Here is a 68766-nt window from a genome sequence, read left to right on the forward strand (position 1 = left end):
AAAATATATTTTATCTAATCCAATATATTTAAAATATCATCATAGCAATATATACCCAATATAAAAAGTTTTAAATGAGACGTCTTATGTTCTTTTTTCTAAGTCCTCAAAGTCTGCCCCGTATTTAACATGTATAGCACATACCAATAAACATGCTACATTTTCAAGGGTCAAAGTTAAACTTATTCTTACTAAACAAGGTTATATATATTTTTAAATTATACTATTCCAGTTTTAAATTTTGAATTAACTAAAATTAACTAAAATGGAAAGTTCTGTTCCTCATTCACACCAGCTCCATTTCAAGTGCTCAGTGGTCACATGTGGCTAGTGGCTACGGAAAGAGTGCACCGCTAGAGCACCAGTTCTTCAAATGTGATCCAGGGGCTCCCCGGGGTTCCCTGAAACATTTCCAAGGGATCTCCGTCAGGCCAACGCTCTCTTCATATAATAGTAAAATGTCATTTGCTTTGTTGACTTTCATTCTCTCACAAGTTTACACTGTACTGTTCCAGAGGTACAAGACATGGGATATGACAACAGATTAAACACAGAAACATATTAGAGAATCAGCAGTTTTCCATTAAGCCAGATATTGAAGAGATTTGCCAAGATGTAAAACAAGGCTCTTCTTCTCCCTCATTGATTTTCTTTTGGAAAATACCATTATCTTTCATTAAAATATGTGTTGCTTACATACTCACAGAATGAGATAATATTATTTTCAAATGAATATTAGTTTTGATGAATAATTTAAACTTTTCTTAGCTTTAATGTCTGATACAATAATTATTGATAGATAGAACTCTCAAAATCAAAAGCTCTCGGGAGTCTTCAATAACCTTTAATGGTGTAAGAGGCTTTGACAACAGCTGGTCTAGAGCCTGCCTACCTCTCCAGGCTCACGGTTGATCATTCTTCTTCCCCTCATATTTTTTGCATGAGCTTCCAGTTCCAAACAAGATGAAGCAGATGTACTTCTTCTTAGTTCTCTGGCTAAGTACTACTTGTAAAAGCCCTGGACATTATATATAAAACAAATATAAGAAGAGGCTGAGAGGTAAAGAGAAGGTGGCTATGGACTTAGGAACTCAAGGAATGACACGTCACCAGGGTGGTATCAGCAGAGACCTAGTGGGGAGCCTGAAGTTCCACTCTAGTCCCCAAATTATGAGGCATCCACCCCCTAACAGGTGTCAACCACTGAATGGGGAGCCCGGACTTCTACCCCAACCTAGTGGTATCGAGGAGTCACCCCACCAATACAGTATCAAAGAGGGACTCCTAAAACAGAAGATTTAAAAAAGCTCCGGAGTCTCATAACATAATATGTCAAATGTCCAAGATACAATTTAAAATCACTCGTAATAACAAGAACCAGGAAAATCTCAACTTGAATGAGAAAAGATAATTAACAGACGCCAACACTGAGATGACAGAGATTTTGAAATTGCCTGACAAGGATTTTAAAACAGCTATCATAAAAATGCTTCAATGAGCAATTATAACACGCTTGAGATAAAAGAACAAATAGTAACTCTCAGCACAGAAACTGAAGATATAGAGAAGAATCATGTTCTTTGCTTGGGCCTTAAAAGAACCATTCAAGTTTCGGGAACGCGCCCCCTCCCTTTGCACGTGGACCAAGGCCCCTTCCTCTTCCTGGAATGCCCACCTCTGTCCTCTTCTCCTTTTTAAATCCTGCATGTCCCAGTAGGGTCAGCTGAGATGTCACCTCTTCTAGGAATCCTTGCACAGCTTCCATGTCCCTCCCACTCAAAGCTTCCTACACCACAGTACTTACACTCAATGCTAATTGTTCTGTCATCTGTCCCTCCCACCACTAGTATAAAGACTTGACAGAAGGGACTGTGTCTTATCCCAGGTGCCTGGCTTATAATAAGCACATAAAAATATTTGTTGAATAAATGAATAAATCAATGAATAAATGGAAACTCTTCAGTGGCTTTCTGTTTCCTAGTGAATAAAATTAAACTCTGTGGCCTGGCATTAAAGGCCCTACACAAACTGACACACATCTTTTTGGATTCGGCTTCCCTTCACGCATTCTACTTCTCTGCCAGACTGGAAAACACATTGTTTTTTGAAAGTAGTTTATACTTCCCATGTCTACATATCATGTATGCTCTTCTATCCACCTCAAATGTCCTGACCCATTTTTGTCATCCAAATGGTATGCATTTTTTACAGCCCCACTCAGATATAACTTCTCCATGACCCAGCCCCAGATCTCCCCAGCTAGAAGGTGTCCTGCCAACCTCTGGATACACAGCACTTCATTTAGACTTGTGTTATGTCTCACTTCCTGCCTCGCATTTATTTTTGTTGTTGTTTTTGTTTGTATTAATGCCCGTGTAGTAGTCTGGGTTCAAATAAACTCATGTCTTGTTGATCTTTGTCTCTGCCACTCAGCTGCTAGCACAGCCCTTTGTTACCCTCTGAGTTTCGGCTTCTAGTTCTGAGATAATGATACCTACTTCGTAAGGTTTCTGTGAATATTAAATAAAATGCACTATCTAAATTTTGGTATAGCATCTCATTTTGATACAGTAAGCACTCAGTAAATGTCAGCTATTCTTGTGGTTATTATTATCGAAAGGAATAAACGAATGGAGAAACCCCTTTAGCCCTACCTTCCACACATCTTTTAAATTCCGCTTCATCTCACTGCTCCCACTATCATCACCCTGCCCTGGCCATGAGCATTGCTCTTTGATATTATCACTGCAGTCTACTTGCTCGCCTTCCTTCCTCTCTCTTACCTCCCTACCTCTATTCTCCACTCAGCAGCCAGCAAGATACTTTTAAAACATAGAGCAGCTCATATTACTTCCCTGCTCAATCAAAACCCTTTCATGGTTTCCTGATCTCCTAATAAAACCCAAACTTCTTACCAAGGCCTGGAAGGCCTAATGTGATCTGACCTGTGTCGTTCTCGCCCTCACTCACTCTGATGCAGCTTCAATGGCCTTCTTGTCCACCATCATCAGCTATACTTCTTGCACTTGCCAGGCTTTGCATCATAGGGCTTTGAACTTGCTATGTCCCATGTGTAGCATAGTCTGTTCCTCACTTCATTCAAGTGAGCTATGCTCTCAATTCTTACCTCCTTGGTATGTATAAAATACCAACCATTACTCTCAAACGATTTTATATGTTTCATAGCTCATAATACAATCTGAAAACACATGTGCATGTTTACTTAGATAAATGTGTTTGTTTATTGTCTTTCTCCTCCAGTAGAGTTGTAAGCTCTATGAGGACTTGTTCACTGCTCTGACCCCAGCTTCTGTCCCCAGACTTGCTGAATGACTAAATGCTAGCCGTGAACTCCTCAGATGGGGACTGAGAAGCAGCATCTTGAAGTTGCTCACAACTGCTTACCTGCTACTGAGTTTGTGTGAAGCGGAAGTGGGGGATTGATCTACCTGGGGAGGATGGGATGGGGAATACCGCAAAAGATACTTCCAGGTGTGCTTTCCATAGTGAACTATGCAGTACTCAGAGTTAATTCTCTGGGGCTGGCGGCAGGCACAGCAGAGGGTGATGAGCCTCTCAGTTTCCCGGCGCCTTCAGCCTCTCCTTTGTCCCACGGCTTCGGGTCCTGCTTGGCTGGCCGGGCCTGGAAGAGCACATTGATGAAATGCTCCAGAGGGTAAGCCCCTAAAGTATTTAGACCCTGCCCTCACCAGCTTCATGACATCCAGCTGGAGGAACCCAGAGACCCCAGCAGAAGAGTGGGGTGAGATGATGAAATGGAGCCCTTTGGATTCAGGATACCTGAATTTCCGGTGATCTGGGTAAGCCACTTGCCCTCTCTGGGTCTTAGTTTGTCTTTATACCATAAGAAGTTGAGTAGAATGTATCTGTGAAGTCCTCTCCGGCCGTGAATTTCTGTAGTTATATGAGTTTCGTGTATGAGATCATTTGGACTAGGCTGTTCAAGATTAGAGAGAAGCAGCCCAACATGGAGGCGATTGAACTGAAGCTGAGCGGTAGGAGCCCAGGAAGGCCAGCAGGTGGCGCTATTGCCACACCAGGATGTTCAGGCCAAAGGGGAAAGTTTGATTTTCTAGAAAGCAGGCAGTCCAACCAGCAGAGAGAACTAGTCACCACCGTACCGCCCCTTAAATATACACACATGCACCCCTTCCTCCAAAAGTCTGTACATTCCGACATACTCAGGGCAAAATACTATTATAGGTTGTTGGGCCTGAGGCTGGGGGCGTTTCAAAGACTCAGTTGCTTTTTCTCCTCTACCCATATTTCCTGGGAGTCTGTATCCTGTACTAACCCCTTTCCCTGCCACTCCTATCTTGTCACTCTCATGGCAGGACGTGTGACTAGATAGAGGGAGGCCCACCTGACTTCTTTTGCCGGATTACCGTCTTTTCTTTCTCCAACCCCCCACGGTCAGCCATCACCTTCTAGGCTAGGCTCTAGATCTCCTCCCTTCACCTCCTGGGGAGGAGCCTCGGGTCAGAGCAGTTGGAGAACGGCTAGGGGGAAGTGGGGGAGGGGCAGTGCTGAAGGGGAAGGCCTGGCTTCGATCAGATAAGAATGGAAGGACCCGTTGTTTGGCCCCAACTGCCTCTGCCACTGTTGACACACTTGGGAGTGTTTCCTGAAGCTCCTCGGTTGTGTCCTCAGTAGGCCCTCCCCCACTTCCTGTGGGCTGGGGTGGGGGTGGGGCTGCATAGGCCCTGGAGGACGTGGTGTGGGTACAGGTTTTGCAGTCAGGCTGCTGTCTTAATGCCGAGGGAGGACACCACCCCGTCCCGGAGTTGGCACCCAGATCTCCAAAGCAGAAGCGTCCCACATTGTCCTTCACTGTTTTGCTCCAGCTAGGGGCAGGGGATGATGGAATAACAGAGGGTGCACGGCCGGCCGTGGTGCCTTCCCTTTGTTTTGCAATTTTTGCATAGTTACCAGAAAGTGACTCTTCTCCAAAAGGTCTTCACGAGGGTATGGCTCCTAAGTCCTCAGCACTCACCCCCTCACCCCCATCCTGAAGGCCCCTGCTGCGTTCTGGTCTGCCTTTTTTTCTATGATTAGGGACATCCAGCTTCCTTGTCAGCCTCTTCTGTCTCCCCACAGAGAGGGGAGTAGTTCACAGACTTAGCCCAAGGGGCATCATCCAGGTTGGTACCTGTGTCCCCTGAGATAGTCCCACCTCTTCCCGGGCGAGCCCCTCGGTACCACACCACTGCACAGTCCAGCCAGATCTGTTGGAGAGACAGGCTGCTCTGGCATTTAGACGTATCCAGCTGGGACAGAGCCACAGAACAAATGTGTTTCACTATCACTTTAATTACAGTATTTACACACCATTTTTTATTCAGAAAAAAAAAAATCCACCCAATCTTCCTATCTCTGGAAAGTTCTATTTCCAACCGTCATTGAAACCAGGATCCCTGCTCACCCCTCTGGAAAATAAAATAAAAACAAAGGAGAGCCTGGCTCACTCACAGAGGAGGCGACTTGCGGTGAGCGTTCTCTGGAGATGTCCCAAGGCCCTGAACACCTGGGGTGCAGAGCAGTGAAGGGGTCAGAGTGGGGAAGGCAGAAACAGAAGGGAGTCTACGAGGGGACTGAGGACACAGCTCACCCCAGCAATCGGAGAGGAAGGAGGAAGCCATCAAGATCAGAGAACAAGGCCAGGACCTAGCTTAAGAGCAAGAGGCTTCCTCAAATGCACACAGGTCAAGAGGCTTGGCTCAAAGATCTGGTCCCATGTTCATGTCCCCTCTAACCACAGGAAGAAAGAGGAGTCCAAACAGCAGCTCTGCCAGGCTCCGGAAAGACCAAGACTGAGCTGTACGCTCGCTCCCACTTGCCCCCACAAGGAGCAACATGTGTGTCCATGTACCTCCACCCTGTCTCCCAAACACAGAGCCCCAGGACATGGTTCTAAAACTCAGAGCCCAGTTCCAGGCTCAGCCAGAAACCTGGGCAGGTCTCTATACACAGATGCGAGGGGAACCTGTGGAGCTCGGGGGGAACTTGGAGAGCCAGAGGGAAGCTGGTGACTGAATCCACAGTGACTTGGAGGGGGCATAAGGGACATGGCGTAAGGCAACAAGTTTTTCTGGTTATATTACTGCAGAGGAGCAAGTGCAATGGGTGGCTTTGGTTTCCATAAAGTAGAGAAAGAAAATATAAGGAAGTAACAGGAAAAGGCAAAGATTCCTGGGAGGAAATTATAGCATAGAAGAGCCCATGCTTTCCCCTGGGAGTTCCTGCAGTGAGGCAGAGGAGGGAGAGGGCAGGGGTCATGTGTGAATGCTGCAAGATCATCAACCCCCACTGGGAGCTTCTCTGAGCCTTGGCTTTTTTCCCCATCATGCCTTTACTCAAGGAAGACCCAAATCTGGGTCAGGTTGCTGAATGTGTAAAGGGCAGGGTTATTTGCCTCTCCCCAAAGTGGAGAGAACCCTTCGGTGGTGCAGTGCAGGGCCCTAGGAGAGGCCTCAGAGGGTGTGTGCAGTGGAAAAGGAAAAAGTAAGGGATGGCACCTCCAGCAGGAAAGCACGTGGTCAGATGTTGTGAGGGTCCCTTCCCCAGACATTGCCCAGCCTTGCCCCACCCAGCTGAGTCACAATTCGGTGTCAGCCACCACGTGTTGTCTCGCTGAATGGCCGTTTCTGGATGTGGCCTGGCCGGTCCCGTTCTCCTGAGCCCCTCGGTTCACACTGGCCTTTCCCTGAGCTTCAGGGGAGGCCCCAGGGCCTGAGCTATAGCCCTGGCCTCCACCATTCTCCGTGTAATAAGGGTCTTCGCCCTAGACGGTGTATAAATAAAGGAGCATTATCTGGTAAGCAGGGGAGTGAGACACGGGTGGAGGAAGAAAGGGAGTAGGAGAGAGAGAGGGGGGTTGACGCTGCATGTGTAGACTCCTTTCTTCCTGAAGAGCAGTCAGGGTTCCAGCTCCTGGAGAAGAAAGGACAGAGGAGAGGCACCACACCATGCCACTGCTGCGCAATAGCCACTCCCGTCAGAAACCAGGCAGTCCCCAGGGCATAATAATCTCCCCAGGCCAGAGGACAAGAGTCAACCCCTAGCCTTGTCCTTCCTCATCCAGAATACTCCAAGAGTAGATTTTTACCTCCACATGTCCCCTTCTTCTGAGCCAGGTGGTACCCGTGGCCATTTAATGTGCTTGCAAATAAGTGGCTGATTTAGCAGCAGCCTGTTCTGATTGTACCCAGCTGAACTATCCCAGGGAAAATAATAAATAGATGACATGAACCATCTGTTACCATAGTGAGGTGGGCTGGCCCCAGTTAGTGCCCCCTTTCTAATCTGCTATATATTGTTTTGACTTGTCCACAGACATAGGTATGGGCAGGCACACATATCCCTCTGCAAAGGCACAGAAGTGCCTTTTCTGGTATTTTTGCTCCCCCACCATGACATTCATGGACCTCCCCAGAAGACCACTATCTTCTGTATTTCCTTGGCCTGCACCCCAGGACTGACCAGCCTTTCTCCTGTTGGGCTCCAACTGCGGCGGTTCATCAGGAAATAGCAAATGATGCCCAAGACAGCCAGCAGGATCCCTGAGGTGACCAGTGCAATCAGGGTCTTGCGGGAATTGCTCTGGTGGCTCCCAACATCTTGTTCAATGAAGTCTTGGATCCCCAGCTTGAAGAGAAGACAGAAAAGAGAGCCAGTTACTTGTAAAATGTGGGTTTTAGAAAAGAATTCAGCCTATACTAGACCCCTGTGTGTGACTCAACAGTGAATAAACACAAGAAAACATTGACCTCCAGGATTTTCTAAATTGGATTCAAGACTGACATATCTTAATTAAGGTGCACTGTAAATGTTTGTTTCAAGCATAGAAAGGTGAATGAAGACTGCTGGAGAAGGATAGAGTGGTAGGAAGGGCAGGTCTGGAGAAGATAATTATTTACTCCCTTGCTTCAGTGAATGCCCCTGACACATCATCTTAGAGAACTTACTTTTCTCAGGTCAGACTGGTGTTTTTCCAGAAGTTGGAGCATGCTGGTAGATTCTAGAATTAGAAACAGGAGTTACCAAACCTAGAAGCTGCACGGGGTCATCCTGCTTTACCCTCCTACACTGTTCTAGAAGATGCTCTGATGATCAGGGTGGCTCCTCTCAGGAGGGCCTCTACCAAAGTCAGCCCAGCCTTTCTCCCCAGCACCTGCAACCTCTGAGCGAGGATGCCTGATTTCTACCCAGCATCCTCTAACCTCAATCCTACTCTCTTCCTAGCCCCCAAGACAAATGTGCACCTTACCTGTTCTGTTGACCAACAGCAGTAGCGGGCAGAGAGGCATCGTATCATCCAGTACAAAGGGCAAGGAGCACCCCCTGGTTTCAGCCTCAGCCTGATCCTTCCCACACAGAATTCGGATCAGTTCCTCTCCCTTGTCCTTTCTAAAGTTCTCCTGGGAAGACAGAAAAATGATGAAGAAGAGATGAAGTTACTAGTGTGCCCTGAATTGCATTCAGTTTTGACAATAATTCTGGTTAAATTCACACTGTTATTCCCTCCACAAGAAGGATTCTTTTGGGGCCGGCCAAGTGGCGCGATGGTTAAGAACTGGCTTGGGATGCCAGAGGGCCCCGGTTCGGATCCCACATATGAGGGCCAGTAACACTGCCCTCTACAGATAAGATGCTGAACAACAGCTCAACCTGAATTGGGCTGCCCCGAGTCGCAGGCGACGGCGTAGGCTGCAGCCCCTGTGGCAGTGGGTTGCCACGGCTACTGTATGTAGCCAACAGCCAGCGTGAGCGGCCAACAGCCAGCGTGAGCGGCCAGCAGCCGCAGTGAGCAGCCGTCCAGAAGCCGGCGATTGATCTGCCTCGCCCGGGAAGAGCGCAATGATGGTGCCAACTTGGGCCAGTGAGGCAACGTCCTCCACAACCTAGACTGAAGAACAAAAGGACAGCAACTTGTCTGTTCCCCTTCCCCCAATTCCCCAGCACTGTTCCCATCCCCCCAATTCCCCAATTAAAAAAATAAATAATAAATAAATAAACAAATAAAAAAGGATTCTTTTTCTAAAATTCCAACTGGAAAAAAAAAATATCACGAACTATATGTGTGAAAGGACACAATGAGAAAAAAACTCAAAAATGTCTCTGTACCAAAACATGTCTATTAGTGTCTTAGGTGTCAGATGGCATCTGTGAGATTCCAGAGAACCAATTTAGGAAGTATCTTATTTAGGGATTTCCAGGTACACATATACTATTCAAATTAATTCAAAACGAATTACAAATAACAGAAAATATTAATAGTGTAATACTAACGAGGAGGAAATCCTTTGTTTCAAGGTTACAATATTTACAAATATTGGAGGACAGCCAAGAAAGGTGATGAGAGATCAAATCTACGACTATAGACTCCTTGGGATCCTCAGCCCTTCCTTCTTCTTCTCCAAGGGGATCTCACAAAGGTCATGGCTCAAATGGAAATGGCGTTTTTGTCTAATCTTCCACTCCCCTTTCCCATTAAAAGCATGGAACCCATGTTTTTAAGGTTCATACATCTTCCTCCAGTTTGCTGACTGGACAGTAGGACTCAGAAACCTGACTCAGTAGATAAACTCTGATCATTCTTCAACAGTGAGTCCCAGGAAATGGATGAACTAGAAGCACTAGTTGTGCCCTTCCAACACCCTGTTCTCGCACCTCTCAGGCTTTATTCCAGCAGCCTCCAATCAGAGTGGCCGCCCCTGCACAGGAAAGGAACGGAAACCAAGACTCTCTCCTCTGCCCAGATGGCAGATGGCGGAGGAGGAAATGCCTGAACGGCTCTGACAACTTTCCTGTTAGGGGAAAACTCCCGGGGCATGTGAGGGCCATAAGAACCGAGGCTCCGCAGAGGAGAAAGCTTCCTGTTTGTGGGCAGGGCTGCTTCGTGTGGCAAGGCCAGAGGGCCCTCCTCGTTTGGAAAGCAGCCTGGGTATTTTCCTACTGCTGTGGCCCAAGGCAGGAAAACCCAGACTCCTTTGCTCCTGCATAAGGCAAGGTCAACATTGGCCTCAGATGCCAGCTTTCTTCCATCAGCTGGAATGTGAGGGAGCTGAGTGAAACTCACTGGGCTTGGATGAGGCTAGAGGCACAGGGCTACATAACCTCCAAGTCACAGAAAGATGACTCCATTGCTAGCCTTGGAAGAAGGGCCAAGTTCTCAAAGAAATGAATTCTCAGGCCACTGCTGCTTCACCCCTCTTGGATTGATCTTCGATAGAGGCTCTGCTTCTGGAAAAATCTGCCTCTTTAAAACCGCACTTTCTATAAGTAGTCCGCACACCACGTTGGATATGATCAGCAGTCACCTTTCTCTCTGGGCCCATTTCTCTTCAGAGAGCCTTGTGTGGATTCCCCCGAGCACTGCCCCCTCCTTAACACCATGCCATCTGAATGAGGAGGAGGGAAGTCCTGCCTGGATGACCCGGGACTTCTGACAGCCTCTGGGTTGAAATATGTCCCCTTTCTGAGAGGCGCAGAGGGACAGGGACCCTGCACAATTAAACAAGCCAAATGAAGTGGCAACTCCCTCAGTCTGCTGAGTCTTAAGAAGTTGCACCTCAACCAGATTCAGCTGTTCTGACATCTATCAAGCCCTGAATTTAAGATACTGAGTGAAAACCTCTGCGTATACCATGTGGTGTGGTGTGGTGGTGGTGGTGGTGGTGTGTGTATGTGTGTTAGCTATGAATTCCACATGGTCCAAGCTCTCAGTTTGTGTGCGTGGCAATGAAAACACACGGCGTTCACAGTCTCAATCACTGCTCTAAGTGTTTACATGTATGGACTCATTTAGGCCTTACACAGCCCTATGAGATGGATATTATCATCCTGCCCATTTTATCGATGAAGAAACTGAGGCACAAAGAGATTAAGAGGTCACAGAGCTAGTTCCATGGCAAGTACCAAAGAAAGGTACAACTAAAGTGCTACAGACATTCAAAGGAGGGTGAGCACATATCAGGTGTGGAGTTATCAGAAACATCTCAATATAGGCCTTGAAGAATGGGCAGAATGTGTGCAGAACAAGCTGGGGGTGGTGGGGAGAGGCCTTTGACTGCAGGCACCACATTGAAGAAGAGAGCCTGCGGCCATCACAATCCTGGTGGCAGGAGAATGAACATTGCTTTCTCCCTTGGATTCCTGTCCGTCAAGACTCCACTCAGATTCCACCTCCACCATGAAGCTGGTCCTACCTCACCCCCCCAGCCCGCCATCAGATTGGGCATCAACCTTTGCTCTGCTATTTACTAGATTCTCATGTAACTTGTCTAAATGTCAGACTCTTCAGCTGAAGACTGAGTCATGGTGAGTAAGGGGCGTTGTATGAAGAGTCCCAACAAGGTGTTTGGAACCTAATGAGCACTGGAGAAATGGCAGCTATTACTGTGAATAATAGCAATACCTTATATACTAAATCATCTAGAATCTGCATTTCGATGTTGAATCATATTCTGCCTTACTGTTATTGTCATTTCTCCCTGACTAGACTGTAAGACTCCTTAGTGTGGGGAGCGGGTGCACATTACATAATTTGGAACCCAGGCTGTGTGAAGCATAGCACCAACTAAACAAAAGAACTCAGTGAGTTGTTGTTCGACCTAACATCCCAACTGGTTTGGCCTTCACACAAAGTCCCTCCACCCCTTGCTTTTTGGACTAAATTCAAGGGAATAACAGCAGCCAGCCTCCCACTCTGGAATCCAACGGCATCAGTGAATTGTGTTTGGGCCTGGTGAGGAGCAGGTGGATCCTGAACAAAGCACAATGCTTCTCCGGATGCTTGAAATAAACATCCTCCCCCAAGAGAGGCTGTGGGCAGACACCATGGAGAGTGGGCAGGAGGAAGTCACAGCCTCGCCATTTTGCTCATGAGAATCAGATTTGCAAGCCCCAACTACATCTGCTAGCAGACATTACTTTGCAAAAAAAAATAATAACCACAATAATAAAACTATCCCACCTTTCTAGCATCCTCACACTTTGCAAAGACTCTTAACATGTTAAAGGAGCAGTTTAAGCATTTGAGTGGGGAAAGACAGATATTTTTTCTAAATGACCTTAAGATATTCCCCAACGCTGAAATATTTCTTGCCGCCCCCCCACCCTCTCAATAATTGTATCTACTTTAGTGTGAATTTGACGGTGCAGGCAAAACCTCTATGTTCACATAGGGCCTGGAGAAATTCAAGGACCTGCTACAAGTCACACAAAAAGTGGGCAGCTGACCAAGGGTGAGGTTAGGCTGTCTCCAGATTTCAGGCTCTTTCCAGGAGACATATTAGTTCTCCATCTGTAAGTTGTTTTTTCAGCATGGAAACTGACCTTTAGTGTTTGGGTATAGGGCAAGGAAGGCGTAGGCCTGGGGCATATAATCTGGAGGCTGGAGGCAGTCTGCCTCCGATGAAGTCAATGTGACAGAGTAAGTGTGATGTGAGCTGGCTGAGTAAATAAAGCCTCTGCACATAAACAGATGTGGCTCTAAAGAAAGGTAGTTCTACAAACCAAATTGGTGGGCAAGGAACTTGAATAGAGATTTCTCCAAGACATACAAATGGTCAGTAAACACATGAAAAGATGTTCAACATCATTATTCATTAAGAAATGTCAACCAAAACCACAATGAGATACTCCTTCATGCCCATTAGGATGGCTACTATAAAAAAATAGCAAGTGTTGGAAAGGATGTGGAGAAACTGGAACGCTTTTGCGTTGTTGATGGGAATGTAAAATGGTACAGCTGCTATGGAAAACAGTATTGCAATTCCTCAAAAATTTAAAAATAAGAATTACCATATGATCCAGCAGTTCCGCTTCCGGGTATATAACCAAAAGAAATGAAATCAGGGTGTTGAAGAGATATTTGTACACCCATGGTCAGAATAGCATTATTCAAAATAACTAAAATGTGGAAGCAACCCAAGTGTCTATCAGCGGATAAACTGAAATGGATAAACAAAATGCGGATATACATGCAATGGAAGATTAATAAAAAGGAAGGAAATTCTGACACAGGCTACAAGATGGATGAAATTTGAAGGCATTATGCTAAGTGATATAAACCAGTCACAACCAGGTAAATACTGTATGATTCCACTCATATTAGGCACCAGAGTAACCAAATTTATAGTGACAGAAAGTAGAACAGTAGCTGTCAAGGGGCTAGGAGGCTGGGGGAATGGGGAATTGTTTAATGGGTGAAGGGTTTCAGTTCTGGAAGATGAAAAGAGCTCTGAAGATTGGCTTCCCAACAATGTGAATGTGCATTAACACTATTAAACTGTACACTTACAAAATGGTTAAGGTGGTAAATTTTATGTTATGTGTATTTTACTGTCATTGAACTTTTTTTTTTTTTTTTTTGGTGGATTCCCCTGGACAAATGGGTATAGCATAAGAGAATAAGATACTCTCACATTTTAGAATCTGCTTGGACAACCACAGCCACGAAAGCTTAATTAACTCAACATTCCAGCAGAGAAAATGAAAGTCAGACGTGGAGTGACATGTTCTGCTAGTGAGGATTCTGAGATGTGGTACCAGGGACTTGTGAAGAGTGTGGGATTGCCTTTCCTCTCCCTGGATGACATAGGGGACTTCTGCCTAGAGATAAAGGATGGGGAGCAAAAGGAGTGGTTAGGAGACTGGCCAAGTGGCTCAGTTGGTTAAGAGCTCGCGCAAGAATGCGAGCTCTGAGCAACAGCGGTTCGATGCCCGGCCCAAGCTGAGTTGCCGCTGAGCTGCCAACAAGTGGCAGGATGGCTCAGCTAAAAAAAAAAAGGAATGGTTGGGATACAAATGTCTACAGAATGTAGGTACAGAAGAAAGTTCTGAAGAATCCACAGAGCGAGAGCTAACATGTTGGATACTCAGTACATACCACTGTAGAATAAGTGTCTGAAAATGAGCTGAGAACAATGCATGTGAATTTCTATTATGGGAATATAGATACAGGAGCATGCCAACATTACATAAGTCCTCAAGGATATGATGTTAGGGAAATGCAAACTCTCATGCTTCTCATTACACTGTGAGTAAGGTCTGAGTTTCCCACGGTTAGAACCAGTACTTTAAAGCCTTCTGACCCCAAAAGTACAAATGCAACCTAACGAAAATTGACACTACACTACTTACAGTCTTTGGAGCAGATTGGATATCAGACAATCATGTAGTAGGACTCAAGGAAAAGGACTCTGGGACACGATCGGGAGCAGTGGCTAAAAATTCTGGAACAAGGATGGCTGACAGGAAAAATTACGTTGGGGAGTCGCACAAGGCACTGCTGCTTGGGGTCGGGGAAAGGGGAGCCCTCAGGAAGACAAGGGAATAAATAGTGGTGGGAGGACCACGAAGCAATAGCACTACATGGGTGCTACCAGAGTTGATTCATGGGGGGCAGTGCAGGGCCTTCTTTAGGGTATTGGGAGAACTGCCCTCTTTCCCTATCACGACTCACAGATCCTTCCCAAATTTCAGAGCGTGAAGACCTTCTCAGCTGTGGCACAAAATACGCATAGATTAGACAGTAAAGATGACAGAGTGAAAGAGGCGAGAGCAGCATAAGAGGAACTATTCTTGGAGTAACAGTAAGTTTCCGGCACTTGTTTTTTCTGATGACCCTAGTTAAATGTGAGCTTTGAAGAGCAATAGACAGATGTCTAGAATACTCTGCAATTAACTCTAAATCATTGGTACAAAGAATTAGCATTCCAGCTCAGACCTGTGTGATATACACAAGAAAATACATGCTCAACCAAGACGACAGAAATAGAAGAAGAAAAAATAGACAGTCATTTTCCTTAGCTACAATTAGCAAAGGGTTTGACAATATTTCTTAATGAATCAAGTTGAAAATCAGCATCCGAAACACACAGTATTACTTGTGTATTGTATATTCATGTTTAAGTTAATTGTTTTGCAAATTGTACTTAGTTATTCCATTGTGTGAGCTATATCTTCACAATTTCTGTTGTTGGTTTTTTTTTAAAGTCATAGGTTAAGTTATTCTCTTAGGTATAGTTTTAAAAGATCTTTGAGTCAGAGACACCCAACTGGTAGTTGTAGGTAAGATAGTAATAGTTAGAATGGACAAAATAAGTAACTTAATGCCCTCTTCAGACTAGTCTTTACCCAGGCCCTTTCCAATCAATCAATGAATGTCACACATCATACATATCATTCCCTGAAATGTATTCTCAACTTGTAAGAAAAAAATTTTTTTTTCTTCTTCTGTAAGTAAATACTTCTCCTCTTCTTGTTGTCCCATCCTTCACCTAGGGCCTTGTTACTGTCAGGAAACTGGGATTTATTGAGACAAAGCAAGGAGTTCTGCTGCCATGATTAAAATTTAACACTGTGCGTACATTATTACCAATGCAATAAGACATAAAACCGAAACAAAAGGCGTAACTACTGAAAAGGAGGAGAAACACAACATGTTGTAGTAGATAACATGATAGCTTATCTTAAAGACAGAAAAGAATCAACTAAAAAGCTTCCAGAATTAATAAACAAGTTAAAGGAAATGATTAAACCTAGGATAAAAATGTTAAACTTAATTAAGTTTCTAATATACTAGCAACGATCAATTGGAATATATAATGGGAAATCTATATCATAAGTAACTTTAAGAAATCTATAAAACCTATAGGAAAAAAATGTTAAAACTAAAAAAAAAAAAACACAAGATGCTGAACAATACAAGAGAAGGTCAGAAAAAATGGGGGAATTTTAGAGTACTCCAGTTAAAATTTTAATTTTTCTTCTTTTTTGCCTAGACAAGATGTTCCTAAAATCTTTCTAAAAGAATAGATGAAAATACTTTACATTTTGTACAGTGTAATGAGCAAAGATTTGCCTGGCTAGATATTAAAAGTATTATAATGTAAAAGTATAATATATTTTTTTAATTTAAAACTGGCAAAAAAAAAAAAAAAAAAGAAAGACAAACTGAACAAATAAAATACCTCTAAAGAATATGCCCAGGGACTTATGAAAACTTACCATAAGCTAAAAGAAGCATTCCAATGAACAAAGGAGGGGACCAGTCAATAAATAATGTTTAGGAAAAATGGTTATGTGGAAAACACAGCATTACAGCCAAAGAAATTCTATGTGGATTAAAGAATTATACGTAAATAAGAATAATAAATGAACTAATATTTTAGGTGACTAGTTTATATTTCACAAAGGACATTCTTAACATAAAGCAAACTTAAATTTGACAATATATATATATATATATATATATATATATATATTAAATGCACTACAGAGGAGGGAGAAAAAATAACGAAATTTAGATAAAATAGTCTTTTCCTTCTTTGTCCACCAGATGGGGCTTCTTACTCCCGAAACCCAAAGCTCAGTAGTGGAAGCAGCCTGACTGACCACACTTAACTCCTCCACCCCACCAAGTGCCTTCCGTCCAAAATGACTCAAGAAGGTGCAGAAGGCATTGTGCGGAGAAGGCGGCACAAGGAATAGCGATGGGGCACGGGGAAGTTTGACTTACACAGCTGGAGGACTTATTTAGCTTCAGGCAGATACCGTGGGTCAATTTCATTCCTGTCATGCTGGAACATTCGAGGTCTTCCTGTATTAAAACAAAAACAAAGTAAATAAGCCAGTATCTTTGCCCCTCGTTTCTTCCCGACCTTGTTTCCGGTTTGATTTATGTCTAGTACTCTCTCTCTCAAGAGATTTTTAGAGAAAACGGAATTTTAAAATGTGTTAGAGGACTAGAGATTTACAACAGTGATACTCTCTTACTCCACCTCAACCCCTAGCCCCAGCAGATAATTGGAACTTTTGTGACTAGCCTGGGCTTGCAGGCAAGTAGGTAGGTATTCTTGGTAAACATTGGCTTGGATGGTGTAGAAATGGAAGAGAGAGGTTCTTTTCCCATCCAGTCTGTTTTCCCTTCAGAGAATTTTCACTTGCTGTAAGGCCACATAGACAAATAGATAATGGGGTGGCTGGGCAGATCCCCATGATACTCACTTTCTTCCTGGCCCCTAGGGCTCTCCAGATTCCTATCCTGGCCCCTTTAAAAACAGAAACTAGGCAGGGCCCCCCATCTCAGGCCAGCCCTCAGGCTCCACATCCTCATATTTTCTAACCTTTCTCCTGAAAGCTGTTGACAAGGCTGAGAAAGGCAGGTTGAGCTCACCATCTCGGGTCTGCCTAGTTCCTCACGGCCTCTCTATTCCTGGCACAGCCACCAAATCCTCTCACATAGAGGAAACGGTATTTGTCCTAAATATTTTGGGAAAAGCAGCTCCATTAAGGAGGATGGTTTCCAAATATGGCCAAAGGGGATTGATGCTCTGGTCAAAGCCCAGAACAGGAGGTACTAGAAAAGGTACTAGAAAAAGGCACAGAGACTCCCCTTTACCCTCTGCTCCTTGGAAATGTAACACTTATGGTGCAGATCAGCCTTGCCACCCGACTGCACCCCGCCCCTCCCCTTATCCTTTTCAGCAAGATTTAAGCTGCATGATTCCATGTTAATTCCTAATGACCCAAACCCAAGTCTCATTTATGGGGATGAGGAAAGGTTGAGGAGAAAAGAGAGCTTATATACATATGAAGTAAGGAGGCAATCTGCCATTTTTGGCCCAATTCACCCACCTTGATGGTACTTGGGGTAGAAGACAATGATGTAGAGTGTATACCAGGAGATGTCACAAGGCTGGTGCTGTTGTACAGGGGATCTGAAACATTTCCAGGTGACATGCTAGGCTTCAAGGTCTCTGTAGCTGAAAAGTTGACTGGGATGGAAGACACTGTGATGGTTAAAGAGGTCTGTGTCTGGACAGAAGAGTTCATGGTTCCAGGAACTGAAGTGATCTCAGAGGTGGATGTGATGTTGACTGTATGCTCTGAAATAGACCAAAAACACAAGTTCCTATGTGTGCACATTTGCACGAACACACACACACACATACACACACACACACACACACACACACACACACATCTCAGTTCACTGTCTTCAATGAAGACCTTATAGATAATGACATAGGCAATAACTTCAACCCAGAAAAAGGAATTGGGGGATTTAAGAGTTACCTTATGTCTTAACCTTTACCAAACTGATTTCAAGCTAGCTGTTGGAGCCATAGCTACAATCTAGAGTGTATTAGAGGTACCCTCAGGATTCGAAACTTAACTGGATGCTGGTGCAACCTAAAGAAGTCAAAGACCCCCAATTTGAACCTGTACACAACTTCCTTCGCTTAGAAGAGATCAGAGATCTCTAGGGAGTTCTCATTTAATAGTTATTTTATCACTAAGTTCAACACAGCATGAGAGCAGAACAAAGGACATTACTGATCAGGATCAGCTGCCAAGGTGTTGGCCTGAGAAAGCTGACACTCTAAGAAGAATTATCTAAAACTTATTTCAGGGTATCCTTGACATGAGTCCCAAGCCATTATTACAAGGTACTTGTATGTTTTCATCTGTGGGCAGAGGTGGGGGCCGGAGGGGGGGGGTGGTCTGCAAACATCTAATGCTTTACCCAAGCACCAGCAGCAACCCTCTGTGATCTGAGACAAACACTCTTTACCTGAGATGGCTGCTGTGGTCCCATTGCCGTCCTGAGAGACAGGGTAAGATACGGTACTTGCAAGACTACTTGGTGTTGTCATTTTCAGGGTGGATTCAGTTGTAGGAAAAGATGAAAATATTTCTGTGGTAGATGATCCTATGGTAACAGTCAAATTATCCACATTTGTGAATGCAGAGGCTGTAGGGAAACGAGGAAGAAAGGTCAGAATCTAAATTGTCCCGGCGCTTCATGACATCACCTGATTCAATTCCTGGACTTCAGGTAGAATCCATCTAGAACACCCCCTGCCACCCCTGGCAAGACAGCAGCAACAAAGGCATCCTCTTGGACAGGCAACTAATTTCCCACTAGTAGGTTTTTCCTAAGGAAAACCTTGTATGTATCAAGTTTCTAGTATAGTATGTATAGTATTATTTATAGTACGTATATTATTTATAGGGGGGAAAAATTGCACCTCCATGAAAAAATGAACTACAGTAGGATAAATGGCAATATGCACCAAACATACCATAATCATTACAAATAAATAATTACAAAAAAACTATAGCAACCTGAGAATGAGGCAATGTTTATAACATGTTAAAATATTAAAATATCAAATTACACTGGAATAAATATTGCAAAAATCTAAAATGTGGGCAGATGCAACTGTTTCCTTTTTAAGGTGTCCATCTCTCTTTTTGTCAGTCTCCAGCCACCAAATTAATTCTTGGAATAATCACTGGAGTCACACCACTCTCTAGACAATCCCCTTAAACATCTTCTATCCTTCCTAGACTTCCCCATTCCCAAATTCCCCTCATTCTTTCCCACGTGACCTTTAAACGTATTCTCCTTTCTTTGGGTTAAAAGTCTTCAGCAAACAACTCCAAGATTTCTTTCAGGAAGTTCTGCCCTAGAAATTCAACTAATGGACTAGAAAACATGAGGCCTGGTCTCTCATTAGATATGGTGCAGAGCTAGAGCGCTTAGTTGTGGCTCTGCCAATAACTATGTAATGGGTGTGTGTGTGTGTGTGTGTGTGTGTGTGTGTGTGTGTGTGTGTGTGCGTGCGTGTGTGTGTGTGTGTGTTTACCAATCTCTAAAGTGAGGGTGTTTCCTTACATGGATTCTTGGGAGAATCAATGAGAAAACATGTTAAATTGCTATAGTATAATGTTCCTGCCTCTAGTTATTCTCTGAAGATCTTCACGAGGGTCCTTGCCTTTCCATGTTTCCTGGGATACCCAGCAATGCCATCCTTGGACCAGGGGGGAGAAGATTCCTGCCTGGAGCCCTGCATTTTAGAGCTCACACTCTGTTCCTCCTCCTGCCCTGTCCTTCCCAAAACCATGAGGAGTCCCTGGGGCCAAAAGAAAAGTACCCTTTCTTGCAGATCATATACTGGGGACCAGAAATCCTAGAGCCTCTTGTTCACTTGACGATCTTGGGCATGGGCCTTTTCTCACAGCCCATCCTTCTGAGGGTGAACTGCAGCACCAAACGTATGCATCTCCAAGGCCCAAGGACAGCCAAGGGTGGCTCTTTGCAGGGACAGGGTTAGAGTGTAAGTGTATGGGTGGGTGTCCCTTACATGCACCAAGATCTCCTACAGTATGGGCCAGTGTCATGGGTGAGAAGGAGAGAGAAGGGTGGGCTGGAGCCAAGGGCCATCTCTCCTTGCTTAGCCACACTGTAGCGCTGAATTCTAGGATTCTGAGAGTCCCAAATTCACACCTGGCCTCCCAGGTGACCATGAAGATATGTTTTTCAAGGTAAGAGGAAAGAAGATACTTCACTTATCAGTTAGTTGGCCTGATTTATAACTTTGAAGTGTTTAGAAATATAGTATGTGGGTCTCCATTGTACGCTTGGCTTGGGCCTTATGAATGTTAGGGGTGGACCTGGCATCCAGAGCTCACACAGCAGTGCCATTCTGCAGGAAAGTCTCCTGAGGGTCCCTAAGCTTGTCTCTCAATTTTCCTGGTTGACAGCGAGGTCTGTAGTTTTCAAAGGTTTCCAGGTAAATAGCAGTATAGAAGGACACCTCTTCTTTCCCTGAGCAACAAGAGGGAAGTTAGGGTTCGGTTTCAAGGCAATTAACTTGGGGCCCAGAATGTTTCTCATTAAGGTGGTGGCAAGTCTCTCTGTCCCACGTCTGCCTCCCTCCCCAACCTGCTGCAAGAAGATTGATATTAATGGTGAGTACAACAATCATATCACTATTATGTGGCAGGTGAACGAGAGGAAAAAGTAATACTGCTATCTCTATCTTCGAGATGAGTATCTGAATCACCAAGGCTTTGGCTGAGAGGGAAGGCGATAGTTCCTGAGAGGGCAATAGGGCCACTGAGGCTTAGCTGACTCTTATAGAGTAGAGGGTCAGGGGGGCTGTACTTCTGGAGAGAAAAGGAGGGGCTCATGTATGGCTTAGTTAGGGGGTGCGTTTATCAAAATAAAATAGATGGGGACGATCCAGTCTTCTCCTGCCCTTAAATAGGGCCCTCTCAGCAATCTGACCTTAAGGTGTGAATTCAGTGTGAGGGGCAGGCGCTGGGAACATTTGGGCACTGAATTGAAGGGTCATCCTCTGCAGGTACCATCCCAAGACTCCACTGGAACCCCTCTTGACATCAGTCTTTCTGCCCATCCTGTCCTCTTTTTCCCCTACAACGCATCAGTTCCTGGGAATCGCATCTGGCCCAGCCTGGTCCAGCCCTTTTCTCCTCCCCAAAGGAAGCTGGGCCTGGCTGAGGTGATGTCATGCTTTTGAGTCCCCTCCCCCAGGGCCTCCTTCACCCGGACAAACAGTTTTGAACTTTTCCAGATGTGAAGAGAGACCTGCCGCTAGTTCTGAGGACAGAAGTGCCTGTGCCAGATGAGTGAAGCAACCCTGGGCCCAGGCCAGCTACCAACGCACTAGGGTCGGGCTCCCGGCTGCAGCAGCCCCCTCCTCCCACCTACCACTGTGCCAAGCACCAAGGCGCATGTAGCAGGGACCGTCTGCAAATGCGAACAGGACCCCGACCTCAGCTTCATGTCCTTGAGCCTTAGGGTGAGCAGGGAAGCTACTGAGACTCTGGAGAAATTGGACAAAGTGGTGGGGGAGAAAGGCAAGGCTGGGCGTGGGGTATGTATAAGCTATAAGGACAAGGGGACAGCTTGGCAGGGCCTTAGGAGCCAATTCTGGCCTAGGGACTATCAGTGAGGGAGTCTCTTGGTTTCACAATCTCCAGGGCTTCATTTAGAGTGCCCATGAAGAGACTGGGGTCTTGAAGGAATGACATTTATACGAATCAAGATTGACCACAGACCTCTTTCTATCCTATCTTCCCACACACATCCATGGCATTAAACCATCAAATGCTGACCTTTTTTAATCTGAATTTCTCATCCCCTACACTGCAAGGGGGTAATAGCAGCCTAGCAGTCAGATTCCAAAAGGCAGTCGATGACACTGCCACTGTATCCCATTCTAGACTGGCGGCATAGCCCTTACCCCAACCCAACAGATCATGAGAATGATGTAAAGTCGAACGCAATGCTATCTTCTCTGTTTACGTCTCACTCCATCTTTATTCACTCTGTATCCCTTATTTGACCCTGGGTACCCTGTTTGACCTCAACACTTGAACTTGGAGCAAGGGAGAAGACAAGGTCTCAAGAAGTTAACAAAATGAGGATTCTAAGAAGCCAAACAGATGTCACAAAATTCATGGAGTAAAAGTCATCCATTTAACTTACAGGTACTTATTCTGGGGCAGTTATTCTTGTTTTACGCACAATTCTAACAAGCTTGGATATCTAATATACTAGTGAAAGCTAAAAATTAGAAAGAGACTCTTAGAAACAAACAATAAGGAGAAGCAGCAGCTAAAAACGAAGAAACAGAAATGAAAACCAGACATGAGTATCAAAACCCACACTAGTCTGGGATTGTTCATGGTGGGAGTAAATAAATATATACACTTTAATAAGCATTAATGATGTCACTGAGTTGCACCATGACCAAATTATGTTTATGATACACCTGAGTCATGAAGGTTGAAGTCCTCTCTTATTGGTACACTTAAGGAAGCAGAGGAGTAGTAAATACATTTTTATAAGATTTCTACCTACAATTAGTAAATTGAAGATTCTGTTTGCCTTTAAAAGGGGGTTATAAATCCTCAGAGATTCAGAAAGCTCTGCTACCTAAATAACTAAATTCCCATATTTTAAGAGAATGGGTTTTCCTATACTTCATCTTGTTTTTCACGGATCCTTAGTGTTATTGTTTTGCTAGTGCTGTTTTCTGATCTCCTAGCCAATCAGCTCCATTCTATCCATCCCTTCAAATTGTAGCACTCAGCCCAGTGGGAGTTTCTTCCAGGAGTTCCTGGGTGTCTTAGCCTATAGAGATACAGTAGTAGGAAGAAGGAACACACTGGCCTCTGCTGGGAGCCCATGGCCTGTTTTGAAAAGACAGCAGAGCCTGGAAAGAAAGAGCTTGGGTTCTGAATTCAGATCATGATGGAAGGAAGACTTGTCTACCACGAACTAGCTGTGTGGCCTTGGGAAACTTCTTCCATTCTTAAACCTCCCCTGTAAAATGGGGATAAAAATAGTTCATACTTTCTAGTTGTTTTGAGGAATAAAGGAGATAAGGGTATAAAGCAGGTAGGCTGTCTGGTAAATGCTCAAGAAACACTGGTTTCTTTAATATAGGCCCTTTTCCTTCTGTTTCTTCAAGACGTTATGACACATAGCTCCATCACCTATCTAACAAGTCACGTATGCTGTTTCCTGAATATAGGTCTTGTCATCTCAGTTCCATTATAAACCTCTTGAGTGCCAGAACCATCTCCTCTACTCCTTTGCTGTACTCAGGGCACTTAGCATAATCCTCAGAGTTCAGAATAAGCACCATGATTGAAGAGCGATAGCATCAGGCATGTTCATACCAACCACCTCTAGGCAGAGTAGTCTCATTCGATGCTATACTTTAAGGGGAAATTTATTAAACTGGGGAGTGTCCATGGGAGGATAAAGAAAGTTAGGAGAGTTTTAGATACAAAGTCATATGGTTAAGGGCCTAATGTTATTTTCATCTAGATCAAGTGTTGGCCACCCCAGATGGTGGACCTAACCCCACTGAAGGGCTGTTTATTGCATGACCAGTGAGCTAAGAATGGTTTTTGTATGTTTAAAGTGTAGAATAAAAGAGTGGCATATGCATTAGAGACCACACGTCGCCTTGAGAGCCTAAAATATTTACTATCTGTCTGTTTAATGTAAACTTTGCTGATCTCTGATCTAGAAAAGAAGAATTTGGGGAGGGAAAATTAACTTTCTTCAAGGTCCATTTCACTGATTTATTCATTCTTATTTTTCATAAGCACCAGTGATGTGCAAAGGACCACGCTCAGTGCTTGGGCAGCACAAAATAAGAGAAGATTCCTTCAGGCTGTTAGGTGTCAATGTCATTAGAAACAAAAAAATCCCTGTCCTCAAGGATCTTATCTTCTAGTGGTTCTGACTAGAAATGTCTTTAAGGATCGTCATGAAGAAAGCTCAGATTAATTCTGTGATAGTTCAAAGAATGGAATTAGAATTAATGACCAGATGTTTACAGGAAGGCTAATTTCACTGCAGTACAAAGAAAAGCTAAAAATAATGGGGTTATTATTATTTTTTTTAAATGAAATGAACTATCCCGGGAGATAGTGAGCCATCCATCTTTCCTGGGAACATTCAGGAAGCATCCTGGTTATGGATGGACCACGGTGGACTAGAACGAAGAACTGGGCCGACGCCTTCCTACATGTCAGAGGGTACGCTGAGGTGTGAGTGTACACCCAGTGTTTGTGGCCTGGGTGTGCCCTGTGTACTGAGGTTGCCCTCTACTGCTCAAATGGTATGCCTTGGACCCCATCCGCTTACTTGAACCCCAATATCCTGAACTTTCTCTGGGGGCCTACATTTCCCGTCATCTCTTCCTCCATTTTCCTGATTGCCACTGACTCCCGGATGGAAGCTCCGTGCCTCCCTGTCCTCAAGCTGCAGGAGTTCTCGGTCTGCATGACTTCACTTGTGGACGAGCCAAACACCCATTCCTTTATTCCCCGAGGGCACCACTAACACAGGGCTGGTGTGTGTTTACTGAAGATGTGAGTGCATGGAGCAAGATTACAGCCCAGCCCAGAAGAGACGATCACATAAGTTTGACATTCTAGACATTACTGTGCTAGACATCCATGCTGACCATAAGGAATTGCTCCTTGCCAGGTCTTTTCAGCCCTCCGCTCACCACTGTTTCTCTTCTGCTCCAGGCCTCTCCTCCTCCCTACATATCTTCTTGGACCCTGGAGTCCTTCAGCTTTTTGTCTCTCTTGGGCCCATCAAATACAAAGTCCCACTTTCTTTCATCAGTTCAACCTCCTGTTGAATTGTGTCCAGGAGTCAAGGTTTTTTCACCCAAAGACAATTTAAGGAATTCTCTTAGACAATGGAACTGGCTACCTAGAGATGCCATTCCCATAGAAGGTATCAGTTGTGGGTTCTTGGGGTTTTTCTTTTTCCCCAGATCAGCAAAGAGCAGGGTTTCCAATGAGGCCAAAAAATTTTTGTCTTCAAATCTGTAGGAAAGTGACCCATTCCCAGGTGGGCTCTGAGGCATACGTCCTAGGAAGTACATCTTGAGATGAATTGCCATTTTTGGTATCTTGTCCTCCAAAGATGCATGCATCTTTCTCCTTAGCAAAGCTGGGGACCCTTGGGACTAAAAGTTATTGATAACATATTTTTATTTCTTTGCTGAGGAGGGAAGAAAATGTTCTCATTAAGAGTCAAAACCCAGAAAAATATGGAAATTCTGCCCTGGTGACTCTGAGCATTTTCTTCTGGAGGTGGTGTTTCATTGTTTCCATACCTTCACATTTTCACTTCTCTACACTCAGGGCCATTTGGTTAGGTCAAGTAAAGTCAATGAGAGAGGGAGGCCCAGGCACCCTGAGGGTGGAGCTCGGGTAACCATCCAGCCCTGAAAGTCAGCCCAGGCCTGCCTGCCCCAGGGTCTAAAGGAAATCGGGCATTGAGACTATAAGAAGTGGAATTTGTTCCTCCCTTTTATTTGTTTTTGTAAGACTGTGCAGGAGTTTATCTGCTGCAGTTTGGCACTGTTTGCCCTGAGCTTTTGAAGACAAAGACTCAGAAAATGAAGGAGATGAGCACAAGTGAATGAAGCTCCCAGGAGGTGGAGCCAAAGGGATAAGAAAGAGACACCCTGGGGGCATGTCTTATCAGTCAAACAGGAACTTAGCTGAAGATTTGCATTTATAAAGGTTGTGCCAGCAGGGTTGGCCCTACAATGGGGAGCACTGGGGACCACTGAATTAGTCAGAGGTCCCCCAGGCTACTCCTCCTCAGTCACCATGTGGCAGAGATTCAAAGGGTGGAGTCCTCTCTCTTCTGGAAAATATCTGATAAAATTCTTTCCCTTTTCTTTTTTTCCCCTCTTACACATAGCCCCAGACAGGATATGGGTGTGGGGTCAGCAGGCATGAAGGACCCAAAGGAAGAAGAGGAATGTGAAGGGGTGGGACTTGGGGGTGTCGTTAGAGAGAGAGGAAGGACAAGCCGTGGAGGGCTTAGAGGAAACAGATACACTGAGACTGACAAACGGGGCTCCCTAATGACCTGAGAGGTTTCTCTTCCAAGCTGGTGGTGGGGCAGTGCTACCTGGTGGCCTCTCACTCTCCGCCCAGAGCCAACCCACTTCCAACAAAGAAAGTCTCCTTTTGGTTGGCTACTGTGCCCATCCCCATGCCAACTTCTCACAGAGACAGAAAAAGGATCTTCCCAGAACAAAGCTCTGTGTTGTGGTAAGTGATGAGAAAACTACAGAACCCTCTTCTGTCCTAAATTTCACAGTAATAATAGCACAGAATTTCTGCAATGCCCCTTTGTTAGCATTTCAAGGTACAGTTACGCATTTCACTTACAATATATCCCAGGATGGAAGAACTCCTAGTATTAAAAAACACACACCCTAGAAAGTTCTCAGAGAAGGCATAGAGCTACAAACTGGCCCAAGCAGTCTGGCAATATTGAGAATGGGGACCCATGGCCCACCCCTCAGCCCCAAGCTGAGATACTGAAATTCTCAGCCTATCAACCTGAGGTTTTGAAGAGGTTAAATTGCGCCCCCCCCCCCCATTCCTACAGCTGCAGGCCAAGTTGAGACTGAGAATGGCCAGCTGAGGAAATAAGGAAAGGGTGGGCCTCACTCGGCTTAAGACCAGGTCACCATCACAAGCTGTGTAGTCAAAGCAGAGTGGAGCATCTGATGGGAATCCGGGCCAATGATCAACTCACCCCTGTTATGAGGGCACAGTCTAGCACCCAGGGGAGTTTCCCATTTTAGGGCTTGGACACCTCAGTGACAGCTTTTTCTCTACCCCAAAGGGCATGTTTGGGGGCTGCCAAACAGGTCAACCGAGAGCCTAACTTAGAGCTTCCTCCAGTCCTGAGTTTCTCTCCAACTGGGTGGACCCAAAGAGGGACAGCAGAGGAGAGTGAGAGCAAAGAGGCCTAGCTGGCTGGCCCAGGCCACTCTGTGGGGCCGTGGTGGGTGGCCTTTCGTAAAAGCAGGGAATCGGGAGCCCTAGAGGGCTGGAAGCAGAATCTTGAGCAAAAGGGAGAAAGACTGACAATGTTTAAAACCTTCTAAGTGCAATGAAATGAGATGGAGAATGTTATTCCCAAATGAAAGCAATTAAGAATAAATATTTATTGAGTACTTTTTTTTTTCTTTTAACAAAGTGAGAGCGAGAACTTAAGAAGTTAAGAGCATGTGTGGATGAGTGGAGGAGGAGAGTTCACTAGTCTGCTGACCTGTCCACTAGTTTTGGAACTTGGAGGGGGGCAGGGTTAAGAAAATCCCCAAATGTGACAATCTTGAGTTGGTGCCAGGGAGGGAAGCTGTGGTGGGGAGAGGGAGGCAGGCAGCAGAGCAAACTCCATCCATCACCACCTTCTCTCCAGCGGAACGAGTGTGGGTGTCGGAAGAGGGAGGGTAACAGCTTTGCGATCTTAAATGCAAAGATTTTTGCAAGGACTGTTACTTCATTCCAAACTTCTCTGGCAACCTAACTCAGTCTGCCTCCTGGGCCTCCTGGGCGCTGCACCCGGGAGGCCTGGTCCCAAGTTGGCTTTGCTCCCTTTCCTTAAATGTCCAAGTCTGGCTCCCCCTGTCCTGGTGGTCAGTGGGCGCCTGTCCCCCTTCCGCCCAGCCAGCTCAGGCCCTGGCTTTCTGAATCAACTATCAGCGGTAAAACTTCCCTGCTTTTCTCCTCCCCCTCTCCGGGTTCTGGCTCCAACTTTGCGCTCCGCACCTTGGGTAACTCGAAAAGACACTGGTATCTTCAAAGCGCTTTATATTAGAGACAGCCGTGGCGAGTCGCACTGTCCGACTCTAGGACGCCTAGGACTCACCGCAGGTTAACACCTGAGCTAGTTCACACTCGCAGCGTGGTCGCCTTCCCTTCCTGTCCCACCCCCACCGATTTCACAGGTGAGGCCCGGCTGGAATCAGTTCACACAGCCCTCGTCCCACCAAAGCCTGGAGCAGCCATAGGCGTGGGGGTGTAGGTTGAGGCAGGGGTCCCTTCCCTCGATGTAGCTGACTCTGCGCGCTCGGCCTCGTGGGGGGGGGGGGAGCGGCGACCCTCCTGGCGGCGCAGCCCCGCGGGCCGCGCGCGCGGCCGGTACTCACGCAACAGACTCAGCAGGCAGAGCGCGGTCCAGCTCCGCGGCATCCCGCGCTCCGCGCGCGCGCCCCTGCAGCCCAGCATCCTCCCCGCGCCGGTCCGGAGAGATGCACAGAGCCCAAGACACTGCTTGCTCGGCGGGGACCCGATGCCCCCGCCCCTCCGCCTAGGAGCGGGGTGGGCGATTCTTGCTTTTCCCCTCCCCTCCCTCTTAGTCCTGGCAAGGCCGGCCCCTCTCCTTGGCTGCCACTAACGTGAGCTTCCCTGCTTAGTCCCAAAGGCTGAGGACGTTAAGAGGGAGGCTGGGGTTGCCGCCTTCGAGGCCAAAAAAGGTGGAGGTTTGTGCGAGCCCCAGATGCCTTGTTCAGCTTTATGTAGAGGCCCCGTCTTACTCTTCAAGCCCCACTTCCACTTAACTTTTAACCCCTTTGTGTCAGACTGCTGGTGGCCTGGGCAAGGTTCCTTTGATTTTTTTTTTTTTAGTGGGGGGTCGAGGTTTGGGGGTTTGGGGTGGCAGGGCGGCTTTCCATTCCTTTTTTCTTTTCTTTATTTTTAAATTTTAAACCAAAAACAATCTTGCAGAAGGAATCTGCTGTGAGGACCTGAGCTTACAAGTGTGAGTATTTTGCTAATCAGGTAACGCCACGTGTCTTGGCTGATGCATTTAATGATAGTCCTGCCTGAGATTATGTTGCATGTTAATGAAGTATGAGTGAGAAGGACACATAAATGACTGTAATTATGCAGTTTATCCATCCAAACCATCCTTTTCGATTTTTCTTTTCACTTTTTTTTTCCCTGCAAGATCTATTTGTGTTCATTTGGAGGGTTCCCTGTGACCTGCCCCATTTTCCCAGATGGTTAGAGCCTGTCACCATCATCATAGACAAAGGACCCCCTTAGCAACTCTCTCTAGGCAGCCCTGGGTCCCACATTCTGGGGGCTTCATCCTGCTCCCCAGTCAGGAAAAGGACTTCCCTTGACTCCCCCTCTACTACCTGGCCAATCCTGGAGCTCCCTGTCCCTCACTAGTTGTTCAGGATGTTGGTAAATGGGAACTGCAGAAACTGAGTTATGCAGGCGGCCCAGGTCCAGGTTGGACTGGGAAGGTGAAGACTGGAGGGGAGAGGAGGCAGGAGGAGCAGTTGACCGCACTAGGGAGGGGACAAGATAAGGCACAATCAGGGAGAACATGCCCTGCGGGATCCTGAGTGGAGTCAGGATTCCAAACACCCATTCCAGCCTCTTCCGTGAAGTCTACACCACATAGCCCAAAGGGGACAAAGGAAGCCAGACCAGCACCTTCTGATCCTTTCTGATTTACTTCTCTGCAGACTCCCGTGCCTTATGAAAATAGGTTTATGCTTATGGTCCTTCTCAGACCTACTACAAATTTTCTTTGCACAGGAGAAGGGTGGCCAGATCCAAAACAACCCCTCAGACTCCCTATTCTGATCTTGTTCCCTAATTTTCCTTTAAATAGGAAACAAAGCCTTTAATTGCATAATGAATCCAAAGGCTTAAGATGTGAATTTAATAGAACACAATGGTTTGGTTGCACTGTTTCAGACTGCAAATGATTTTTTGGATCTGACCACATTGTGATCTCAAGGGCCTGCAGCTGGGGACAGAAAGGGCTGCAAAATACATTTTAAAATCAGGCCTTTGTCCTTGGGACTCCCAATTAACAGAGAAAAGGAGTTAGCCCCTCCCCTCCCCACTCAGCTCCAAGATTTGGGCCTGCTTTACACCCAATGAGAGGTTGTAAACAAAACGTGAGGTTGCAGTGCTTGCTAGACATGAAAACCAGTTTGGCCCATTTGGCTCTTCCTTCATTCCCAGTCATTTCTTCAGGTTACTTCAAACGCCATTGTCTCCCCTAGCTGGACCACAGGAAACAGGAAAGAACTTGTCTCTAGTGCCTGAATTTCTTAAATAGCTTTGGGAGCAGAGGAGAAAGAATGATCCTATGGAGCAGAGCTTCTCAAAGCATGGTGTGCACAGACTCAAGGGAAGGTTCAGGAATCTGCACTTGTAATAGGTGCTGTCCATGATTCTTATGCACACCAATGTTCCAGAAGTCCTGGCAATAGAAAGAAGACATGCAAGGCACAATGTGGATGTCAGACTTTATGGAGGGAAAATAGGAGTAGGGGATGGGAGGCTGACAAAGCCCTTCTTCAGAGAACCAGAGCTGTTCTCTGGCCTGCAAGGCTATGCACGGCACCAGAACTATAACATTGGGTGATAACTGGCTACTCTTCCTATTTTCTATGGTCCCTGATACTCATCACTCCAAGCACCCACAACCTCACCCCAATCACCCACAAACTCAGGTTTTGGCCACTGGACATGAGTCCATCCTGGGACCCCAGTCTTTTGTTTCCTCACAGGCCAGATAGAGTTGAACTATGAAGCCTATTCAAAACTCTAGCCTTTCTTGGCTGATCCTCAGTGTCTCTGTTTCCCTACTTCACCACATAAGCTGTTGCCAGAATAAGCTGTTAGCTACACTTCACATAGTGGAGGGGTCAACAGAAATACATAGAGAGGCTCTGTCAGGTCCATTTTAGACTTCCAGGTTGTGACCACCCTTACCATTGAAGGTACCCGCTCCCCAGCTTCAAAACACACACACATCATATCAATTTAAAATAGACGCTCGTGTCATATTAAATATAACTTCTTTGATGTAAAAATAGGAAATCATTAAAATGTTTTGACTTTTAAAATGTATTCTTCATTTTTTTGCAATTCAAACTTTATTATGTTTATATACAACTGTTAATTGAATTGCTGTTTACAAGTTGGCTAAATTTGTCTTTTGTAAGTATTTAATAAAACTTCTTGTTCATTTTAAATTTTCTAGTTCATTATTTGGAACCAAGACTTTCCCCTCCCCCCCATGTTGCAAACTTGTTTGGGGCCTTTAAAAGCTCTTGGGGTTTGGATCCCAGTGTGGCAGGGAGGGGTCCTTGGTGGCAGAGATGTTCAGACACTAGAGGGAGGCAAGGAGAACTTGTAGTCAGAAGTGAGTCCCTTCTTTCCCTTCTTGCCTTCCAGTCTCTCTCCAGTGCCTCCTTTTGGGAGAACCTAACTGGAAACCAGATGACAAGGAAGTGTGGGAAATGTGGTGTGTGGGTTTCCACCCCCCAGTGTCCTATGGAAAACTAGCTCCATGCAGTTGGTAGCCTCCAGGTATGTTATAGGCAGGCGATAGAGGCCACAGTCCAAGAAGGCTCAGACCAAATCACGCTGATCAAATCACAAAGGCTAGTAAGTCTATTGACAACATACAGCCAGAACCAAGAGGAAAGACAAGGGTAGGTGAATCCACTTGGGAAAGGTGCAAGCAGGCTAAAATGACTGCACTATCTGAATCTTGTGTTTTACTCAGTATAGTTGGAAGGACCAGAATTGAGGGTAAATCAGGGAGGAGAACATGGAAGATGCTTGGAACCAACATATGCTCGCTGTATTGGGAGACACAAGGGCGAGTAGGCTTGGCCACACGTCTGCTTGCACAGCACGTCAGTGATCTGGGCAACGGTCCCTTTGCCAGCATTTCTGGAACAGAGCATACAGGGGCCAAAATGGTGTCACTAATAGGTAAACTTAGGGACGACTGGGCTTTTGCCCCAAGGTGGCATGCTCTGTACCTTATGACTTACGGCTTGATCTTTCTGTGCTTTTCTCTCTGTAAGGAACACTCTCGTTTTCCTCCGTTCTTTTTATAATATATTCCATTTACTCTATTCTTACATGCCCTACAGATTACAAACTTACTACCTGTTTTTAGCATATCTGAATTCTGCCTATGTCTCACAACCTACTTGCTTACTTATTATCTATAGTTAATACATCTGATGAATTTCACCCAGCCTATTTGCTTTTCTTGTCCTCTGTAGCAGAATTCAATATTCTCATGTAATAGAGCGAACACACATTATACCCGGCATTACAGAGAAGAGCATAGAAGCATGCTGTTGGAACAGAGAGATGCAGGGTAAATAACTGGCACCAATCCAGTTTCATATATTTTTCATACAGATGTAACCACTTTTCTGGCTCTGTTTCCTCAGCAGCCTGTCCTTTCCCTACTGGTCTGAAATGGCATTTTTGTCCTATGCCAATATTTCATATTTATGTGGGCCTGTTTCTGGGCTCTCTACCCACTGATCACCGTATGTATCCCAGTGCTTTTATCATTGCCTTATTTACTGCCTCTTCAAATAAGTACTGACGTGGGTAGAGTAATTGAAGACTCATTTTCTTCAGAAAAGCAGGCTGGCTATTCTTGGCTCTTTACTCTTCTACGTATGTTAGAATTTGCTTATCAGGCACCTCCCTCAAATAATCTTTTGGATTTTGATAAAAAATTCTCTAAATAATTTGAGAAAACTGAATCTTTCATTCAGTCAACGTGGCATAGGTCTCCACTGATTAGGTCTTCTTTAAAGTTTATGATTTTCCCTGTCATAGTTTTAATTAATCTTTTTTTAGATTCATTCCTAGGTTATTGATGTCCTCGAATGCTATTGATGGTTATTGATGTCCTCTAAGATACTATAAACAGTATCTGCTTTTTAATGATTTTTGTTGCTGGTGTATGAAAATATAGTTCATTGTTTTATTTAATCTTTTATTGTACTACCTTATTATTCTCTTATTATTTCTAAGTATTTATAGATTCTTCAGGATTTTCCATGAAAATGATCATATCGACTGCAAATAGTGATAATTTTATTTTTTCTTTCCAATTCTTCTCCCTCTCAATTATTTATTTTTATTTATTAATTTTTTTTAAAGAATTTTATTGGGGAATTGGGGGATGGGAACAGTGCTGGGGAATTGGAGGAAGGGGAACAGACAAGTTTCTGTCTTATTGTTCTTCAATCTAGTTGTGGAGGACGTTGCTTCACTGGCCCAAGTTGGCACCATCATTGTGCTCTTCGCCGGGTGAGGCAGATCAGTCACAGGCTTCTGGACGGCCGCTCACTGCGGCTGCTGGCCGATCACACTGGCTGCTCACACTGGCTGCTGGCCTCTCACACTGGCTGCTCACACTGGCTGCTGGCTACACACGGTAGCCCATGGCAACCCACTGCCACGGGCTGCAGTCTACACCATCGCAGGCGACTCAGGGCAGCCCAGCTCCAGGTTGAGCTGTTGTTCAGCATCTTAGCTGTAGAGGGCAGTGTCACTGGCCGTCATATATGGGATCCGAACTGGGGCCCTCTGGTGTCCCAAGCCAGTTCTTAACCATCGCGCCACTCGGCCGGCCCTCAATTACTTTTTTTAAAGTGAATGTACTGGCAAGAACATCTGCTACAAGGATGAAAGACGCGTGGTAACCCAGTACATCCTTGCCTCATTCCAGATTTTAAAGGTTAATATTCTAATGTTTCCCTACTTAAGAGTTCATTTGCTTAATTTTTATATGTGCTTTTTATCATCCTAAAGAAATTTCCTTCTACTCCTAATTTACTAAAATATTTCTTTCTTTAATAATAAACATGATTTTTTAAATGTCTCATCTATACCTACTTAAATGATATATGGTTTTTCTCCTTTAATATGGTGGTGTAGTGAATCACATTTATAGATTTCTAACATTAAATCAACTTTGCATTAAACCCAACTTTGTCATGGCTTATCACCACTTTTACACGCTGTAGAATTTAATTTGCTAATCCAAATTACTTAACCATTTTTGCTTCTATATCCATAAATGAAATGGGCCTGTAATTTTACCTTCACCATTGTGTCATTGTCTGATTCTGGCATTGGTGTTATGAAATCCTTATAAAATGAGTTGGAGAGTATGTCTTTTTTTTTTTTTTCTATTCTCAGGAAGAATTTTTTTAAATATTGGGGTGATCACTTCCTTCAAGTCTTCTTGGAACCTGCCTATGAAGTCATTTGGGCCTGGTATTTATTGTGGGACTATTTTAAAACATTGTTTTCATGTCTGTAATTATTCTAAGAGTTCTCAGTTTTAAAAAATTACCTCTTGAGTAAATGTTATTTTCCTAGGAAATTATGTATTTATCAAAGTTTCCAAATTGTTGTTGATAAAATTCCTTTTGTCTCATTAATCTGTACTTTATCTAGAGTCTGTCCCCATTTTCATCCATATCATTACTTGTTTGTGAAAACTTGTGTCTTCATCTGTTACAAATATTTAAGTTACAAAAGTTTGCAAATTACTTAGAGATGTATATGTACATACGTCTACTCTGTATGTATACATATATTAAAATCTCCAAGTGGGTTGAAGATTGTTATTACGTTAAGAAAACACCCTTCTTTTGCCCTTGAGCCAGTGGGGCTGTTCCCTAGAAGGGAGTGAGCTAGGGCTGACCACCGCAGGCAAGCGCGAGAGATCATCAGTTGCCACCTTTTGAAGGTCTCTTGGGATATCATTAAAGATAAAAATGTAATGATTTCAGAAAAGAGGCATAAAGTGCAATGCCTCATTTCTCCCTCCCCTCCGAGCATTGGCCTAGAGCTGCTGCCTAAGGGAGAAAGCTTCTGGGTAAGAGAGGACGATGTGGCATTTCAGCTAGACCTGCACATAATCCACAGACTTTCTGTGCATACAGCTGCGAAGAACTGGTGATATGACATGTGAGTGGGGACAAGTGCTTCACAGTATGATGCTGTTTTGTTGTCAGAAGTGGGAAGAGGTCAGCGTGTGACGTCATAATATGCAACACACACACACACACACACACACACACACACACACACACTGATTATCTCTGGGTGGTGCAGTTATGGGTACATTTCACTTTTTTTTCTTCATTTCTGTATGCAGCATGCCCATTTGGTTTTTTACAATAACTGTGTGTTTCTTTAAAAAAATAAAATAAATAATGCTAGTTTCATTTTGAAAAGGAAAAAGATGTGGTGATTATTAGTTATTGTAGTCCTTCCCTTTAGAGTTTTGAAGACCTGGGTTGTCTATGGGAGCACCTGTGTGATAGCTGAAAATAGCTTGGCGAAAGGGTGAAAAAGTCAGCTATGAGGGCAACTTAGGTAAAGGTCCTTTAAGTCCCAGGAAACAGCTCTGAGAAGGGGTTAGAATTCTATTGTTTGCAAATATGTGTCTGTACTTCTGGTTTTGTCTTTGTGTCTTTTCGAGGCTTTCAATAAATCTTCCTGACAGTGCCGGCCTATCTCAGCATTGCTCACGAGTGCTACTGGACAGCATTTCTCTTTCCATTGAAGGCAGAGTATCAAAGGGGATCTCAGCTACCCTGGGGGTGGAGATGTGGTCGATTCAAGAAAATTCCAAGATGAAGGATTTATTTGGAGAAACAAAAGTGGATCTACTTGAAAAACTGTCCTCCTTACTTGGAAATTCTCTCTCCAGTGCTATCTGAAGGTAGGTGTAGGGAAGCAATTTCTCACAAGAGGGTCCAGGAATCCGCCTCAAAGGGCTAGATCATCTTGGACCCAATACTGCATCTAGTCCATGGGCCAACAGGCTATAAAATCCAGGGACCCATTAGGCTTTGTCTCTGGAAACCCAAATGGAGAGCTTTAATGACATATTTTATGGAAGTCACAGCAAAGGGGGTGGCTATTTTTAACTTGGAGCAGGAAAACGTGGCTGGAAAGGAAACATCTGTCCCAAACTGTTGATTCTTGCACGTTATATAGACGTCTTTTCTCTCTTGAAAACATCAAAAGTAAAATAAGGTGTTTGGTCCAGGCCTGGTTCTGGAAGAAAAAGGCAGTGTTTCTCGCTTCTTGTTTCTTCCACTTCTTATCTGCTAAATTGGGCCTGTGGCCTGGAAGAGACTGCCTGGGTGGCACAGGGTGTGGAAATGGCTCAAGGACAGCCCAATTCCTAGGAATTTTTTGAACCCCTTCTAGTTTAGCATCTTCATCCAAGATGGCTCCACCCTTTAGGGTTTAAATTTTGCAGACTCCCCCAATGGGAGTCACCAGATGTCTTGTGCTCAGATATAAGAACCTCTGAGTGCTGGACACTTCTCTTGGCAGTTCTGGCTGCTGGTCTCTGAGCAGAGAAGTCATTCTTCTAGGGACAGCAAGAAAGTTTCCTTTCTTCCAAGGCATGCCGGCCTCTTTCATGCCTGACTGGGGGGGGGGGGGGGGGGGGGAAGGGGGCAAGTGTAAGCCTGCAAAGTTTCAGAGACATCTTTCTGCCTCAGCAGAAGTATTTTCCCATCATTTCTGAGTACACAGAGCAAGGCTGAATTGACCCATCAGATGCTCAGGATGGATTATCTGAGGGGGAGGCAGGGTTGCGGCAGATAGCACAGCTCAGAGCCAGCAGCACTATCCACACAGACTTTGGGGATGTAAATGGCTCCCCTTCGAGTGGCTGGAGGTGGAGAGGAGGAGGAGGAGCAAAACAGAGTGTGTAGTTGGTTGAGGGGCTCCGTCTTTGTCTTGGAAAACCGATCCAAGTAGTTCTGTGTTCTTTCTTACTCCCATTTCTCTCTCTCTCTCTCTCTCTCTCTCTCTCTCTCTCTCTCTCTCTCTCTCTCTTTCTCTTCCCCCTGCTTCCTGGTTATAGTCAAAGACGGGACCAGGAGAGAAACACTTTTCTTTTCCAGATTGAGTAGAGAGTTGCCAGGAGAAATGACAAGGGAAGAGGAAAAAGAAAAGAGACTGCGGGGACCCACTCCTTCCCTCTCCTGGTACACTCCCAGCAGAGCAGTGTCAGAGCAGCAGGACTTGGAGGGTGTGAAACGAGGTTGCCAAATTTCATGAGTCTCTAAAAAGATCCATATGTCTGGGCTGCACCAAATTTCTGAGCTAGGGAGGGGCCGATAACATCATCTGCTGGATGGGGGTACTGTTCTCCTCCTTTGGGGAAGATTGCATGTCAGCTTGACTTGAGGCTGTCAGACTCATGATGGCCCAGGTTGGGAACTCAGGGTGCAAGTGTTTGGGGTGTGGAAGAAGGGAGGGGGGCAGGGAGTAGAGCAAATAGGAAAGATGAAGTTTCTAAGCTAGAATCCCTAAGACATCTTGTAGGGAAGGAGTTTGGCAGCCCCAAAATATTGAGATTTCTTTGAAAATTCTTCCCATGCCAGTAGAGTTTTCGGGGAGCCACTGTGCAGACAGATGCCAGACCATTTGCCTACTTTGTGGGAAGTCTTAGACTCCTTATACTCACAACTCACCCTCCAGAGCCAAGGGAGTCACTCTCTTCCCCCTCACTTCTTTAACTTCCAAACTGCAGCTTCCTTTGTCCTGCAGGGTGGCAGATGGTACACAGCTGTGGGACACATCTGGTTTTGCAAGGATCAGAAGAAGGCACAAAGGCCAGCTGAAATCCCAAAGGCTACCCTTGGAGGCATGTCTCCAAAGATTTGGGGTGGCGCCCTGACGCTCTCCCCAGATCCCATTTTGGACAGACTTCATGTTTTTCCTTAGCCTTCCACGCCTCCTCTCCATCCATTCCAGCTTCAACTGGTTTAGACAGAGATAATTTTGTGAGTGGCCAGGCAGCTGCTTCCCAGATGTATGTTTTCTCCAGAGATGGTCATATCCAAACTGAGGAGCATTGGAAGGATTAGCTGGGGACAGTAGGAACAGGGCCTGGGAGATTCCTCTGAGCATGTATTGACCTAGGGGAGCAAGTCCAGAGACCAACTAAAGACCCCATGGTAAAGCCAGAGGATTGGAACTGGCGAGAGAGTGGCAGGGTTCTGGAGTGTTCTCAGCTCTTCTCCGTAAAAATCTGTTTCCAAACACGTTTTACTACATTTGCCAGATAACATGACTCATTTAGTGTGTGCATGTGTGTACGTGTGTATGAGTGCACATGTGTGTATGTGTGTGTAAATGTGTGTGTTGCACATGCGTGCATGCATGTGTGTATGTGTGTGTGTATGTATATGTATGTGTATACATGTGTGTTTCCTTGACAAGTAGAACACAGTGTTTTCTAGGGAGGCCTTGAATCTACCTCTTCTCTGAATCTCTGTTGCTCCTGCATTTCTCACCTGGAATATCAGTAGCCTCTACTCTGGTCTCCCTGTGGCCATTCTTGAGTTTCTCCTTTTTATTCTTCACACAGCAGGCAGAGATGATGTATTCAAAATTAAAACCAGACCATTTCATTCCCCTGCTGAAAACCCTTCAATGACTTCTCTTTGCTCTAAAATAAAACCCAAACTCATCACCATGGCTGATAAGACCCGAAGGGGCTGGATTCCAAATCACCTTTCAGCTTCCTCTCCTAGACTCACCTTGTTGATCAGTCTCTCCACCATGCTGGCTGTTTGGGGGTCCTTAAGCTAGCCAAGGTTATTGCCAACCTCAAGTCTTTACCCACGCTGTCCCTTTGCCTGACTGCCCCTCTTCCTGCTTACTTTCTGTAAACTGGCTCCTCGTCCTTTGGTTCCCTGACCACCCAACTGAATCAAGTCCTCCTGTCAGTGTCTTCTAGTCTCACTCACAGCCTCCACCTCTGAACCACTCATTCACGGTGTAAGTCACATTTTATAGTCATACGTTCACTTGTTTGTTACCTGTCCCCATTTGACTGTGAGAAACACCAGGGCAGAAACCATATGTATTTTGTGCCCTGTAATAACAGACACTGAATATTTACTGAATGCATGAATGAACTGTCTTTATCTTTGTTTGAATATCCTCTACTGTTCCTTTTTCTTTTCACATATCAGTCAAATAAAATGTTGTAATGTTAGGGACTGACATAGAATTATCATATACTATTATAGTCATTTCATATAAACAAGGTCATTTTTATAACCTCAAGATAAGAAGAGCATAAACTCAAAAGAAAGCCCTTTCCACAAAGGCAAAATTGGTAATCTTATCCTATATTTTTTCATTTTACTAAAGACTTGTGAAAATGTTGTCACAGGTAGCCCATGTTCCTCTCACTGGCATTTGGAAACCTCGGCATGATCTTACAGCTCCTACAACATTTGCCCCCACCCAACAGTGGTTAGTGTTCTGAGTCAGGCCCTCAATGTCCAGGTGGATCTGCACAATTCACTTCCGCTCTCTGGGGCTCCGTTCGGGCATCTGTAGAATAATAGGGTTCTACGGAGGAATTGAGATGGTTGCTAAGGTGCCTCCCAGGTTGAACTGTACCCACAGACTGACCTATAAGAGGGAGGCTGAGCAATGCTCGCTGCAGAAGGGATGAAGAGGTGGCCTGTATCTGAGCCATAAACTGCTGCTGGGTGAGGGGAGCGTGGTGGTCATTTCCTTGTGTGAGGGGCAGCCAAGGGAGAGCGGGGAAGCAGTCAGAGTGGGTGGCTAGTTCCTGTCTCTGACCCTTGGGGCAGTGTCTGTAGCTCCTGCCAGGCTCCCACACCTTGGCTAAGAATAGCTCAGCTCCTTCCTGCTGCCCGGCAGTCCTCCGGAGCCCAGAGGAAAGAGAGCTGGGCTATCCAACCTCAGGCTGGGCTGTCCCTTCCGGCGATTCTCTCCTCCGCTCTGGGGATCAAAGGGCCACCAGGGATTGCTGTTCTAGTTTCTGATGTTACCAGCTAATAATAGTGCTGTGGTATGCAGGGAAGGGTGGCATTCAGGCCACCCCTGAAGGGTGGTGGGGTGCTGGGGACCTTGGAACTGAAAATGACCAATTCTGGGAGCCAAGGGTTGGGACTATGTGTGTTTGGAGGAATGGAGGAGTATCGGAGGTCTTCCAGGTAAGCTACGGTTACATCAGAGAGTGTCAGACTAAGGTCCTGAGGTTCTGGTTCCCTCCTGGTTCTGACTGAGTGGGACCAAGGTGGGGCCTGGACACGTGCATGGATACCCAGCTCCACAGCTGCCTGAGGCAGGTGGCCTGGAGAAACAACCAGCGACAGAGATTTACCAGTCCGGGAAACAGGTCCCTGTGTGAGGGACTGGCCACGTTCTGGCTCCTGAAGGGACTTTAGGACCACTCCTAGGCCCCAGTGACTGGATGAGTTTATAATTTATCATCCAAACAGGAATGTTTTTGACAGTGAAAGATGACGTTATTAATAACTATTCCAGGGCAGCAAGCATAAATGAAGACAGTCCTGGGAAAACCACTACATCTGACCCCTGGGTGTCTATGTTCTCCTCTCCCTAGATTTCGCCATAAGAGATGAAATGGAACAGATAAAGGAAGAGCTTTAGATATTGATGACCACAGAAATCAAAGGATTATGACCAAGCTTCCTTGCATTTCACAGGTCCCATCCTTCATCAATCCAGAGGAGGTTAATTATAGTCACAGAGGAGTTGTGCTCCAGAACTAGGAAAGAAAGGAAGACCTTCTCAGGAAGTTCCATTGCTTGTTTGGGGTGGGGGACTGCCTGGATGAAGAGATAAGCTGCGCTGATGAGCCAAAAGCAGTCTTGTTCATTGGTTTTCTGCAGCTGAAATCCTGAGCTTGTATTGTAGCAACCCCCAGAGAGAACCCCTGCACCTTCTTTTATTCCAAAATAACGTCAGCTCCCAGTGACCTGTCCACAATCTATACCGCTCACTTGAATGAACAGGTCCATTGTTGATTCATTAGTGAACATGTCAGGAACGGACCATACGTTATGTGCCAGCTTCTGTGTTAATTTCTAGAAAGGTAAAAACAAACAGAGCAGTAGTCCCACCTCTTCAGGAACGTAGTCTAGCAATGTGCAGAGAGATGGAGCGAAGCTGCTTTGGTGAGGAAGCCTGTTCCAGAGCCTCCTTTTCAGAGTCCATGAAGACTTGCACAACCTCCCTTTAAACAGGTGACGGTTGTCCATACAGCAACAACCTTTCTACAATGACGATGAAATTTACCGAGAGGCATTTTGGAGTATTAGTTAGGAGAATAGGTTGGACCTGGATTTGGATTCTGGCTCTACTAACTCACAAATTGTGCACTCTTCAGCAAGTTACTTAAGTCAGAAAGTAGGATGTCTAAAACTTGAATGTGCACACAAATTGGGGACCTTGTCAAAATGCAGATTCTGATTCAAGAGGTCTGGGCTGGAACCCAAGAGTCGGTGTTTTTCACAAGCTCCCAGGTGGTATCAATGCTGCTGGTCTGAGGACCACAGTTTGAGTAGCAAGGGCACAGACGTTAAAAGATCAAGTAAGTGCTGAGCGTGGTGCTGACAAATGGTTAAGCCATATTCCCGATCAATGTGCTGTTACTATTCAAACAAATTGTTAAAATGTTCACTTATTGTCATTTAAATAGCTCCCCATAAATTACTTATTATCATAACTTTAAAAAATTTCATATGTTAGCGAAACACTCCTTGTTAAACCTCTTGGGTACCACATGAAGCCAGTCCTTTTCACAATGGCATGGGGAAATCAGAAGACAATGTTAAAATCCCAGAAGAGAGAAATGGAAGATTAAGAATTTGTTTCTAATATCAACCCCAAACTCTCCTGATGTGAAGGGTGGTGGGAATGTTTACTGAAATGTCACATCTCTCCTGTAGAATATGGATACTGTGAAGGCGTCACTCTCAGACCCAATACTAACAGTAAAGACAGAAAACAAAGGTGAAGCTATCAAAAACATGATTAAAGTCTAGATATGGTTTGCTATCTTTGGTGGTTTTCAGATATGGCCCCAATTCGTTGACACCCCTACCATTGAGAGACAGGCTCCATGACCCCCTCGCCTTAAATCTGAGCGAGCTTGTGACTTCCTCAACTAATAGAATATGTTGGGAATACTGCTGTGTGATTTTGAGACTAGATCAAAAAACTCTCTGCGGCGTTTTCCTTTTTCTTTTGGTATGTATGCTCTTCTGACATGCTCCCACCCCTGGAACACAGCTGCCGCATACCACATGGAGGGCCCCATCTAGACTCTGGCTGACAGACTCAGCTGAGCCCAACCTTTCAGTCATCCTGGATCAGGCACCAGGCATATAAATGATGGAGCCTTCAGCCATTCCAGTTTCCCATCTGAGGCCCCAGACCTGGTGGAGCAGAGACAAGCCCTTCCCACAGAATTCACGAATGTAATAAAATGCTAGTTGTTTTATGCCAATATGTTCGGGGTGATTTGTTACTCAGCTGTAAATAATTCAAACATCAGCAACATTTTTTTTTTCATTTAGAGTAAGAAAATATAGATATGGTATTAAAAAAAATTAAAGTTTATCTTGAGCCCTTACTTCTAAATGTTAAATATTATTTGCTGTAAAGTTAATAATCCATCAGGTTTTTTTGTTGTTTATTTTTTACTGTGGTAAAATACACATAGTGTAAAATTTACTATGAGTGACATTTAGTACATTCACATTGTTGTGCTAACATCACCACTATCTAGCTCCAGAACGTTTTCATCACCCCAAAAGGAAACCCCATAACCATGAAGCAGTCAGTTGCCATTGCCCTTCCCTTCAGCTCCTGGCAACCACGAATCTGCTTTCTGTCTGTATGGATTTGCCCTATTCTGAATATCCCATAAAAATGGAAAGCTACAATGGATAGCAAGTAAACATCAACTCTAACACTTTAAATTCTGTGATTAAGTATTACGTTATTAGAAGAGGATTAAATAGTGGGGAAATAATCGGGCTTTGGAATCAGACAGACATGGATTTGAATGCCAAATTTAAAACTTAACAGATGTGTGAAAGGCAGGTGGGCTTACTTTTCCATATCTCAGTTGTCTAATCTATTAAATGGGATAATATCTACTGTATAGAGGTTGTGGGAGATATTGCATAAAAATAATTATAGCACATAAATCATAGTTATTATTCCCTAAAGATCCCTGGAGAAAAATGTGCCCTGGGAAGTACAAGTGCATATAGAATGGGAACCTAAGCAACCTGTGCTAGGGGAGATAGAAAGGTTTCTGAACAAGCCATCTCCTAAGTTCATCCTTAACATGAGTAAGAGCAAAGAGGTTAAATATTTTCAGATTTTAGAATTTTAAATTTTTCCTAAAACAACTTTGGAGACAGATCTAGGAGTATAAAAAAGTCTTAAAAAAAAGTAATTTTCTAAAATGGATACGTAAATTCAAAGAGCCAATAATAACTAACACAATATTGAAGAGAAACAAAGCTTGAGGTCTTATATTATATTATTCTATATCAAGATCAATTGTGAAGATCTAGTAATTCAGGTCATGTGGTTTGGAAACAAGGCCAGACAAACTGGTGACTCGGACAAAAAAAAGCGTTCAGAAATATAGCCACCTGAATCTGATAACCTGATTTATAACAAAGGTGACAACTCAGACATTATGAAGAATACAGACAAGAAAGAGGGAAGTGTGAGAACAAGGAAAGAGAGTATCATAGAACCAAGAGACAAAAGTGTTTCAGGGAGCGGGAAGAGATCAACAGTGTCAAATACAGCAGATGTCCATTAAACTGAACAGTTACTTTGAATTTGACTTTCAAGGGATGGCTGTAACCCAAGTGTGAGCTCTTCCAGCAAAGTGGACATGAACCAGATTGTAGTGGTTCACAGAGTGAGTGGAAATGATGGGATAGAGGAAAGAAGTATTAGGCTGCTCCTCTAAGACCTCTGGGTGGGAAGGGAGGCAAGGAATTCACAGCAAGGATTCCTTATTTATTTATTTATTTATTTATTTATTTATTTATTTATTTATTTATTTATTGTATTAAGGATAGTAGAGACTTGAGTATGGCTAAAAGCTGAGAACACAGTGAAAGTTGAGAGGCAGGGTAAAACATACATGCCATGAAGATATATTATATTGCTGTTCCAGAGGAAATTCAGTGTGTTCCAGGGGAGAAAAGAATGAGTCAAGAATAACACGTGGATAAGCTGTATTTTATGATTCTTTAAATGTCTCCAGAAACTGTTATATTAACATTTCAGTTAAATGGCCTCAATTCTTGGACATACTCAGTTATATGTCGAAGGCCTTAAAAAACTGCTTAAAAAATATATTTTGAAATATTTCAGGCATAAAAGGGGCTGTAAAAAGTGATGGAAAGGAGCTGAGTCTTCCACTCACCTTAAGAAATAGAACACTATCAGTCCAATTGAAGACCCCTTGTACCCCATTTCTGATCAGACTCCTCCTCTCCCCTCTCCCTGACTTTGGTGTTTATATTTCTGAGCTTTTCTTTGGACTTATAATGCATTTGTATTTATCTCTAAGTTATAGGTATTGTTTAACCCATTTGTATATTTTAAATAAATGGCATCATACTGCATGTATTCTGTAACTTGGTTTTATCCCTCAATATTTTTGTGATATTTATTTGTGTTGACACATGTAGCTCCAGTTTATCCATTTCTAGTGATGTATAGTATTCCATTATATGGATATTTCATAATTTATCTTCTCTCCTATTGGTGAATATTTCCAGTATTTTCCAATTACAAACACTGACATAAACTTTCTTACATGTTACCTTGTACACATGTGCAAGAAAATATTTATAGTACATACACACCTAGGGGTAAGATTGCTGGACCTACTCAACTTTAGTAAATATTAGCAAATTGTTCTCTAATGTGGTTGTTCCTATCTAACAGTTGTGGCAAAGTCTCGGCTATTATCTCTTCAAATATTTCCCCTGCCCCATATGCTCAGTGCTTTCTTTCTAAAGCTCTGATTGGATACTTATTAGAACTTCTTAATCTATTTCTCTTTCATATTTTCTACATTTTTTACTATCTGAACTGCATTTTAGATAAGTTTTTAATTTCTATTTTACCATTCAACTAATTCTATTAATTCTCTCTTTAGCTGCATTTTATTGTAAGTCCCTATAAATATGGTTTATGTATTTAAAAAATATATATTTAAATTTTTCAGTCTTTTAGTCTTATGTTGTAAAATATTAATTCATCAATACACACTCAACGATTGGGTTGCTTCAAGAGAATGTTTTCAGGGTGTTAAATGTTTATTAGTTATATGTTACAATATCTCTCCCAGTCTGTGACTTGCCTTTTTTTTTTAATGATCTCTTTTGTTGTATAGAAGTTTTAAATCATAAAGTCGTTGAATTTATTGATCTTTTCCTTTATCATTTGCACCTTTTGTATCTTGTATAAGAAATTCTTTCCTACATTATAATTTTAAAGACATTTTCCTATAATTTTGGCCAAAAATCTTAAATTTTGCTTTTCACATTGAGTCTTAATCAAACTGGATTTGATATTGGTGTTGTATTGATGTTGAGATCCAGTGGTGTCATTTTGCTTGAGGCTAATTGACCTGGCCATAATTAATTGTCTATCATATCCTTACCTTAAATGCCACTTTGATCTTAGATACATTTTCCATATATGTATGAGTGTATTCCTGGGTTCTCTATTCCATCACTGATATTTCTGTCTTTGTGCCAATATTTCACTGTTGTAATTACTATAGCTTCAAAGTAAGTTTTGATATAGAGAAGGTAGGGCTAATCCCCTCCACCTTGTTCTTTTTCTTCAAAAACATCTTGACTATTATTGAGTTTTACTCTTTCATATAAATTTCAGAATCGGCTCACCCAGAAAATCCATTTTGGGTTTTTTATTATGTATACTTTTTATGTAAACAACCATATCGACTGTGAATGTGACAGTTTTATATCTTTCTTTACATTTCTTACAATATTATTTCTTTGTCTTTCCATACTGCAATAGCCAGAACAGGAAGTACTGTACAATGTTCAATATAAGCAGTGATACTAGACATCTTTGCTCTGTTCCTGATTTTAAAAGAAATGCTTCTGACATTTCACTGGAAGAATCAATTTTCTTTAAGTTTAGATCAGTAGTTCTCAATTTTTGGTTTGCTTCTGAATTACCTGGAGCAATCACAGCAATCAACAGATCGCTGGGTCCATCCCCAGCATTTTCTGATTCAGCAGGTCTGGGGTGGGACCTGAGAATTTGCATTTCTAACAAGCTTCCAGGTGTTGCTAATGCCACTGTCCTGGGATCACATTTTGTGAATCACTGGTTTAGATACAACTTTTGTCAGAGACTGCTCATTTTTGATCCTGTTATCTAGTCTCCTCTTTCTCCTTAATAATAGAACTCTGATTTTTAGTTGGGAACATTGCAGACTAGCAAAAAGACAACAATTTCCAGACTTCTTTACGGCTAGGAGTGACCATGTGACAAAATATAAAGCCAAGTGTTGTATGCTATGTCCAGGAAATCTCCTTAAAAAAGAAGTGCTCAGATTTAACCCAAATATATTGGGCTAAAGCAAACATTTTACTTTGCTCACGATTTCGTGGATCAGAAATTCAGGAAGGATTTGTCTGGGTGGTTCCTCTAGCTAGAGTGGGGACATCCACTCCAAGATGGTGTCTTTTCTCATATGTCTGGCACTTCTGTACCCTTTGGTCTCTCTTTACATGGTGTCTCTTCCTCCAAGGCTCTTTGACATGGCTTGGGCTTATCACAGTATAGTGGTCTCAGGATAGTCACATTTCTTACATGGAGAGTTGGTATAAAGAGGTAGGGAGCAGCAGCTGCCAGTTCAGTTAAGGGATATGCCTGGAACTGGAGGAGTGTTATTTCTGTCACATTCTATGGATCAAACAGTAATAAGCCCTTCCCATGTTCAAGGAGGTGAGAAACAACTCCACTCTTTGGTGGAGATACGGAAAAGTCATATTGCAAAAGAGCATCTGAGATTTCAGTCTCCATCTTTGAAAATACAAACTACCACAAGAGGGATAGAAGGAAGATGTAAATGGTTGAACCCTGATGGCCAGGTGGGACCATGAAGTTGATGCGAAGCACTGTGATGACAAAGCAGAGAGAAGACTAGGTCCCTGATGCTACCATAGAGCCGCTATAGCATCACTGGTGATTATCTCTGAATGTCACCTACTGTACATGAGAGAGAAATTATCTTCTCTCTTGATATTTTGGCAGGTTTCTGCTATGTATGGGTGATTCTAGTCCTAATACAATACTCTTTATCAGGCTTAGGAAATTCACATCTCTTTTTATCATGAAATTTTGTTGACCTTTATTAAATTCTTTCCAGCATCTATTGAGATGATCATATTGTTTTTTCTTTAATGGGTTAACACAGAAAATGATGCTAATAGTTTTTTTTCAGTGTGTGTGTGTGTGTGTGTGTGTGTGTGAGTGTGAGTGTGGGTTTTAATACATTGCTATCTTTGAATTGCTAGTATTTGTGTCTTGAATTTTGTACCTCTATTTATTAATAGGTTGATATGTTATTTTTCTTTCTCTTACTGTCCTACTAGACTTTTGCTTTAAAGTTACATATATATATATATATAAAATAAGTTGGTTATTATTTCCTTTTTTGTCTATTATGCAGAAGGATTTGTATAAAATTTGAATTATTTCTTCCTTGACTATTCTATAGAACTCACCACTAAAATGTCTGAGTCATGGGAAGAGTGAATATGTGTGGGGATAAATATTTAACTATTCATTCAATTTACTTAATAGTTTTATAGTAATCTGCATATTTTCTATTTCTTCTTGGGGCAGTTTTGGTACTTAATGTTTTCCCTTTCATCTAGCTTTTTGAACTTAAATGTATAGAATTGTTCATACTATTTTCTTAATATTTTAAGATATCTCCTATGTCTATAGTTATCAACAACTTTTAAATCCTAATATTAATTTTCCCTCTTTTTAAAAAATCAATCTAGTCAAAAAATATCAGTTTTAAGATTTCCAAAACCACCAAATTTTGGCTTTGTTCTTTGTGTGCATTCTGTTGTTTTTGCAATTTCTTAATGCACTTAGATTTCCATTCTTTCTTATTTTCTAACATAAATATTTAAGTCTGTAAAATTTCCACTAATATCACCTTAGCTTTTAACACATATTTTTATAGGTACTATTTTATCATCCTTTGAATTTATGTATTTTTCAATTTCTACCTTGGTTTATTTTTTGACCAATGGATATTTTACAAGTATATTTAAAAATTTTCAAACATATTGAGTTTGTTATGTTATTAAGAAAAGCAATTCTGGGCAGGCCGAGTGGCGCATTGGTTAAGAGCTGGCTTGGGACGCCAGAGGGCCCTGGTTCGGATCCCACATATGAGGGCCAGTGACACTGCCCTCTACAGCTAAGATGCTGAACAACAGCTCAACCTGGAGCTGGGCTGCCATAAGTAGCCGGCGTCTGCGTAGGCTGCAGCCCCTGTGGCAGTGGGTTGCCATGGGCTACCGTGTGTAGCCAGCAGCCAGTGTGAGTGGCCAGCAGCCGCTATGAAGCCGGCAGACTGATCTGCCTCACCTGGGAAGAGCACAATGATGGTACCAACTTGGTCCAGTGAAGCAACGTCCTCCACAACTAGACTGAAGAATGAAAGGATAGCAACTTGTCTGTTCCCCTTCACCCAATTCCCCAATAAAAAAATCTTTAAAATAAAAAGCAATTCTATTTTATTTTATTTTTTTTTTAGCTGAGCCATCCTGCTGCCTGTTGGCAGCTCGGCGGCTGCTCAGCTCGGGCTGGACTCAAACCGCTGATGCTCAGAGCTCACACTCTTGAGCGAGCTCTTAACCAACTGAGCCACTCGGCCGGCCCAAAGCAATTCTATTTTGATCACAAAAGATAGTATCTATGATATGACAGCTTTCCCACTTACAGAGACTTGATTAATGGCTTAATAATACAAATTTAATTTTTGTAAGTATTCCATGTCTGCTTGAGCACAATGTGCATTTGCCAGTTGTTGGATACAGAGTTTGATATTCAGCCACTGGAATAAGTGTTAATTATGTCATTTAAATCTTCTATTTTGAGCTAATTTTTTGCCTGTTTGATCTATCATTTTTAGAGGGAATTGTATTAAAATCTTCCACTGAGTAGGTGAATTTTGCTATTTTCTATTTTTAGTTCTACCAATTTTTGTTTTATATGTTCAAAACTACATTATTAGATATGGAAAAGCATTCTTATTTTTCATTGTGAATAAAAACATATCAAATCTCATGATCTTCTTAATCTCTAGTAATACTTTTTGCATTAAAAGTGAATTTTGCTCGATATTAAGGTAGTTACATGAGCTTTCTTTCTACAGTATTAGTATTTGCCTGAAATGTCTTTCTTCATCTTTTTACTTTTGGCATTTCTGTGTCCTTACTTTCAGATGTGACTTTTGTAAGCAGTCTAAAGCTGAATTTTCTAAAGTCCATTTGAATAATCTCTGTCCCTTTATTGGTAAGTTTTCAGCCCATTTACATTTATTATGATTACTTATCCATTTGGACTTATAACTACCAGCCTATTTCATGTGTTGCATCTAGTTTCCTTCACCCAGTCTTCCTCTTTCTTAGCTTACTCCCCATTTATGACAAGCATATCTTTACCAGCTTTCTGCGAAACAGTGTACTGAGCAAACGTTTTCATGCCTTATACGTTTCAAATTGTCTTATCCACTCTCATACTTAGTTTAGCTAAGAATAGAATTCTTGATTATAAATTAATTCCTTATGTAATTTTGAAAGCATTGCTCCATTGCCTTTTAGGCCCTACTGTTGCTGTTAAGAGGTCAAAAACTATTCCAGTTCCTGATCTTTTGTTGTGACATGTTCTCTTCTCTATGGAAACTTGTAGGGTATTTTCTTTGTTCCTTGGTGTCCTGAGAAGCTATGATGTGCCTTGGTGTGGATTATGTTCATCTACATTGCTGGGTGCTCAGTTAGTCCTTTCTCTCTGGAAACACATATGTGCCCATTGGGGGAAAACATCTTAAATTATATTATTGTTTGGATGTTGGGCTTTCTGAACTAGTCCTTTGGCTTTATCTTTTCAATAATATTTTCCATCTTGTGTTTTTACTCTATTCTGGGTAATTTTCAACTCTTTTATTACATTTTAAATTTCTACTAGAATTTTTGTTTTCCAGAGTGCTTTTTAATTTGTCTTCATTTCCTCCAAGTTGCTTTTCTCTTTTTTATTCCATTTTTTTTTCGGCCTATGTTTTTCATGATAGAGGCTTTCTTTGATGTTTGATGACTTGATATTTATGAGTGAAACTCTAGAAAGCTGACCGAGAGTGAGGGTATGGCTTGTCAATTGTGGTCCCCACTGTGGAGGTGTTCTGGCTGGCATGTATCTTTGGGGGAAACCCTGGCATCAGTGGTTTAGATCTTTGTGTGTGTGTGTGCTTGCCAGAGGCCCCAGAGGTTTTCCTTTCTCCTGCCTAGAGTGTTTAGTCCTAGATACCTGTAACCTGAAACCTAGTGGGAGAAGTAGGGTGGGAATCCCAGCATTCAATTTGTGCCTCTATTTTCAGAATGATGCACCTGTTCTAAATAAGGGTTGGAGTCTGAAAGTCTAGGAACTCTGTTTTATATCCTTCAGCCACTAAATCTTCAGTCATTTTGCTGTGGTTTAGAACGAGCAGTCATCAGTGTTATGGCAGGATGGGGCAAGGAGGTACAGGGTGAAAATTTGGGGGCCAACTGTTTCTTCAAGCAAACCTTCAAACCAATCATTTCATTTTTATCTAAACTTTACACCTCCCCCCACCGCCATCCCCTTTATAGAGATTCCTCGTGCCAATTCTTAACTTTGGGGGGATTTTGCTATAAAAATGTGTTATTTCTCAGTTTTTCCTACTGCAGGTTTAGTATTCAGTCTTCTAAGGATTTTCTGAGTCAATTACCACTTTTCCACAGGTTTTCAAGCTTCCAATACCTTACGATTATGCTTTCTCTCCTTCATTCTTTGTTCTCATGGTTCATAAAAACTTGTCTTTTTTTTTATTATTTTTTGTTGGGGAATTGGGGTAAGGGAACAGTGTTTGGGAATTGGGGAAGGGGAACTGCCAAATTGTTGTCCTTCAATCTTAGTTGTGGAGAGCGCAGCAAGCTCAGCTCCAAGTCCAGTCTCACCGCTCAGCTCAAGGTGCTGTGTTCAATTAGTTGTGGGTGGACATAGCCACAATTCCATGCGGGATTCCAGTGGGCAACCTTGTTGTTAAGAGCGTGCACTCTATCCCCTGAGTCACCCAAGTGGCAGCTCAGCTCAAGGTGCTGAGTTCAGTCTTTAATTACGAGTGGGCATAGCCCACCATCTCCAATAGTCAACCTTGTTGTTAGGAGCATGCACTCTCACCAGCTGAGTCATCCTGCCACCTGTTGGCAGCTCAGTGGCAGCTCAGCTTGGGCGCAGATCACTGGCCCATGTGGGAATCGAACCGGCGACCCTGATGCTCAGAGCTTGCACTCTTGAGCACGCCCTTAACCAACTGAGCCACTAATCTGGCCCTAAAAATTCTCTTTGCCCTAATGTTAGTGGGGCTTCAGAAAAAGTAGCAGTAAGTGATAGAATCATCCTCCATATTGATCCAGGAGTAGAATCCATTTTTTCTTATCCTCCTTCACCAAGCAAACAGCCTTTATGTTTCCATCCACAATGCTCTCCAGAGGTCTGGTTCCAGGTCCCACACTGAGTGGGTCTTATTTCTTCTCCTTTTTATGGTCCTTTAAACCAAAACATCTACTTGGCCAATTGGCAAAAATCCTCTAGGCACCTTGTCATGGATACAGGTTTATGGCTCTGTTTTCTTTTTCCTTTAGAGATTTATCTTTCTTGTTAGCTCAGCTTTGCATTTAAAAGGATTATAATCTATTTTATTTTACAGTAGGACATTTCAGGGTATCTAATCCACCCTATCGTTAAAGATGGAAGTCTCCCTTAGTTCTTAGTCTCTCAAGACTGGTGATAGTTAAGCAAATAATGTCATATTCATTCATTCATTCATTCATTCATTCAACAAACATTTTCCTGTGCTTGGAACTGTGCTTGAAGCTACACAGGGTTATGATCCTGTTTTACAAGTGCCCAAGAGGACTAGGGAACTGAACAGAGCAGAGCAGTTTTGAGCAGTGTCCTTAACCCAGCACAAGAGGGTCTGCCCACCCAGGATGTTTGAAAGAATCACGAAGTAACATACATAAGAGGGCAATTAAACAGAGTCATTGTGGCCATTAAAGGAGACTTGGTATCGTAGTGCGAACTTGATCATTAAAAAGAGACATTTCAGTCTGACACAAAAAGAAATAAGAAGTTGATGTTTCCTCAGCCAGAGGCTGTTATGATTAGTGTTTCACCAGAGAATTCTGAGACCTTTGTGCTGACCACTGGAACACGGAAAGGTAGGGATGACTGGAGATAGACATACCAGCTAAGAACAACCACAACAGTTCAGGGACCGACTATGACTTCGACACTCGAGGTTGTTGTTTTTTCTTTCTTTTTGGGGGAAAGGAGTGTAAAAAGATCTCGAAATTTTCAAATGTATTTTTTAAATTTTTTATTTAAGATTCCAACTTTATTTCAACATCACAGGATTCCTTTGAAGTTCTGTTATGGAACATTATCTAGAGTCATTAGTTTGCCAAGTATCTCTAAGTAACATAAAAATATTAAGTTCTTTGTAGTTTAAAAGGCCTTTCTAGATATGAAAGCTCTAACACAGATTTGTTCAGAAACCATCTAATTCTGCTTTTACTCTGTGACCTTTGGTATCTTGTGTTGTACAAATCCAGTTTATCCCTGAAAATATTTTAGATATTGAAATTTCAAATGGCTTTAGTCCATATTTTGTTATTTTAAGTGAGAAAAAAAATCTTAAAACCCCAAACAATCTCAGTATATATTACTAAAGCACTCTTAGAAATCTATATAATAATCCATGGAGGATTTCTGGAAGGTATAAAGAATTTAAAACACCAATTATATTTAATGAACTCATTAGTGAGTATAGATAAATGCTGTGTTTTTCAGTATCCAGTACAAATTCTGTTGTCCTCTCTGCTTGCTTATTTTTTAATTCATTCTTCTCACTCTAAATGCTTTTTCACTCTTGACTCTCTTTTTAGTGACTGGGTGTTTTGAGGCCTCTTTGGTTCATGTGCTATTTTCACAGGCTTTTTCACTTCCTTAGAACTCTTTTTCACTTAACAATGTGGGGAAGATGACGGCCATAATACACATGTTTAAACGATCATCAACAACGCAAGCAAAAGAGAAGCCATCTTGCAAAGGAAATAGCTAAGACTTCAGGGTGCTCTGCATGCACTTGCCCAGACTTGTGATCAAATGATGAGATTTCACTAGCCCTGGCATGCAGATACTTTTATAGAAGGATTTCAGTGAGGGTAATGCATGTGGGGCAAAAATGCTTGCAAGTTATTACAGGGAATATTTGGAGAGTGAGATTTGGGTAGTAAATTCAATATCTGTATTGTGTCCTGTGTATCCACTGTCTCTTCTGAAACAAACAAACAAAAAACCAGCAAAACAATGAAAACTAGAAAAAAAAATACAAGCAAAATACAAAAAAAATAAAACCAATTATACTCATTTAATTTCTTATAGTTTGCATTCTGTCTTCTGATGGGACATGATCCCATTTTTACAATTCAATCCAACAAATGATGCTGGCTGCCTACATGGTGGCAAGCATTGTGCCAGGTAGAGAGCAGCTTATGGCACAGACGGAGCACCATGCTGAGTTTGTAAGTTTGCTCCAGAAAGTATTTGTTTCCTCCCAGTTTCCATGTCAGGATTCCATGTATCTGCTACTAAGTAAATGGGTTATTTTTCCATAGCGCCCCACCTCCACAAACAAACCAAACCTTTTCCCAACCATAACCAGCAAGCCAAAGTAGAAACAATCTGAGCGTTTATACTGATATTCCTCCAAAATGTGATTATTAAAATAAGAGCATGAATTATTAGGTCGTGACTAATCACTGATCGTTGTACATGATTCATGTATATTTTAGGGAAAAATAGAAAGAAATAAAAATGCATATGGGCAAATTAAATATCCTTCTCCCATTATACTTCAGCTTTTAGCCCTAATCACTTCACTTAACCCTGCTTTTCTTATTTTGCAAAAACAAGCTTTTCTTTTTTCTTTTTTCCTTTTCAAAAAATCTTTCACTTTCTCAGATGAAGCTTCCAATGTCAAAAAATACTAGCTTTTTCTTCAAATTTTCTTCCATTCTCTGATTCAGGGCTTCTGATAGTTCTGGGGTCAAAAGCTTGTAACTATTTACTTATACTTACTAGAGAAAGGGCATTCTATTTCACTCCTTGGTTTTCTGAATAGACACTGACATATTTTAACTGGCCAGCTAGACTTCCAGAGGAAATCTGGCTTTACTCTTTCACAAGTGACCTTCTCTTTCCTTTCTTTTTGTGCTTAGAAGAGGAAAGAGCAAGAAGACAATGTAAACACTGACAAACGCTTATATACCCAACAGGGCAAAAAGTTCTCCTAGTAGTCAAAGCTCCTGTCATTCACCCAGGCTGACTTCCTCCCTTCCTTGTCTTTCGATGCTCCTAAGTACAGTATTTATTGAGGAGGCAGTTTGCACAGACTCCCCCAGGCCAGCACTGTCTGATAGAAACATATTGTAAGTCACATATATAATTTAAAACTTTCTCATAGCCACATTAAAAAAGTAAAAATAAACAGGTAAATCAATTTTAATAATATACATTATATAATGTATTGGGGTGTCGGAAAAATCATGACGCATTTTTGCAATGAAAAACATAGAAAAATACTTCAAGACTTTTCCGACAACCCAATACATATACAATACACTTAAAATACTATCTTTCAATATAAAAATATTAATGAGGTATTTCATTGACTATGCTTAGTAAGAAGAAAAGCATACTTTACATTTACAACACACCAAATTAAGATGCTCAGTTTTTTTTTGTTTTTTTTTTGTTTTTTTAGCTGAGCCATCCTGCTACCTGTTGGCAGCTCAGCGGCTGCTCAGCTCGGGCTGGACTCGAACCGCTGTTGCTCAGAGCTCAAACTCTTGAGCGAGCTCTTAACAAGATGCTCAGTTTTTATGGGGAGTAGTTGAAGTGTATGGTTTTATATAATTTACAGTTGGAAAAGTATATTCATAGGCCTAAGTTGTTCCAAACATACTTAAAAGTTTTTTATAACTGAAAAATTATTCTTCTTTAATATTTGTATCCGAATTGACGAAATTGGTTCATCTTTCAAATCTATGTCTGTCTAAGTAAATTCATTAACTTGTGTTAGTATTACTAACATTGAACCAAAATGGTATTGACAGTTTGAAACTCTTTATCAGTATTGAGTTTTTCATATTTTTCTAGTAGTTTTTGCAGCCAGTTTATATAACGCTATCAATTACAATTAAAATCTTCTGCATAATGACTCACGTAAGAAAATTATTAAAATCACTATTATTGATTATATTATGAAAAGTTTCAATTTCAACTTGGAAACTTACATTTGTCCAGTTAGGTCACAGATAAGCTTTTCATTTCCTTATAGTCACGTTATGAACCTTCAAATTTAGCTTATTCATATGCAGTGTGACATTGGAGTGACAATGCAAATCACACTGCCACTTTTTGTCTTTGATTATTAGATATTTGGCAAATATTCTTTTATTTGCAAGAAAATCTTGAATTGGATTTAATAGTATAGTAAATATTTGTAAAACTTTTTCATGATTCAACCAAAGAGCGTTGGAGAAGAAGTCATGAGGCCATTAAATTCACTGTCTTCTATTTCTTTCAATAGTTCTATATTCACTTGTAACGATTCATTACATTTGCATGTATATGCTGAATGATTTTAACAACTGTATCCAGGACAAATCTCATGGAGTCTATTTCAGAAAACTGAGCATAAATATTTGTAAGATGTATCATACAGTGAAAAAAAGACCTAAAGGAAACATCAGTTTGTTTGTTTTTAATTTCAATAAATCTGGGTTTTTGAACTAACATAAGTGAAAAACTATTTGTTGTGTTAGAAATTATTTTTTTAGTATTTAGCCAAAATTCTTCTTTTACAGATATAAAATATTGAAAAATACCTATGCCATGAGTTTGATATTTTAGACCATGAATGGACAATATTCCTCTGTAAATTCAGAAATACTTGGAGACAAAACATACCCAGAGCAGTAATTGGGCAGTGTCTTTTATATCTTGTGACTCATTTAAAGCTAAACAAAAAAAGCAAAAAGCACCCAAAACAAACCTTGTAATTTTTTAGATTTTGAATTAATTGATATTTGATACTGTTAAAAAGGCCTTGTAGGGCCAGCCGAGTGGTGTGTTGGTTAAGAGTTGGCCTGGGACGCCAGAGAGCCCCAGTTCAGATCCCACATATGAAGGCCAGTGATACTTCCCTCTACAGCTAAGATGCTGAACAACAGCTCAACCTGGAGCTGGGCTGCCGTGAGTTGCCGGCGACGGCGTAGGCTGCAGCCCCTGTGGCAGTGGGTTGCCATGGGCTACTGTGTGTAGCCAGCAGCCAGCGTGAGCGGCCATCCAGAAGCCGGCAACTGATCTACCTCACCCGGGAAGAGCGCAATGATGTTGCCAACATGGGCCAGTGAAGTGACGTCCTCCACAACTAGACTGAAGAACAAAAGGACAGCAACTTGTCTGTTCCCCTCCCCCTAATTCCCCAGCACTGTTCCCATCCCCCCAATTCCCCAATAAAATCTTAAAAAACAAACAAAAAAAGAGTTGGCTTGGGTTGCCAGCTCTGAACAGCAGGGCCCCAGTTCGAATCCCACATGAGGGCCAGTGATGCTGGGCCCTCTAAAGCTAAGATGGTGAACAACAGCTCGACCTGGAGCTGGTCTGCCATGGGTCGCCTAGGCTGTAGCCCCTGCTGCAGTGGGCTGTCGTGAGCTACTGTGAGTGGCTGGCAGCCAGCATGAGCAGCTGACAGCCGGTGTGAGTTGCTGTGAGCCGCCGTGAGTGGCCGTCCATGGCTGGCAAGCAACTGCCTCACCTGGAAAGAGCGCAATGATAATACTAACATGGGCCAGTGAAGCAACGTCCTCCACAACTATACTGAAGAACAAAAAAACAGCAACTTGTCTGTTCCCCTTCCCCCAATTCCCCAGCACTGTTCCCATCTCCCAATTCCCCAATAAAAAAAATTTAAAAAAATCTTTAAAAAATAAATAAATACATAGAAATAAAAATATGTTAATGCTATAATTCACTGTGATTCCTCTAAATAAGGATATAATGAAATAACACTATATATTAAGAATAAAAAATCTCAACTTTCAGGAATCTAGCTTTCACAAATTCCAATTTTTCTTTATTGCATATTATACTAAACAGATATTGCAAGTAAACCATTTAACACAATGTCTGGAGCATAATAAACTGCACCCTTGTTTGTTTTTTTTCCCTCTGTCATCCGATTGTTGATAATTTTGAGCTAAAAGAATTTGGTGCTGTAGTCCATTTGTTGCTGCTGTTGGGGTTGGGGGCAGGGCCAAGGATGAGGGTTGAGAGCTGATGCTGGGCTTCTAAGGTAGTAGTTGTCCTCTTCACCATCCACTCCTCCACCACACTCCATCCCATGACCCCATCCCTGACTGCCAGGGTGTAGCACTTGCTCACCATATGAGGCCATCATTTCCAGCTCTTATCTTCTTGCTAGGCCTCCTGCTCTCTGACAACACACATAGAGAATGCTGGCCACTGAGTGGATGACCTTACTCAAGGGTGAGCTTGGAGGAAACAGAAGATCAAGCCTTCAGTTAGCAATTGTTTAGGAAGCAAGGAAAGAGATCTTCTTCCTTCAGCCCTGATCCTTGTGTATTCCAGAATGTCCTGCAGAGAGGCCAAGAAGGGGCTGTTTGGTTGCTTGGCTTTGCTTCCCTGGTCCTTCGGGTTATCAACCCCTGTGCCCCTCTCCCATGATCACAGCTGCTTCTGCCCTGGCCAGCTGTGCCTGTTAAAGATTTTCATGTGTTCTAGATTATTGCAGTTTGGGTAAGGGAATGCCTCTAGGAAGCAAAATTAAGGACTTTCCAGTCTTTACCATTTGGAAAAGATACCCCCATCGGCCTTAAAACACATAAGCCTGTGGTTCAACTTCTGAATATAGGACATCCAAATGTTGTCAGGAATATTGTTATCATAAATGAGAAAAAATGGAGTTATAGGAGTAAAAGCTAGTATTTATTGAGAATTTGCCATATCCTAAGTATCTCATTAAACCTCAAAATAACATAGATTGGGAGTGTTTTTCTCTGTAATTTTTGAAATGATGAGCCTGTGGCAATGAGATGATAAATACTTGCCCAAGAAGACCATAAAGCTGGTAAAGGGTGTAGCTAGGATTCAAACCTAGCCAATGTGACTCTAGAATTTGATATCTTTGTGTGTGTGTGTGTGTGTGTGTGTGTGTGTGTGTGAGCGAGTGTATGTGTGTGTGAGTGTTTGTATGTGTGTGTATAAAATACATGACATATATGTGTCTGTACATATATGATGTGTGTCTATATAAAACATCTCTAGTTTTTGTAACTTGTCACTACTATTAAACCTTCCTGAACAGAAATTTTAAATACCTGTATGGTGATTAACTCACGTTTGCTTATAATGCTTACCTAGTATTTTGCTGTTATTGCTATTGTTGAATTGAATGAACTATTTTTTTTATTTAAGGTTTAAAATTGCACTGCCTTATATTTCAAAAGGGACTCAAGAATAAAACATAATGCAAGAGAGGATAATTTACAGTAAAGTCCTGCAGAGTATAGTTGAGAGATGCAAGAAGAATAGGAAACACTTAAATTGCACGACTGGCACACATGGGTTATAAGCTGGCTATAAGCTTTCTGGCAGTGAAAGCAAAAGCTAAATGCACAAGACTCATAGTTTTTGTTTCTTGACAATAAGAAGAATAAAACTCAGCTGCAGACAACTCAAGTAGGAATTAATGTATGAGTCTTTAAATAAAGGGAATCAGGAAACAACATGGAAAACATCTAGCTTTGGTTTTACCAGACACAGAAGAGTCATTCAGATAGTTGGTTATCATGTTTTTAAAATAAGAGCAGATGCCCTTACACACTAACCTGATACTTGTTAAAGCATCTCCAGAGCCTGAAAAAATATGAAATATGATGTTGTGCTTCCTACAGGGCTAAAATTACATGGTTAGGACTTGGAGATTCTCTGATGGGTGATTTATATGCTCTCACTCTCAAATACCAAATGCCCAAACAATCTCAGGGCAGGTGCTACATGCCTATAAATAATGACCAAATCCTCTAAACCATATAGATTTTTCCCAAACTGTTTATTAAAATGAGAGTTGTACACTTTAGATACAAGATGAGAAAGAAATCAACATGTTATTCTATGTTGGAATATTAAGAGCTGGACTTGTAATCCTTCTCAGCTAGGTTGCCCACTTCAAGAGAAGCATGAGCCAGAAAGAGTGGACCAGGGGGAGAGGTAGGAATAATAGCCAGTTGAATGATGTACTAAGCACTGTTCTAAATAACGCTATGAGGGAGGTATTGTTATTATCTACATTTTTCAGATGAGGAAACTGAAGCTCAGAGAAATCAAGTCATATATAAGCATGGACTGCAGAGGCTTTGCTCTTACTGGAGTTAAAACTGACCCAAAAGACCTAAGAACTCTAGTCCATATTACTTAGGAAAACAAGACTTTAACTTGATAAGTGATTAGGCTGGACATTACCACCTGTCTACATCTTCTCAAAGCAAACTTCTTTATTTTTCTGTACTCTCTTCTGAAAAAGGTGTCTAAAAATAAGTAATAATGTGAAAAAGCAACTTAAATATCAGAATGATTCAATTTGACCAGTTGGAGAAGATGGTATAAAATTGCCCTTTTAAATTTTGATGACTGCTTACTTAATTCTGTGATATAATTATCGTGTCATTAATATTAATTAATGTTCCTTCTGGCAATAGCAAAGCTGAAAATTCAATTGCTTTTTAAGACCTCTCCTAGTCAAAGAATACAACAATGCCACTGGTTCAAAGAAGAAAAGCTACCTTCCTGTTTCGTATGGCAGAGGGACATGCCCCTAATTTCCCTAGTATTATAAAGATGAAAAAGGGAGCAGTATTAGGTCATTGCCCATTTGACACTATTTAAAGCTGGTAGATACTGCATCTGCCATGAGAATCTAATTACTGTTTTCCTAGAGGTGCTAAAGAAACAGAGGCTAGCCTGAAGGCTGTGCACACTAGATGACTAGATGACGTTGAATTGGCCTGGTGTCCTTGATGATTTCACAATGTGGAGGAAAACTTATTCTTTAATAGTTTTGTTCTTACACAAAGCACTTTTAAATAGTAAGAATAGGAATAGGAAAGTGTGTGTAAATGGGAGGCCAAATCAGGGGACTGTGGGACTGTAGAGATTTGAGGGGCTATAGGAGAGTCAAAGATGACAGGAATTTTACGTTTTAGTAGCTCAGAAATAGGAAGGTTAAGAACCAGGTTGGTGTGGGTGCTAGAGGAACAGGGACCATGTGTGGAAATCAATTTGAAGGTGGATGGTTGGGGCCAGCGAAAGTTCTAGAAAACTAACAGTCATCTACCTCTTTTGTTTGGGACCTGTGATGTCACTCACTATTCCCCGTTAATACTGGCACAGTGTCAGAGGTTCTACATCAGCCTGATAAAGTTCTGAAAGAGGCAAAAGACTTATAGGAGCTGATGTTGCCATCTCACCACCTGATGTGATTTATAGACCCAAAGCCAGGTCATCTATTCTTCCACTTTTTCAAGTTCATTCATCTATTCAACTAGCATCTGTTTCTATGAGTCAGGCACTGCAGGCACTATACTAGATACTGGAGAGTAAATGGTTAATAGCATAAGGAGCATATAGTCTTATTGGCGAGATGATAAGGAAACAGGCAGTAATATCAGAGTGCGTATGCAATGGTAGGGTACTGGAGAGGGCACTATGGCAGTCATAGGAGAAGCATCTGCCAGAGCCTCAGTGAGTCAGAGAAACCTGCCTGGGAGAGAAGGTGTCCAGGTGAGGCGGTGAGGTAGGGAGGCTTCTAGGGGGAGCTGTGAGCAGGTCACCATGATTGGAGCATTAAGGGAAGGTGAAGTGTGGTGATTGTTGAGAAGGAAAAATTAAACAGGCTGGATTGTGAGGTGCCTTGTAAGCCTTATTCAAGTTTGAACTAGATTCTAGGAGCAGCAAGGTGCTATTACTAAAGGGCTAGAATGATCTCTCTGCCTAAAGTGGAAAGGATGGAGTGGGCTTGAAGTAGAGCTTCAAGGAGTACTTTGTTATTTTCCCATCAGTCTTCTGGGGATGAGTGCCAAGGGCAGAAATCCTTAGATTCCCACCTTAGTGGGGAGCATCTTGGGAAATCAGAATTGAGGGTGTCAAGAGCTTTGGCCCCAGCACCGCTGGGCACTCTACCTTCTAACTCTCTTTACCTTCTGCTACCACTTTAGCTGTGCTTATAAAGGGATAATAAGAATTTACATTTCATAAGGTCTTTCTTCATACCATCTCCATTTTACAGAGGAGGAAATTGAAGCTCAAAAAATTTGAGTATGTTGCCCCAGATGGCATGGGTAGTCAATGACCAAGGGAGGTTTTGAACCTGGGCCTACTGACCCCAGAGCCTGCATTCATGACTGTAGGGAATAGGGAAATGCATGTAACATTCATTTCTCTAATTTGGATGTTACCATATCGCAGGAGAAGAGTCTGAAGGATAGAAACACACATGTTTTTTGGTGGCAAAAAAAATATTTATATAACACAAAATATGCCATTTTAATTGTTTTTAAGTGTATAATTCAGTGACATCAATTATATTCATACTGTTGTGCAACCACCACCATAACCTGTTTCCAAAAACATGTTCATCATCCCAAATAGAAACTCGGAACCCATTAAGCAATAACTCTCCCTCTGCCTTCCCCAAGCTCATATTAATTTGTACTATCTGTATCTATGAATTTCTTTGTCTATATATTTCACATAAATGGAATCACTTAATATTTGTCCTTTTCTCTCTGGCTTAATTCACCTAGCATAAAGTCTCCAAGGTTCATCCACGTTGTAGCATGTGACAGAACTTAATTCCTTGTTATGGTTGAATAATATTCCACTGTATATACGTACCACATTCATTTATCCATTCATTTGTTGATGGTCACTGTGTTATTTCCATCTTTTGGTTACTGTCAATAGTTCTTTAATGACCATTGGTGTACAAGCATCTTTTTAAGTCCCTACTTTCAATTATTTTGTGTATATAGCTAGGAGTAGAATTTCTGGGATGTATGACGATTCTATGTTTAGCTTTTTGAAGAACTGTTAAACTATTTTACATGGTGACTGTACCATTTTACATTCTCACCAACAATGTGCAAGGGTAGAACCATAAGGCTTACAGACAGAAAGGATCCTGGAGCATATTTCGGCTGGGGAGACATTAGTAGTTTAAAAATTAGTTATCATTTTGATCTTTGACTATATGACAGCCACTTTATATACATTATTCCACTTAGTCCTCTCCAAAACCCTATAAAGTATTCATGATCTCAGTTTTACAGATCAAGAAACTGAAGCTTCGAAAAGCTAATTAACATGCTTAGCGTCTCACAAATGATAAACGATAGAGCTGAGCTCTGAACTCAAGCCTGTGTCTATTCTCAAGTTAACTCAAAGTCCTAAACGTGGATCTTCTCCGGGGCATGGAGTTACCTGGTCTCACTTCCTGGGGTTGGTTCTTAGTTGTGTCCATTTCTAGAACGAGTACAAGATTTTGTGCGCTTTTGAAAGCTTTTAATTACTTCTGTAAATTTATCTAAAATTTTCTTTTCTCTGTGCTATTGTTTTTGTTTTTCATATTACCTGGGTTCATGTTTTTTAAAATGCAGCTTCCTTGTCAATGAACAATGGAACAGGCAGGAAACAACACACTTTGTTGTCATTGTTGGGTAAATATAGCAACTGGTGCTGGTTTTTTGTTTTCTGAATCTTCTCCAAAGAATTTCTCTGTGTAGCTACTGTAATCTGATCCTTAATAAACATTCTGCTAATTTGGATGCTTTTAGTAGTTGAAGAATTCATCTGATTTTCACATCTGTCTTTTTGTCCTTCTTGGGTGTGCTTATCACCCACCCCTTGTCTGATTTTCTTTGTTACAGACTGAATTTCCATATGCAGAGCCTGCAGCCTTTCATTCCAAGGACCTCTTTCCTGTGTAAGATGTTTCACACACCATTGTTAAGCTCAGGCGTGTTCTGTCTTTAGCCAATGATAACATTTCCTCCAAGAAATTTCCTTCTGCTTCTCTTCTGCTTTGTAAGTGTTTGATTTCATTCATTGGTTCTGTTTAATATCCTCATTACATAACATATGGTAGTGTGGCTTCCTTTTTTGCTTTAGCTCTCTAAGCAGTATAGTTGGCCTTTTTGGGGGTCATATTACTTTTTTTTTCTCCGCCTAGGATTTTAAACCCTGCTCTTGGTGATATGGACGTCTGGTCTTTTCATGTGCATAAGGAAAACACACTCAAGAGGAGAAGTAGCCCTTGTAGCTATTCCCCATTGCTTTGGCCAAGGGACCCTCTTTACTAATTTTCTCCTTTCTGTTAGGTTTTTTAGGGATTTTCACTGCCTCTGGCTCATTTCGCTGCCCCAGGCATCCTGCTGGTTATTCTGGCTTAATAAATATAGTCACTCATATTTGTATACAGCTTTATAGGTTATAAAGCTCATTGGAATATATTATGTGACTTGGGTTTGACTTAAATGCATGAAATAAGCATTAAAATCCCTAATTTATAGATGAGAAACTAGGACATAAGGAGGTTAAGAAATTTCCCTATAGCTACACAAATTAAGCGGCAGAAGCAGGACGCAGGTTTTATATTTTTCTTATACTTTATTATATTTTATCAACACTTAAGTATAGTCAAATTCTTTCTGACTTCTAGTAATCAGATTGTGGATTAAAAAAAAAAGTTATAAAGAAGCTACTGGAAAACAAAAAGGAAATAAATGTAGGAAGAACCAAAGTCTGAATCAGAGGAAAATGGACACATCTCTAAGTCCTGAGTCTGAACCACACATTTCTTCATCGATCTGTATTTATTTTCTATTGCTGCATAAGAAATGATCATAAATTTAGTGGCTTAAAACAACACCGAATTCAGGCTTTGAATCTGGTATGGGGCTGCTGTGTTCCTGCTTAGGGTATCACAAGGCAAACATCAAGGGATTGACCAGGCTGGGCTCTCATCTGAAGGCCCTGGGGGAAAAATCCATTTCTGAGCTCATTCTTGTTGTTGGCAGAATTCAGTTCCTGTGGTTGCAGGACTGAGATCCCTATTTCCTTGCTGGTTGTCAGCAGAGGCTGCTCTTAGATCGTAAAGGCCACCCAATTTCTTGACAGGTGGCCCCTCCATCTTCAAGCCAGCAATGGTACCTTGAATCCTTCTGCTTCAGACCACTGACTTCCTCTTCTGCCACCAGCTAGAGGAAACGCTCTGCTTTTAGAGGGGCTCGAATGGCTAGATCTGGCCCACCTGGATAATCTTCCTATCTTAAAGCCAACTGCGCCATTTAACATAACCTAATGATGGGAGTAAAATCCATCCTCTTCACAGTTCTAAGGATTTTGACGAATGTATACACCAGGAGGGTAAAAAAATCTTAGAATGTCTTCTGGAAAAAATATTGTTTTCGATGCACACAGGCCCTGATCCTCCCCACCATCTTAAATAATACCACACTCTGTGGTACCCTTATTGTGAGGCCTTCAGGGATCCTTGAAACCTCCCGAACACTAATTGTTGATTTCCATTTTGGGTGTGGCCTCGGGGAGCTGTGCTAGACTCCTGAGTGCTCTCAGATGTCCAATAGACCTTTCTTGACTTAAGTCCCAAGAACTTCTAAATATCTTCACCACTCCCCTAAAAGTCCTTTGGCTCTCAAATCCTGAATATCTCATCCCCTTTCCTGGCCCATCTCTTAGCGCCCTGGGTAGCTTGCTTTTGCATCATTCACTGACTGATAACAGTGGCCTCTGCTCTGTAGTGAACTTGAGCTTCTATCCTTAGGATCTCAGCTGGTATCAGGCCTGAGTCCTTCCACTCCCCATGTAGTATCAAATGATGAATTACACCCGGGCTCAGTTCTGGACACTGCTTTGGCATCCTCTCCATTTCCTGGTCAGATAAACATTAATGAAAGTGTCTTCTTCCCATTATCTCAACACCCACTTGGCACCTCCTAGCCATTTCTCATTTCTGATCTGATGACTACATCGAATTCCAAGCTCATTTGCTGAGCTGGTAACAGACCTCACAGGACCGAATCAATACCATGGTCTGGAGCTTCAGACTATGATTCTCTTAAAGTAGCCCGATTGCCCATTTGTCCCAGGAAAGAGGTATTTAAGAGTTACAGCTTTTAAATGTTATAGTATATACTCAACATTTTCTCAGGTGCCTTACTTACTGTGTATAATGATTAAGGCATTCCTACAAGGGAAGTATTTTACCAAAGAAGACACATTTTACCAATGAAGACATTGAGGCTCAGAAAGTTTAAAGAATTTGCCTAAGGATACAGAAGTAATAAGTGACAGAAACACCTCAGTTGGCGCCTCTTCCACTCCTGTGATTGCTTAGTCTTAAGGAAAGAATAACACACATACTATCAGAACTCCATAAACACAGTGGAAGCAGCGTGCTTTCTCACACTTCGGCTCTTAGTTGCTTGTACCCCATATGCTTTTTAAAGCTTTGAGTTAAGAAACATTCTGCTGCAGCCAGTGCTGTCACTTCTGCTTCCAATTCTATCAGGGCGGCTGCAGCTCGCATATCCCCACACAATGCGGTGCCACGAAGGGTTTCACAGTGACTGGAACAACAAAACAACTCTTAAAACAGTTGCCATAAAGTGCCATATGGATAAATCATGTGTAGTGTGCACAGTTTGATAAGCAGCAGGGTGTCTGCTTCCTGAGGTGGCGGTTTTTTCTGAGCTGTATGATTGTGTGTTTGGGGGCAGATCTAGACAGCAGGCAAACATTGTGGCCAGGCACCCCTGACTTGTGGGTATCTAACAGATGAACAGCAGAGAGGGATTGTGGTAAAGTGAATTCCTTTGCTCTGACCCTGGTTGGCTCAGCACTGCCACTTTATTGTTCCCCACAAAGGCTGTGCTAGCTAGTCAGGCTCTGTACCTGCCAAGAGCATTGTTTCCTTCTAAGGCAGCAGTTCTCAACCTTCCCAATGCCGCAACCCTTTAATACAATTCCTCATGTTGTGGTGACCCCCAACCATAAAATTATTTTCGTTGCTACTCTCTAACTGTAATTTTGCTACTGTTATGAATCGTAATGTAAATATCTTTTTGTTTTCCGATGGTCTTAGGCGACCCCTGTGAAAGGGTCGTTTGACCCCCAAAGGGGTCGCGACCCACAGGTTGAGAACCGCTGTCTAAGGGGACCTTCCCAGCCCATGGCTTCTGCCTCAGGTTGATCAGGGCTGGTGTGTTCCGTGTCTACCCTACCTACCATGGCTGATGAGACAAGGAATGGGACTCTGATTCAAGAACAACCAATAGATAGACTGACCATCCACCCATGAGATGGCCTGGCATGAGAAGCTTTCACTATCAGAAGATGTGGTAGTTAATTAGGCCAATCAGGTTCTCATTCTTGAAAATGTAAACTGGAAATTATTGTGAGTACCAGCCAATGAGTAGAAACCGGAAACGACTGACACAAAAAGGGACAGACAGCAAGAGTGATAGAGTCCATTAGAACTCGGAACTCCTACAGATGTAGCAGACAAGATAATCCGATGCTAGAGGTCCTGAATGTCGTCCTGATAACTACGGTACCCGATTGGACTTTCATTTCTGCTTGTGTATTTCAGTGAGATTCTAGTCTCATTCATTGTATTAGGATGGTTTGGGCTGCAAGAGAGAACCCAACTTAAAGTGGTCTAAGTAAGAAAAACAATGTATCTCATTTAACAAGAAAACCCCAAGGGTTCCCTACACACACTACTACCTAGGTTGATTAATTTAGTGGCTCAATAATGTCATGAAGACCCCAAGCCTTTCTTGACTTTTTCCTGTCACCTTGAATATGCTTCTTGTCCTTCTAGCCCAGTTTCTTTTATTGTCTAGAAAGACGATGGCAGTTCCAGGCAATGATACCCAGAGGCAAAAAAGAGAACATACTTTTCTTGTGCCCCTTTTAAAAAGGGAGAAAAATTCTCCATCAACTCCTGCAGAGCTCATTGGTCAGAACCGCACCTGATGCCTATTTCTAATCAATCACTGGGGCCAGGAGGAAGACGTCAATGTCAGCTTCCAGTTAGCCAGGAAGACAGACACAGCTGTGTCTGCTCCACGCATTACCTAACAATAAAGTTCCACTTCATGAGATCAACTGGTTGCATCTGCTTCTTTCAACTCAAAGAGTCAGCTAACATCCAGATGGTCCCCAGCAAGTTGAGGGACTGGTCCACAGCGGGTACACGGAGAGTGTTTGACAGTCCAGTGGGTATGTAATTGCAATACTGTATGGGTCCTTAAAAGTTTCCATCACTTTCCGAGGTTGGAGGGTGGAAAGTTGGGACTCCTGAGGAGAGAAAAGAGAATGGACTTGTGTCTTCGATTGACAGAGTCTAGCTAGGCAAATGGGCACAGAGCCTCATGCCTTTCCCTGCCCTATGTTTTCTCACCTGTAAAATGAACAGGTACCAGCCCTGTGCACTTCATAGGGTTGCTGTCAGGACAAAGAGAAGAAGTGGGTTGAGAGTGCCCTTTAAAATGCAAAGCTCTTTATGATTTGCAGTCTTATTAATTACAATAAGGGGAATAAGTCAGGGTTGTTGTAAAAGGCCCCTTTGGTGGCTCAACACAGGGGAGAGTCCAGGTTCCCTGTGCTTGTCAGCCTCCTAAAGCAGGTGCCCACTCTCTGGAAGCTCTGGCCCGCCCTCCCTGTGCACACCCCCTTCCTGGGTGCCATGCTCCAGGACTGCCTGACCTGGGCGCAGAAGCGTTTGTGTGTGGATCGTTTTTGTGAACAGAACAGCATTGCCTTTCTTGCCACAGTCCACTCAGGCATCCCAATCCCGCGCCAGAGCGGTGGAACCCTAAGGTGTGAGTCGGAGGAGGATGCCCATGTTTCCTGCCCTCAAGTACCGGCATGTGGGTGGCTGGTTCCGGAGATGCCGTTACAGGCCGCTCGGCAGCGGCCGAGAGAGGCCCGCCCTCTTCTCCAGCACGTCTTTGGGGGGCCCTGGGGGCCGTGCCGAAACGTCCCAACATCATCCAGCGCCCCGCGTCAGCCTTGGCTCTGGCCTCTGGCGCGAGCCGCCGGGTTTGGCTGCCTCGGCCCCGTCTGAACCCTACGGGCCGCGGGCCAGAGCCGCGCGCCAGGCCCCTCTCCCAAAGCCTCCCGGGTCCGCACGGGCTCCTCCTGCCCGGCCCTAGCGCAGATCTTTAACGCTTGCGAAGCGAGGGCTTTGCTGAAGGCTTTGCAGATGTGTGCGGCGGGGGCTCTCCGCGCGTCCCATTACACCCCCGCCTCCCCAAGTTCCCTCGGCTGGACGCCCCACATGGACGCGCAGGGAGCTTCCCCAGCGAGACTGTGCCTGGCGCCGCCAGGGCCCGCCCTAACCGCAGGCTCAGTGCCCCTCTGCGC

General features: G+C 42.8%; 1 protein-coding gene across 2 annotated transcripts; it reads right to left on the bottom strand.

The window, feature by feature from the left end:
- Positions 1 to 5311: 5311 nt before the first annotated feature.
- CD34 (CD34 molecule) lies at positions 5312 to 28636 on the bottom strand. Of its 2 annotated transcripts, none has more exons than XM_019666175.1 (8): positions 28341 to 28635; positions 18605 to 18784; positions 17665 to 17915; positions 16547 to 16627; positions 8288 to 8438; positions 7986 to 8038; positions 7501 to 7665; positions 5312 to 6802 (listed from the first exon to the last, which is right to left on the bottom strand). In XM_019666175.1, exons 1-8 carry the CDS (start codon positions 28417 to 28419, stop codon positions 6617 to 6619), a joined length of 1146 nt encoding a protein of 381 aa, XP_019521720.1. In that variant the 5' UTR covers positions 28420 to 28635; the 3' UTR covers positions 5312 to 6616. The 2 variants fall into 2 exon arrangements, with proteins under 2 accessions (XP_019521720.1, XP_019521721.1); XM_019666176.1 differs by lacking the exon at positions 5312 to 6802 and adding an exon at positions 6812 to 6951 and having other exon boundaries at positions 28341 to 28636.
- Positions 28637 to 68766: the final 40130 nt, after the last annotated feature.

Source organism: Hipposideros armiger, unplaced genomic scaffold (assembly GCF_001890085.2).
Source record: "Hipposideros armiger isolate ML-2016 unplaced genomic scaffold, ASM189008v1 scaffold_464, whole genome shotgun sequence".
NCBI classification, from domain to species: domain Eukaryota; kingdom Metazoa; phylum Chordata; class Mammalia; order Chiroptera; family Hipposideridae; genus Hipposideros; species Hipposideros armiger.

What these genes read in the sequence shown, in the direction of transcription:
- CD34 (XM_019666175.1), bottom strand. Translation starts at nt 28,419, where the DNA reads ATGCTGGGCTGCAGGGGCGCGCGCGCGGAGCGCGGGATGCCGCGGAGC. An exon ending in CTACCCCAAGTACCATCAAG is followed by an intron (nt 16,628 to 17,664) that starts GTGGGTGAATTG and finishes GTTTTAATACAG; the next exon opens with GAAGACCTCGAATGTTCCAG. An exon ending in TAAATAAGTCCTCCAGCTGT is followed by an intron (nt 8,439 to 16,546) that starts GTAAGTCAAACT and finishes CTGTCTTCCCAG; the next exon opens with GAGAACTTTAGAAAGGACAA.